Below are 70647 nucleotides of genomic sequence, written 5' to 3'. Positions count from 1 at the left end.
GGGCTCTGGCCTCGTTTCAGCGAGTGGTCATGTCTCATCCTCCCCCGACGGACGAGGTGTGTCAGGGCGCCGAGCCATGACTCTGTAGGGAGTAGACGGGGAAATGACTATACGTCTGTTACTGTAAATGATGTGAGTTCTTCCTTGAATTGTAGTGGTTGTCGTATGCTTGTGTCAGGATCCACGCCCGAGGGCTGATGGCGGCGCGTACAACACTGTAGGACAAAAGTCAGCGCCTACAACACTATTCGGGCTCTGTCATGCCTGCGAGGGCTTAAAGCGCCCGTCCTGCCGTATCCTGACGGTACCTTCTCACAGGTGCGAAGGGCATGGTCCTCGGTACTACGGTTGACCTGAGTGCCCTGTCTTACCTCCTGCTCGTCATCATGAAGGAGCGGGGTGTAGCCGTCGGGCGAGGCGGAGCTAGCCCTCAGACGTTGGGCGAGGCGGAGCCTACCCTCAACCATCGAGCGAGGTGGAGCCCGCCCTCGGACGTCGAGTGGGGCGGAGCTAGTCCTCAGACGTCGGGCGAGGCGGAGCCAGCCCTCAGCCGTCGAGCGAGGTGGAGCCAGCCCTTAGCCATTGGGCGAGGCGGAGTCTAGCCCTCGGGGGTCGGGCGAGGCGAAACCAATCTTCCGTTGTTCGGGCAAGAAGCATAGTAGCGCTCTTGTCTGACCAAAAGCATCAACGTTCGATTGTTATTAGTTTCACCTCATTGGGTACTCCGGTATTAGGTCCCCGACAGTAGCCCCCGGGTGATTCGGATAGAATCGTCCGGGGGTGATTTGACTTGCTAGAGGGTGCGCGCGAGCGCACCCGATGGGTGTAGCCCTCGAGCCCCCGCGTGATTCGGGCAGAATCGCCCAGGGGGTATTTTGTTTCGCCAGAGGGTGCGCGCGAGCGCACCCATCGGGTGTAGCCCCTGAGCCCCCGGGTGATTCGATAGAATCGCCCGGGTGTAATTTCGGACCCTTCGTGGGTATGGCTGTAAGATTTGGTTTTTATCAACTAGATAGTTTAAAGGGAACCCTGGTATCCTGTTCGCGGGGATTCAAATATGGTTAGCCCGGTTGAGATTTATTTGTGGATCGAGACTCCTTTCGCCTGAGTCTTAGCCGTTCGCGGGCCCATCCCTTGTTCGGACGATAATCGAAACTATTGGGCCAGCCCTCAAACTCTCGGACCTAGACGGACCGAAAAATGCCTCTTGTCCTATATCCCCTCTGTGGGAAAAGAGTCCTGGTCTGCTCGAGAAGACAAAATGTCCGGCGCGATTTTGGTGGGAAAGGATAGGGATCGCGGGCGCATATCCCGCGACGTGACGTGGTGGTGTATCATGGCAGGCTCGGAGACCTAGGTGGACGGTTGCTCTTCTCGCATCCGTTGCCCCTATAAAACCAAGAGGTTCGCCCCCAGGGTTCCGTACTTTGTCTCCTCGCCTTTGCATCTATAACCTCCGCTGCCAATCGCCTGAGTCTCCCGTACTCGCATCGTAGCCGCCATTAGGCTCGCATCCACATCGCTGCCGCCGTCAAGCTCGCATCCACCCCCTCTCAATCATTCAATGGATTCGTGGTATAGATCTAACATCACCCCTCAGCGCCTAGAGGGCCTCGTTCGCCGTGGCTTCCTTCGCCCGTTGACCGCCACCGAGGAGTGGCAGCTACCCGGTAATGAGGATGAGCTGTCGTCGCCCGAAGGGTATGTCGTGTCCTTCGCTGAATTCCATGAGCGGGGATTCGCCATACCTGCCCACAAGTTCCTTCGTGGGCTGTTGGATTACTATAAGGTGGAGTTGCAGCACCTTACACCTAATGGGGTCTAGCATATTGCAGCGTTCGTCGCCCTGTGTGAGGGGTTCCTAGGGATTAGTCCCCACTTCGACCTGTGGCGGTATCTCTTCGCCGTCAACCTTTTGAAGAAGCGGGTCGGGAAGCAAGATCTGAGCGTACCGATGGGATGCATCGGCATTCATCTCTGCAACAACCGGGTGAACGAATACCTATCGATGTGTCTGTCGACCTCCAACAAGGGGTGTCATTCGCAATGGTTTTATGTCAAGGACGACGTTGCCGCCCCCTTGCCAGCGTTCTCCGGGCGCATCATTGAAGAGGTCCTAGGATCGTGGAAGTGGGGTGTCCCGGATAAAGACAAGAAGAGGATTAAGGACCATCTCGCCGCCCTCCAAATTCTGAAGGAGAGGGGCGTGAAGGGATCGGGTATCATCAGCGCCTACCATACGCGGAGGGTGGCGCCACTGATGAGCCGCGTGCTGCCCCTGTACCTGTTGGGGCCCAGAGCGTCGCTCGAAGGGACGGCGCTTGTCGACAAAGCGCTCCCCCCCTCCGAAGTGGCGCAACACATCAAGGAGGCGATGGAGCCTTCGAAGGACAACACCGGCATTGTCCTTGATTTTGTGTATCCAATGCCGGGGCATCCCCCAATGCGGTCGAAACCGGGGTTCATCAACTTCGTAAGTTCTCTTTTCTCGTGCCTCCTTTTCACTTGAATTTCCGACCCCTTGATGCTGGCCTTGGGATAGTAGGACCAGCCAAAGAGACTCGTCTTTGGGATAGCCTGGCTCCGCTGCAGAAGGATCGGATCGTAGTGATGGCGAATCGCACCACGACCGAGTGGGATAGGAAGACGAAGGAGCTCAAGAGGAAGAAGATGCTATGAAAGCAGCAAGCACAGGAGCGAGGAGAGGAGACAGGCAGTGATGATGAGGACGACGACGAGGAGTTTGATGAGGTAGTTGACGATGTGGAGTGGGATGTCCTGGAGGGTGAGGATACGCTGACAGGTACCAACTCATCCACGTAGGGACCCTTCTCATTCCACGTGGGGGGAAGTGAGTCCGTGAGGCCGGCGGAGATGGGCCAAACCATCGGCCCATCCTCAGGACCAGTGGGAACGGGCGGATCAGCCGCCGCGCCTAGGGTGTCGATGGAGGAGGGTGGCTCCACTGCCGTGCCCCATGAGCTGATAGGGGCGGGCGGATCTACCGCCGCGCCCGAGGTGCCGACAAAGAGGGGTGGCTCCACCACCGCACCCTCGGAGGCAACGGAGACGAGTCCCTCTGCCTGGGAGCAGGGGGCAGGATTGAAATGGTCCCGCCCGGACGAGTTGGAGCAGGAAACTAGGGGTTCGTCCCCAAAATGTTCCTACCACCCAACAATGCCAGCATAAGTCACCGATTCTTCTATTTTTCCTATTTTCTATTTTTCTGTGTGACTTATGCCTTTTAACTCTTGCAGAGTCTTGAGACGAGGCCGTTCTTTGGCGCTGGCGCCCAAGAAGAGCGTTGCTCTTAAGGTGAAACGAGTGCCGTCGCCTGATGTCGCTCCTGTTTCGTGTAGGAGCGGAGCCGATGTTGTGGCCTTGTCGGCTGGTCAGGCATCGCCCGCGGTGGCGCCCATGCCCTCGGTGGGTCAAGTAGGCGCCGGGGCTAAAGAAGCACCTTTGGGGGTCGCTGAGCAGATGATGGCAGAGGTGACGCCGCTGCCTACGTTGGAGCGGACGGAGCTGTCGCCAGCACTTTTGGCACCCTCTGTGGTACGCGCGGCGTCGCAAGTCGAGGCCCCGGCGTCGCAAGCAGAGGCAGCCGTGACTGTGACAAGCCAGGCACAGCCAGACACAGCCATGGTGGTGTTCGAGGGAGCGAGGCAATCCATGCCACCGATGGCCCAGGCGGCGGCGCCCGAGGTGGGCCGGACAGAGGAGGACATGGCTAGAGGGTCCCCGAGCATCATGGCGGTGGTGGAGAGGATCAGCGGGGGGGTCGCCATCGGCCCTAATGTCGAGAGGCAGCCGCTCGCCCGCACGAGGTGAGCCGCTGCTCTAGTGGATGGCTCCTCAAGACCCAACGTCGACTCTCTTCTCGCTCGACGATGCTACCAAGAGCATAGAGCGGGAGAGTCTCGATGTTGGGTTCTCGTCTATATGATGGATGCCTTGAGCTAGGCCAGGGGCGTCCTATGTGACGTCATCGTTCCCACTGGCCGGGTATCTGCTTGATCTTCCCTCTCGCTTTCTTCTTTTCTCATATCTTTTTGTATTTTCGTATTTTTGATACTGGTCTTCTTTTCAGTCCCTCATTGCTCATAGCCGGGAGAAGTCCTGGTTCCTCCATGAGCAGAAGGTGGAATGGGACTGTCTCACCGAGGAGGCCCGGCTACACGGAGATGTGAGTGCCTAGCTTGTTGCCGCCCAACAGTGGGAAGTCGAGGCGCGTCGAGACGCGGAGGAGATCCATGGGATGTTCAAGGATCTATCAGCGAGGGTGCAGCAGGACGAGGGGGCGGCCACCAGGGTTCGAAAGGAGCGGGACGAGCTACTCCAGAGAGATGCCGAGGCCAGCCAGCGGGCGGTCAAGCTCCTAGAGGAGCTAGAGAGGGAGCGGGACCTCAAGCTAGAAGCTGAGGAAAGGTCTAAGGCCCTGCGTGAATATGGATGCTGAGGTGATCGCCCGGCTATGTAGGGAGCGAGACGAGCTGCGCCAGACCATAGAAAGACTCCGCTCGAAGCATAGCATGGCCCACGAGGAGCGTGACTAGGCTATCTGAGAGCGTGATGAGGCGCGTCAAGGGGTTAGCTCCCTCCGGGTGAATCTTAGAGCCATGGTGGCCCGAAGGCTGGAGGCCGAGAGTGTCTCTGCCAGGCTGGGCACGGAGCTCGCTAGGTGTGAGGGATTCTTTAGGCTAAGAGTGATGAGCACGATCTCCTACGCGCCACCATCAGGGTAGTTTTTTATGACCTGGGGGTGGCGCGGCCGAAGAAAACCGGCTCACTCGTGGCCCGTGCCATAGATATTACTACGCGGGTGCGCCAGCTTGAGGAGAATGCCTTTCACGCTAGGATCACCCAAGCCTTTGTTGTTGCCCACTCTCATTATGATCAGGAAGTTAACTTGGAGGCAATGAGCCTCGGCTTCGTGCCTAGCTACGAAAACTCCGTGCTGGATGAGATTGAGAAGGCGGTGACTCCTATTGCGCGGGACCTAGCGAACCAGCTGAAAGACATAGTTCTTCCTTCGAGGAAGTAGTTAGTTGAATAAGTTTGATAAACATTTATCCGTAATATGTGGACAAGTGTTGGTACTTTTTGTGTCCGAAAATAGATTCATAATTTCATTTCACAATTTTGTTTTGTTCATTTGAGCTTACTTTCTTCCCTTTTGCAATCGAGAAAAAAGGTTTATGCGATCCGACCCTTCCATTCATTAAGACCATAGGGCCCGAGGTGTATAAGGGGGAAATTTTGATTATGCTGGTGAGCAAAGTTACCGTAGCCGTCGAGGCATGGGCTTTTTGCAGTCTTACCAGGCATGCTCGTTTATCTGCTCCCACAAACCTTGACGCTAACTTTAACATGAGGAAGAGGTCTGATGCAACGACTGTTTCGAAAAAAGAAGGTATTTATACCTTTATCAGCGCCCGAGTGAGATCCAACCCCTTGCGGCCGCTGGGGCCGGATGTTACTAGAGACCGAAGCGAGGGTAGCAAACTTACTCTTGTATTCGCACGTATCCCTTACTTAGGATTTTGGCAATCGTTCCGTGACTGTGCGTTTGGTCTCATTGCTGGCCCAGCCTTCCCGAGCCCCCGCGCATGGTGGGGATTCAGTCAAGGGTCGGCCCATTTTGTGACTGTCGCCCAGTCCACGGTTTCCGCAACTGGAGGGGTTAAGGCGACATCACTTGCCTCAACGCCTCGAGTGGCGTGCTTGATGAGCTCGCTAACGGAGATGTTCGAACAAAATCCGATCTTGTTGCTTTGTGACAGGGTCGGCAAAGCCCCTGGGTGGCATTTTGTTGCTCCTTGACCTACCTTCCAATAGATTCCCCCTCAATGGGGATTCTATGGGCTCAGCTAGAGGCTGGATTGAACTAGAAGGTTGAGATAACCCTATCCACCTCAATGCGGGTTGGGCAAAGGCCGCTGAGGCTCATCTGCGTTTTCTCCCCTGTCTCTTGTTTGACGCAAGGCGGCCTTGGACCCTTCGCGGGCCAGCCTTCGAACCTTGGTCTCTCGATCTCGAATTGAGCGGCTCGAGCCCCCGAGCCCCTTGGAGTCTGATAGGGGTCGGTCGTGTTTCACGCATGACCCCGTCCTCGGTTTTCGCAACCAGAGGGGCTGAGTTGATGACACTTGCCTTGACGGCTCAAGTGTCGCGCTCAATGAGCTCGCTAACGGGTATGTTCATATGGAATCCGGGTCCATCATTAGCTGACGGGGTCGGCAAAGCCCTCATGTGGCATTCCACTACTTCTTAACCCGTCACCCGATAGATGCTCGAGCCGTTCGATAGGCTCAGGTGGCCCGTTGGCCTCTCCTCGATGGACATTCTATGGGTTTGGCTTGAGGTTAGAATCGAATGAGAAAGGTCAAGATGTCCCTGTCCGCTTCTGAGCAGGGTCAGGCAAGGCCGCTGGGGCTCCTCTCAGTTTTTCTCTCCTGGCTCTATTTGACGTGAGGTGGTCTCGAGCCCTTTGTGGGCCAGCCTTCGAACCTTGGTTAGTTGACGCTCATATCGAATGAGGCGGGAGCCGCTTCATGGCGCGACACGAAGCGTTGAGATGCGACGATCGCATATGTAACATTTGAATGTATGGGTTTAATGTATGATTTAATTGAAACGAAAGCAGGGGTCGGTAATGTTACCTTGGTGGTATGAGCGATGGGAAGCTCTTACCGTATGTTCGTGTGGGGTTTGAGTCCGATGTTCGTGACAGGGCCGGTGTAACCTGCACGAGCATCACAATTTTTTGTTTCCATCTCTCGGTGGTGATCCGAGCCATTCGATTGACTTTAAGTGACCTGACAGCTTCTCCTTGAAGGAGATTCTGTAGGTAGACCCCTCTGAACTATTCTTGAGAAGGTGGATGCTAAAGCTTGGGGTACGAGGAACTATGGATTTGATTATGCTGGTGAACAAAAACACCGTAGCCACCGGGATGTAGGGTCTAGCGGTTCGTCTAGTTTTACACCCGCACACCGTGTCTCCAGTTTTAAATGTAAGGAGGGGTTAGGCGAAGAGGATGTCAAAACAAGTAGATACTCTCGGTAGCCCCCGAGCAATGTCTGTGCCCCTGTCATTGCTGGGGTCAGAAGCTCGGTAATGAAATGAACACACAAAGTAAGTAAACAGAGGTGCTTATCTCTCGGTGGCCGTTCATTTGTCATTTTACCTAGGCCGTCCGATCGACCCAGGAGGCCCATTGGGCCCCCTTGACGGGGGTTCCACCGTCGGGTCCTTCTAGGTCCTTCCTGGGAAGCGAAGAGTCATCTACATGCGAGTGTGCCCTGATTCTCGCGTGCCGGTGTGCGGTAGTGGTGGGCCATGCCTAGGCAACATCCTGTTTGACCAGGCGACGTCTCGTTGATCAGAGCACGTCCCATCGGTCCAGGCACGTCACCTTAGATTCCTGTCAGCATCGATTTCCCGTCTGTATTGAATAGGGGAAGGGAAAGGGTTTTTCGTCCTAACCTTTTGCCTTTCTTCCACCACTGCCTCTCTTCCTTAAATAGGGGGAGGGAGGGGGTTCTCGTCCCCATTCCTTCACCTATTCTTGAGCTGCTACCTTCTCTCCTTCTTCCTTTTCACCGAATGTGTTCATACGTAGCAGCGGTTCCTAAGTGAGAGAGGGTAATGTCGGGGAGAGAAAAACTCATAGATCTGCTCGTGAATCCGGCGTGCGATGTCGAGCTAGAGGTCATCCAACATAGATGAGATGGTGTTGGCTACCTTCACCGAGAAAGGGCTGCTTCCGCCAAAGGAGGAGGCGCACTGGAGGGTCCAGAGCGTCGTTGACTTTGTCGTCGTTCGCGAGGCCTTCGTCGGAATGGAGCCGTACGGGGACTTCTTCTGGTGAGCCTTCTTTGGGTGAGCCTTGTTGGTGGGGAAGTTGTCTAGGACTGCATTGATAGGGGGTTGCACCCTTGCTGCCACTCAGATCGGCCAGTTCATGAAGCTTGATGAGATGTCAGAGACATCCATCAGCCATGGCGGCCTTTCTTTGGTGGGGAGCGCCCCCTGTCAAGGTGCCATTGTCAGGGTTGCTACTGATCACGATGGCGTAGTCCCTGGATGCCCTGGCGAAGACACCATAGTCGCTGTCATGGTGCTCGATGTTGCAGACGATGGCACCCTCGAGGATCCCACAGAGCGGTAGGACATCACCGATGGAGAGCATGGCGCGGCGACTGTAGTAGTGCTCATAGTAGAATTGGTCAGAAACTATAATCAAATAAGTTGTGGGGGAGTCCCCGAGTGAATAGTATTTTGTATTTATGAATACATTAGTTCTTTTCATGATGAAATCACTTTGTAAGCGATGAATTGGTGCGAAAATGAACAAGTTTTCAACTTTCGTTACGGCAAACAACTTTTTAGCTCTTCTCCCTCTTTTCGTAAAAGAGGTTTGGTGTCTTCCCACCCTTCCCATAGTTAAGGTCACAAAGAACTTAGAGTGCGAGCGAGCCAATTCTGATCACGCTAGTGAGCAAGGAGGCCATAGCTGCTGGGGCGTGGGTTTCCCGCAGTCCTACCAGTTATACTCAGATTTTGTTCCTGAAATCCTAGCCCTTAAGACTTGCCATGAGAAAAGAGGGAAAACTCACAGAATGTTTGCAAAGATAACACAGAGAGTGTTTGCAAGATAAACGTACTTATATCAGCCCCCGAGTGAGGTCCGACCCCTCACACTTTGTAGGGGTCAGATGTCACTAAAGATCAGGGATTTTTTAAGACAAAAATTGATAAGAAAACATATGTGTTTATTTAAGGGTAAAAACGACATAGCTGCTCAATGCCCGAGTAAGGTCCGACCCCTCACACTTTGTAGGGGTCGAATGTCACTAAAGATTAGGGATTTTTAAGACAAAAACTGATAAGAAAAAGTATGTGTTTATTTAAGGGTAAAAACGACGTAGCTGCTCAATGTTCTAGGTGTTTATTTAAGGGGATTTTTTAAGACAAAAACTGATAAGAAAAAGTACTTGTTCAACCGGTTGAAGATCCTGGGCTTGAGGCCCTATAGGAGCATGCCATTTGCGCGCTCGACCTGCCTGTTCGTTCGGGGGTGCGCGACAGCGGCCCAATCGACCTGGATGTGTTGTTCATCGCAGAATCGAAGGAATTTCTTGCCGGTGAACTATGTGCTGTTGTCTATGATGATGGAGTTCGGTACTCCAAAGCGATGGATGATGTCGAGGAAAAACAGCACGGCTTGCTCGGATTTGATCACGGAGATCGGCCGAGCTTCGATCCATTTTGTGAACTTGTCTATGGTGACAAGCAAGTGGGTGTAGCCCCCGGGCACCTATTTGAGAGGCCCAACCAGATCGAGCCCCTAAACCATGAAGGGACATGTGATATGGATCATCTGGAGTGCCTGGGTCGGGAGGTGAGTTAGCCGAGCGTAGTACTGGTACCCTTCGCAGGTGCATATGATCTGCTTAGCGTCGGCTACTATAGTGGGCCAGTAGAAGCCCTGTCGGAATGTATTCCCCACCAAGGTTCTAGGCGCGATGTGGTGACCATAGACCCCACCGTGGATATCGCTCAGCAGAAGCTTCCCCTGTTCGACAGGGATACAGAGCTATAGGATCCCGGTGTAACTTCATTTGTAGAGTTTGCCTTCTACAAGAACGAAGGACTTAGTGCGATGTGCGAGCCATCGAGCTTTCGTCTTGTCCGTTAGTAGCGTGTCATGGAGGAATTCGAGGTAGAGTGTTCTTTGGTCGATCAGAGAGTTAGGCTCTATCGCTGGATCCTCTTCAAGCTCTATGACCACGGGGCCGGATGGAGACGTTGGTTGGTTAGCCCCCGAGGCTGGATCGGACGGACCGTCGTTGGCCCGTTTCGACCCTTCGTAGCGTACCGAGGGCTTGTGTTGGTCACTGGCGAAGACACCCATTGGCACTGACTCTAAACCAGACACCGCTTTTGCAAGCGTGTTGGCCGCTTCATTGAGGCACCTTGGGATGTGATTGAGTTTGAGGTCGTCAAATTTGTCCTCTAGCCATCGGACTTCTTGGCAGTACACAGCCATCTTAGCGTTGTGGCAGCTCGACTCCTTCATGACTTGGTTGATGACTAGCTAGGAGTCGCCCCAGATGTCAAGGCGTTGGATGCCCAACTCGATGGCGATGCGTAGGCCATTGATGAGTGCTTCATACTCGGCCACATTATTTGATGAGGGGAAATGGAGACTCACCATGTACCTCATGCGGACCCCGAGGGGTGATACGAAGACTAGCCCCTCGCTGGTGCCCTTCTTCATCAACGATCCATCGAAGTACATCGTCCAGTACTCTTGGTCTACGACCACCGGTGGTGTTTGGACCTCAGTCCATTCTGCGATGAAGTCAGCCAACACCTAGGACTTGATCATCGTTTAGGAGGCATACGTGATGCCTTGATCCATCAACTCGAGTGCCCACTTCATGGTTCTTCCCGTGGCGTCCTGGCTCTGGACGACCTTGCCAAGGGGGAACGACATCACGACCGTCATGGGGTGTGACTCAAAGTAGTGGCATAGCTTCATCTTTGTGATGAGGATGGTGTATAGGAGCTTTTGGATTTGGGAGTAGCGGGTCTTGGAGTCGGATAGTACCTCGCTAATGAAGTACATAGGGCATTGTACCTTGAGGGCGTGCCCCTCTTCCTCCCACTCTACTACCAGGGCGGCGCTGACCACTTGCATGGTGGCTGCTATGTATAGCAGGAGGGATTCTCCGTTACTTGGAGGAACTAGGATCGGGGGCCTTGTCAGAAGTAGTTTGACCATGTTAAGTGCCTCCTGGGCCTCAGATGTCTAGTCGAAGTGGTTGGCTTTCTTCAAGAGTCAATAAAGGGGGAGACCTCGTTTGTCGAGGCACGAGATGAATCGGCTGAGGGCGGTGAGGCACCCTATGATTCGCTGAACCCCCTTTATATTCTGAATCGGGCCCATCCTTGTGATGGCTGAAACCTTCTCCGGGTTGGCTTCAATGCCACGCTCGGAGACGATGAAGCCAAGCAGCATGCCCCTCGAGACCCCAAAAACACACTTCTCGAGATTGAGTTTGATGTCATTCACCTAGAGTTTCACAAAGGTTTGCTCAAGATTGGCAACGAGGTGGTTAGCTCGTTTGGACTTAACTACGATGTCATCAACGTAGGCCTCAACGGTCCACCCAATGAGGTCCCCGAAGCATCTGAGCATACAGCGCTGGTACGTAGCCCTAGCGTTCTTTAGTCCGAACGACATTGAAATGTAGTAGAACGATCCAAAGGGGGTGATGAAAGACGTCGCGAGCTGGTCAGACTCTTTCATCACGATTTGATGGTAGCTGGACTACGCATCAAGGAAGCAGAGGGTTTCACACCCCAAGGTAGAGTCAACTATTTGGTCTATGCACGGCAAAGGAAACGGATCCTTTGGGCATGCTTTGTTGAGACCCATATAGTCAACACACATCCTCCATTTTCCGCTCTTCTTTCATACAAGAACGGGATTAGCTAACCACTCTAGGTGGTATACTTCCCTGATGAATCCGTCCGCCGATAGTTTTGCTATCTCTTCACCGATGGCCCTATGCTTCTCCTCATCGAAGCGATGCAGGCACTGCTTCACCGGCTTGGAGCCTGGATGGATCTTCAAGGTATGCTCAGCGACCTCCCTCGGAATGCCTAGCATATCCGAGGGTTTCCACACAAAGATGTCTATATTGCTGCGGAGGAAGTCGATGAGCGCGCTTTCCTATTCGGAGGAAAGTGTGGTACCAATGCATACCATTTTACCCTCAGAGCTGCTAGGATCTATGAGGACCTCCTTGAAGCCCTCTACCAATTCAAATGACCCGGTCGACTTCTTGGCGTCGGGCGCTTCTTCGGCTACCTCCTCCCTGAGGGCGGCGAGTTCCCCAGAGGCAACAATTGCTGTGGCGTGGCCGCAGCACTCGACCTCACACTCGTAGGCACACTGGAAGGAGGTGCCAACAGTGATGACCCCGTGGGGGCCCAGCATCTTTAGCTTGAGGTATGTGTAGTTGGGGACGACCATGAACTTCGCGTAGCATGGACGTCCTAGGATGGCGTGGAAGGTTTCGGGGAACCCAACCACCTCGAAGGTGAGGGTCTCAGTCATGTAATTGAACTGATCCCCAAAGGTAATGGGCAGATCGATCTGCCCGAGTGGCATGGCCTGTTTCCTAGGCACAATGCTGTGGAAAGGCGCTCGGGTTGGGCGGAGGCGCGTCCGGTCGACGCCCATCTCATTAAGCGTCTTGGCGTACATGATGTTGAGGCCACTACCTCCATCCATCAGTACTTTGGTGAGTCATTTTGGGTCGATGATTGGGTCGACCACAAGTGGATATCTCCCCAGGTGCGGAGCGGTATCCGGATGGTCAGTCCGATCAAAGGTTATGGCCGACTTCGACCACCGGAGGAAGGGAGGTGTCGCCGGTTGGGCCATGTAGACTTCGCGACTCGCGACCTTCTGACAGTGTTTGGACTCATAGGCTGCTGATCCTCCGAAGATCATAAGGCATCCATCCGGTGTTGGAAAGCCATTGTCCTTCTCCTCGGTGTCATCCGCAGTGGGGGGAGGGTCTTTCCCCTGCTCCCCTTTGCTAGAGCCTCTGGACAAGAACCGTCGCATGAGGCCACAGTCCTTGAGCAGATGCTTAACAGGAAAGGATTGGTTTGGGCATGGCCCCTTGAGTAATTTTTTGAAGTGGTTTGGAGTGCCCTTCGCAGGCTTCCAACCACCCTTGCTGTCAGCAGCAGCCATGAGCGAGTCCTCGCACCGTTGCTTCTTATTCTTCCTTTTGGCGAAACGATTGGAGGTGCCTTCGCCGGCACCCTCGTCCCGCCTTGCCTTGCCCTCGAGGCGATCGAAGATCGCTCCGACCGCCTCTTCTCTTGAGGCATGGCTAGTGGCGATGTCCAGGAGTTCCTTGGTGGTTCACGGGCCCTTGCATCCTAGCTTATGAACCAAAGACCCGCAGGTCATCCCGGACAGAAAGGCTCCTATTACGTCGGCATTGGCGACGTTAGGGAGCTCGTTACACTATCGGGAGAAGCGCCAGATGTACCCACAAAGGGTCTCACCGGCCTTCTGATGGCAGTTCTTGAGGTCCCATGGGTTCCCAGGGCGCTTGTATGTGCCCTAGAAGTTTCCCACAAAGATCTCCTTCAAATCCGCCCAACTCTGGATTGCGTTGGATGGTAAGTGCTCCAACCATGCTCGTGCCGAATCGGCCAAGAACAGTGGAAGGTTGTGGATAATGAAGTCATCGTTATCCGCACCACCGGCCTAATAGGCAAGCCGATAGTCTTCGAGCCAAAGTCTGGGGTTGATCTCCCTAGAGTATTTAGGGATATTGGTAGGTGGTCAATACCTTAGCGGGAAAGCAGCGTTGAGGATGTGTCAGTCAAAGGCCAGAGGGCCTAGCAGGCCAGGGCTTGGGTTCTAGTCCTCATCACTGTCGTAGCATCCGCCGTGGTGGGCTCCTTCCCTTGGGTCACTGTAGGTACGTCTACAGGCGTCGAGGGTGCTATGTGCGTCGCGGTTACGGCCGAGAGGCTGATGTATCTAGGCCGCAACGTGCTGCCTGCCACCTTGTGGTGCTTGGTGGACTGATGGTTCCCTGGTGACATGCACCGAGGGCATGCGCTAGCTAGTGTCGAGCTCACATCGCTGAGACAATGAGCTCTCTGCCTGCTGCGCCGTCGCACGCTCGAGCAGCGTGCGAATTTCACGGTGGGTCCGATGATCCTCGGGCGTTGTGGCCTCCGGAAGGCCATGGAGCAAGGCTATTGCTGTGGCGATGTTCTAGCTTGCCTGAGCGAAGTGAGGAAGGGTTTCATCATCGGCGATGATCCTTCGGTTTACGTCACGGGCCACGACGCGTGTGCGCCCACCGTCTCCACGGCATTCGATCTCCCGATCGACCTCCACGTATTCCCACACAAGCTATTGTTCGGCTTCATTGATCTCCCGCTTTTGGGCTCTCAGCTGCTCCACCCCTACGCGAGGTCGGGCCACTGTCTCCCCTTCGGTTTTGCCACTGAGGTTGTCTGCTGGTGTAGCCTCATCCATGGAGACACTTTCGACGTGTCCCTCAGCGGTACTTGCCATGAAACATTCCTAGGAGGGGTGATGGCTCCCCCTGCTGGAGTCAGAGCCAGAGTCTGACCCCGGTCCCTTTGTGAGGAGGTCATGGAGGGATTCTGTGACGCTTTCGACCATCCCCACGAACTCATTGTTCGTGGGGGACGGGATCGTGCACTGTGCCACAAGGTGGCTAACGGTCGCCGTGGTGTTGCGGAGACCAAATGGAAGCGCCATCGGGGCCCTCCATGTGGAGTGTTTTGGAGAGAGGGTGAGGTGGCACGGGTCCTCCCTGGATGGCTAGGGTCCAAGGGAGACACCGGGCCAACGCTCAAGCCTCCCATAGTTGAAGCCGATTGAGGGGAGAGATTAGATGGCGGCGTGGGCCAACGCCAACTCTCCTCCCACCATGACGATGAAGCCCAGGTCACTAAAACACACGTGTGTGCCAAGGACCCAGCTGATTGCGTGGCAAGCCATCCGAGGCCTGATTTGGAACGCGCAAAGGCCCCTATCTGGCGCGCCAACTGTTGGTGTTTTGAACAAACACCAACTAGTAAATTTATATTTGTTCCGCGTTAGGCTCGGATGGTGTACTAAAGGATACAAGGTTTATACTGGTTCAGGCAGAACATCCCTATGTCTAGTTTGCTGCTGCTCGTGTTATTAGTACCGAAAAAGGTTCGTAGTAGGGGGTACAAACGGTCGAGAGAGGGACTGGTCCTAAGTCTCTGATGGAAAGGTCGAAAGGATGCCAAGAGCTCGGTTGCTGCTTGACGATATGTTGTGTGTGGAATTGATCCGTCCCTCTAGTGGGGTGCCCTGCCCTCCCTTTTATAGACCAAGGGGGAGCAGGGATTACAGATGGGAGAAAGAGGAAAAAAACTAGAGGTTGATAAGGTCCTTCGAAGGAGCTGGGTCTTTCTTTTCCCTTGAGCCTGCCCTGCTGATATGGCAGACTATGCCAAGGATGGCATGTTCGCTGATCCTCATAGGGCCGGGCTCTGGCCTCGTTTCAGCAAGTGGTCATGTCCCATCCTCCCCCGGCAGATGGTGCGGTGTGTCAGGGCGCCGAGCCATGACTCTACGGGGAGTAGATGGGCAAATAACTATACGCCTGTTATTGTAGATGATGTGAATTCTTCCTTGGATTGTAGTGGTTGTCGTATGCTTGTGTCAGGATCCACGCCCGAGGGCTGATGGCGGCGCCTAAAACACTGTAGGACAAAAGTTGGCGCCTACAACACTATTCGGGCTCTGCCATGCCTAGGAGGGCTTAAAGCGCTCATCCCGTCGTATCCCGGCGGTACCTTCTCGTAGGTGCGCAGAGCATGGTCCTCGATACTACGGTTGACCTGAGTAACCTGTCTTACCTCATGCTCGTCATCATGAAGGAGCAGGGTGCAGCCGTTGGGTGAGGCGGAGCCTGCCCTCAGCCGTCGGGCAAGGCGGAGCCCGCCCTCAGACGTCGGGTGGGGCGGAGCCAGTCCTCAGACGTCGGGCAAGGCGGAGCCAGCCCTCAGCCGTCGGGCGAGGTGGAGCCAACCCTCAGCCGTTGGGCGAGGCGAAGTCTAGCCCTCAGGAGTCGGGCGAGGCGGAACCAATCTTTCGTTGTTCAGGCAAGAAGCGTAGTAGCGCTCTTGTCTGACCGGAAGCGTCAACGTTCGATGGTTATTAGTTCCAACTCATTAGGTACCCCAGTATTAGGTCTCTGACAATTAGGCTATGTACCTTTATCCTAAGTAATTTTGTTTTGTACAATTCAAAACAAATATTATATAAAATACAACTAATGTCATGTTAGCCGTTAGTACATGAACCCTTACGAAAGACTTATATATTAGGAGATATTAAATACAAATTATTAGTCAGAACAGTCTTAATGCAAATACACATGTTAGATTGTTGAAGAAAGAGTAATATGGTATTCATTAGGTTTCTCCTATTTCAAAATTATAAGATTACTTTAGGTTATCTAGAGAAGTTGGATGTCAAAAATGACATTTGTACAATAGTGGAGCTATTCCTACATACTAGCTGTAGGAAATTGTGAGCATCTCTATGCGCTAGCTATAACAAAATGTATCTAGGCCAGATCGCTTATAGGCAGTTTAGGGGAAGATTGACCTGCTCTTTGCCTTTGGGTCCAAAACAGCACGAAGGCCATATATAGATATATAATTTACATTCAAAAGTCCAAGGTTCGTATATAAAATTTAAATAAACTACAAAATATAATTATATATTCTTTAAGGGTCACTTTGGAACATAGAAATTGTATAGAAATTTCACAAGAATCGATTTATTTTTCACTGAAAAAACATAGAAAATATTTATAAAAAAATCCTTCGTTCCAAATGGGATAATGGATAAATTTGTGTATTGAACAAAATAATGGAATACAACTACTAGGGAAAATTATTGCTAGTTTTTGCTTTTTAATTGCTACTCCCTTACTCCTGTAAGAGCATCCCAGCGGCATGATGAGCAAATCGTCAGCTGAGCTGGAGGCTTAAAACAATAAACAAAAGGAAAAAAAAACTGAGAGCATAAGTACCCAACCATCAGAGCTTAGAGAGGATGCTTCCTTGGTCTACGTGCGAGACTAGCGAGTGTCTCGGCGCTAGTGTTTTACTCTCTCCCCTCTGTGACCAATAGGAGCTCACCTCAGCTGACGATTTCACCACTGTTGGGGACGCCCTAATATAAGAAATCCAAGCGAGTTTCACACAAAATAAGGAGTCTGGTAAAAGATCACCTTACCTCTGACTAATTAGGATGGAGAGAATAGTTTAATTCTTATTTTTTTAATTAATGCTGGTTGTTTTGGGTCTCTCTAAGTTTAAAAGGGATATCAATATTTCCTAAAAAAAGATAGAGGAGAGAGAGGGTTGAGAATCCAGAATACTTTATATTTTGATATGAATTTGAACTATGGTTCCTTATATTGTCTGATAAATGACAGATGAAAGGGGTTTAATGATAAAAGAACACAATAAGTTTTAATATATGGCGAGGAAGAGGATCTCACCGAGGATGAGGGGCTTGCCATGGAGGGGGCGGGGACAAGGGGCTCACTGAAGAGGAGAACCTCGATGAGAAGGGATGGGCTTGGTGTTGGTGCTGGCGCGACGAGAAAGGACATCGACGGTGATAGGTAGGCTCGGCCTCGGTGGTAATGCAGCAGAAGAGAGCAGGGCAATGGCACAGGAGAGTCATGGCAAAAAAAAGATACGTTGGAGGTGGTTGTGAAAGGTCCTTGTGTGGTTTTGGTAATTGAGTGACAACCCTAGGTGGACTAATTGTGTTTATGTGAGATACACAGGTGATTAGTCCATAAGTACATGTGTGTGAGCAACATATGACGTGAAGGTGAAAATGGTTTGGAGATGTTGCAAAGCTCACACATGTGATGATGAAGGAGTTTATTGCACATGAGACATGACATTGAGCCATGTGATCAAGATGGAGAAGATCAAGACAAGACTTGACTTGATGGACCGGTTGCAAGCGTGAAGGGCAAGTCGTAGGCTTTGCAGCGATGGACCGCGTGGCGGTGAAGCTTGAGCAAGACTTGGCGCCAATGGACGAAGGCAACGGTGAAAAGCAAGTGAAGTCAAGATCGATGAACCAATATGATAATATGATAATATAAAGTGGATCATATCATTGTTGATCATGTTGGTGCATGTGTTGCATCGACATTGGAGGAGATGGAATGAAATGCACAAGGCAAAGGTATAACCTAGGGCATTTTATTTCACCGGTCATAGGTGTGTAGAGAAATTGATGACCAGGTTTAGGATAGATGGTCGTACTATCAAGAGGGACAAACTTATTTGCATATCGGTCATCTAGTGTCACTCGAGTGATCTAACTTTGCATCATCGCTAGGATCGAGTGGCGTGGCAAGTTGAGTGACTAATGTTTTGGAAAATGTTTGTGAAATGCTAACACACATACACATAGTGGTGTACACTTGGTGGTGTTGGCACATTTATGAAGGAGATGAAGTTGGAGTTGGTGTGGATCAACTCAGCGATGGAACAGAGGTGAGAAATGTTCAAAACTCCACCAGCGAAGTGTTTGCCCGTAGAGTGCGAACAGTCCGACGGTGCTAGCCTCGGTAGGACCGACGCATCCGGTCAGTGGTAGCGTGAGCACGTGGTCTCGGTCTCGTGACTGGACGCTGGCACGAAGAGTGACCGGACGCTCAAGGTCTGCGTCCGGTCGGTGCTGACGTATGATGACGTAGGTGGCGCTGGAGTTAGGCACGTGGGCACAGAACTGATCGGACGCTGGTCTGCGTCCGGTCATGGTGGACCGGACGCGTCCGTTCGCAAAACAGAGGCTTAGGGAGCTCTCTGGAAACGACCAGACTCAGGCGCAGCAGCGTCCGGTCATTCACTATGCAGCGTTCGGTCGCAACTTAACCGTTGAGATCGGGCGGCTCTGGTTGAACGCAGAGCAACACGTGGACGACGTAGAGCGACCGGATGCTGGTAGGGTGCATCCGGTCGATCTGACCGGAGCGTCTGGTCGTCCTGAAATTTGCCCAGTGAAGGGGTAACGGCTAGTTTAGCCCATGGGGCTATAAATAGAAGGTGGTCTCGGCCATGGCTGGAGCTAAGCACCTCGGGGGACTTTGTGTCCATGCTTGAGAGTGCTTGAGAGCCCTCCATCTCACATATGCTTGATAGTGATCATCCGATTGTGTGTGAGAGAGTGATTCTAGTGCGATCGCATCGTGAGGTTGCATCGAGTGGCACTAGGTGATCGAGTTGTAAGCCGGTGGTGCTTGTTACTCTTGGAGGTTGCCACCTCCTAGACGGCTTGGTGGTGGTCTCCGTCGAAGCCCGCAAGAAGCTTGTGCGGTGCTCCAGAGAAGAGCTTTATGAGGAGCATTGTGCTCGCCCCGCGAGAGCCACGAAGAGCAACTCTAGTTGAGCGTGTCATTGAGCTACCCTCACTTTTGGGGTAGGTTCTTGTGGTGTCCGACGTGCGGGCTTGGCGGGTGATGCCAATTAGCCGCCGAACCACCAAGTGAGCGGTCGACACAACGGAGACGTAGCGTGTTGGCAAGCACGTGAACCTCGAGAGAAAATCACCGTGTCAACCTTGTTCTTCCCATTGGTTTGCAATCTCCTTACACAAGCTTGTGATTACTTATATATATATTGTGCTTGTGCAGTTGCTCTTGTAATTAGTTAGCTTGTGTAGCTCACTAATTACCCTCTTACTTGTGTAGCATAGAAGTAGCTCCCTTGCGTGGCTAATTTAGTTTGTGTAACCTTGTTAGTCACTTTGCTTAGTTTGTGTAGCTAAGTATTTGCGCTCTCTAATTTAGCATTGGTTGCCCTGTTATTGAGCATTGCTAGTGAGCTTAGTTGACTTTGTGCTTTTTCTTACTAGCATGTGTAGGAGCTCCCTTATTGCTTGAAATACTAGTGGCATAGGTTTGTGTGACTTTGCTCCTAGAATTGGTTAGGTGAGCTCTAGTTAGCCCGGCACCTTTGTTGCTTAATTAGGATCTTTGCAAGGTGCTAGAGAACACAGATAGAGGGGTGTAGTCTTGGCTAGACTGATAGTTTTAATTCCGCACTTATTTCGGTTAGCCGACGCGATTAAGTTTTAGAAATAACTATTCACCCCTCCTCTAGTCGCCATCTCGACCCTTCAGGTTGGCGTGCCAAAAAAATTTCTCGAGAAGAAGCAGAGAGCTTCCTACGCACCCATGGGAAAGGAGAAATATTTAGGGGCCCCTATAAAGTAGGGAGTCAAGTTAGGCCCTATTGAATTAAGTTTTTTCTTTAGTACCAAAAAATAAAGTGGGGCCTCTGTGTTAATTCGACATGCTCACCAATCCACTAATTTTAGATTTAGCTATAAGGATTTACTATTTTAAATATTAGTTAAAAACATTTATATCAATATCCATATATCTAATATTAAAGAGTACAAATTTCTCTCTCAATTTTTCGCCCTTCACTCTCTCTTGAGTTAGTCTATCCCTACACTCCCTCGTGTATAAGAGTCATATTCAGTTTTATTAAGAATGATAGTACATGATGAATTAGAGATAATTAAATAACTATAATTAGTTTACTTTCTCTAAACAAGCTCTGAGTTAGAACATATATCCAGTCATGATATAAAGTCTAATTTCAAGATGTACAAACCGTGTGTTAGAGCATTTCCACTAGATTGAGAATAACTGGTCTCTATTCCCTGTAACAAGGAATAAAGGGGATTGAAGGCAAAAATCAAGCTCCAGCGTATCCCCTTTCCAATCTCCTTTCTTTATTTTTTTCACAATCGAGAAAACCACCCCACCAATCTCTCAAACAAAGGAGATAAAGCACACATCTCTCAAACAAAGGAGATAAAAAGCACACATTTTTTAATCCCCTTTCTCCTTCACTGACCTCTAGGACCCATAGGCTCAGATTGTGGCCATGTTCGCTTGAACTTATCAGCACTACTACTTTCAATCATGGAACATTGTTTTTCTTTCATAACAAATTAGGATTAGCCTAATTTGAGCGAGCCAAACAGAGCCTGCGTCATTGTGTCGTGCCTACGTTGAGCCCCGACCACCATCTTGCCACTGCGTTGTGCCCTCACACCGGCCATGCCACCGACACCACTACACGCGACTGCCCTCTGCTTTGCCACATCCGGCACAGGCTCCTCCGAGCCCGTGGTGTGAGACGAGTGAAAGGAGAACGAGGAAGGGATTTACGCACCACTGCAGATGGGTTCATATAGAAAGGGGGTGATGTTTTCTCAATCTACTAGAGCACAAGTCTCCTGCTAGTTTTCTCAAACTCCTATACTAGCTAGATTTTAAGAGGAAAGGGGATAGGGATCCGGTGGAAATGCTCTTAGAACATTGGCAGTCATAAGTCACTCATTGAGGAGAGAGAGCACAACATATGGACAGTAGAGATTCACCCGAAAATCAATTCGTCCTTCTCCGTAGCCGTGGCTCCCCAATCGATTCATGTTGCGCTTGTGAGGGCAACGTCAGTGGGGCCCAGCACTTGCAGGTCTAGCCAACGGTGAGGAAGGTGACAGAGCGGGTCCACACATCCTTTTCATCTATCCCAAAATAAGTGCACATCTTGCCCTTCAAAAACTTAATAATTCTTTTGACCAAATATATAAAATAAATTACTAATACTTATGATATCAAATAAGTATTATTAGGTTAATCATATCATATATTTTATAATAAATTTATTTATATAGATATATAAATGTTAATACTATTTTTTATAAATTTAGTTAAATTTGAGATTGATGGACTTCTCGAAGTGTGAGACGTGACTTATTTTTGGGACTAAGGGAGTAGTAAGTAAGACACCCGAGCGAGTTCAATACCACGAGCGGCGGGCATGAGCCACGGTCAAGCAGTGCTGCTCGGCACGGCCATGCGGCTCTCCTGCCGGCAGCGAGCACGAGGCGGCGAGTAGGTCGCGTCGCTTTGCAGGACCATGCCGCCTGTTGGCCGATGGCGAGTCCAGAGTTCCAGGTCATGGTGTGTGTCACGGGCAGGCGGCGAGATCCCAGCCAAGCGCTCTCCTCTAAAATTATATTTTAGACGGAGTTTAAATTCAGGGACTAAAGTTTAGGGATATCACATCGAATGTTATATGTGGATGTTATATGGAAGTGTTCGTATAGTAATAATAAAATAAATTACACAAGTCATCAGTAACGCGGGAGATGAATTTATTAAATCTAATTAATCTATCATTAGCACATATTTACTGTAGCACAACATTGTCAAATCATGAACTAATTAGGCTTAAAAATCGTTTCGTAAATTAGTCGCAATTTATGCAATTAATTATTTTTAATTTATATTTAATACTTCATACATATGTCTAAACTTTCAATATGATAGAGACTAAATTTTAGAGGAACTAAGCAGCCGGGCACTAGATTCGTCATCTCTATCAACCTAAGCTCGGACCCTGTATTGTTTTCTTTTACCGATGCTCTTAATATAATAACATATATTCGCTACGTCCTAAAATAAATATACATCTCATTTTACAATAAATCAATTTTTTTAAAATTTAACTAAATATATATAAAAGTATAGTAATATTTACGATGTATACAATGAATATTATTAGATTACACATAAAATATATTTTTATAATAAATTTATTTAGAGATACAAATAGATATTATTTTTTATATTTTTAAGTTAAACTTAAAAGTATTGAGCAGCGACGTGACTGTAGGACCGTGAATAGAAAACTGGCTGTCCGGCGGAACAGAGATAAAGGAACAGGATGGGCTGCGTGCCACTGGCTTGTTCAGATCGACGCACGCACCACTCCCAAGCCCCAAAACATTCGCATCTCCTGGCATGGCGCCGCCGCTCGCCGCCGCCCTCCGCCCTCGGGCAATTTAATTTATTGCCACTCTTACGGTTGTCACTCCTCCAGTTGTCAGCGTTAAAAGTGCTCCTACGTATTTGCCACTGCATGCAATTCGCCTCCTACGGATTTGCCATTTTCGCCGACGTGTCGTGCCAGATGGACTCACCAGCGCGGAAGGCAGCCTGGGAGGCCTGTTTGGGCCTGACAAATGACCTTCCTGCTGCTGGACCTCATCAAGGTCCGCATGCAGCTGCAGGGTGAAGCCGCCGCGGCGCCGCAGCCAGCGCTACGCCCGGCGCTCGCCTTCCACGCCGGTGGCCACGCCGTCGCGCTCCCGCACCACGACATCCCGGCGGCGCCGAGGAAGCCGGGGCCGCTGGCCGTGGGCGCGCAGATCCTGCGGTCCGAGGGCGCGGCGGGGCTCTTCTCTGGTGTCTCCGCCACCATGCTGCGCCAGACGCTCTACTCCACCATGCGGATGGGGCTGTACGACATCCTCAAGACAAAGTGGACCCCGCAGGACAACAACGGCGTCCTCCCGCTGCACCGCAAGATCGCGGCGGGGCTCGTGGCGGCGGGCGTCGGCGCGGCCGTGGGCAACCCGGCCGACGTGGCCATGGTGCGGATGCAGGCGGACGGGCGCCTCCCCCTGGCGGAGCGCCGGAACTACACCGGCGTCGGCGACGCCATCGGCCGGATGGCACGTGACGAGGGCGTCCGCAGCCTGTGGCGCGGGTCGTCGCTCACGGTGAACCGCGCCATGATCGTCACCGCGTCGCAGCTCGCCACGTACGACCAGGCCAAGGAGGCCATCCTGGCGCGCCGGGGCCCTGGCGCCGACGGGCTCGCCACGCACGTTGCCGCCAGCTTCACCGCGGGCATCGTGGCGGCGGCCGCGTCCAACCCGGTGGATGTCGTCAAGACGAGGATGATGAACATGAAGGTGGCGCCCGGCTCGCCCCCGCCGTACGCCGGCGCCGTCGACTACGCCCTCAAGACGGTAAGGTCGGAAGGGCCCATGGCGCTGTACAAGGGGTTCATCCCCACCGTGATGCGCCAGGGGCCATTCACCGTCGTGCTCTTCGTCACGCTCGAGCAGGTGCGCAAGGTCTTCAAGGGCGTCGAGTTCTGAGACGATCGGTGCCGACGACGAAGATGATGACGACAACCGCCGCGACGGCGTGGCCACCGGCGTGGAAGGCGAGCGCCGGGCGTAGCGCTGGCTGCGGCGCTGCGGCGGCTTCACCCTGCAGCTGCATGCGGACCTTGATGAGGTCCAGCGGGTGCGTGGAGCAGCCGGCCACGATGGAGGCGATGCCGCCCTCGACGAATCCCTTGACACCCATTGCTTGCTTGCTTGTCGCTTCGGTTTCCTCCCTCTTTTTGTCAGGAGGAGTCAGGGAGAGACGACGGATCGGAGAGCAAAGAAAGAAGAGGAAGGAAGGCCAAAATCTAAAAACGGAAGCTCAAAGCTTAGCTCGAGCAAAACCGAAACGAAAACCAAGGGGGGAAGAGGAAGAAAAAGGTTGCCTGGCCCATAAAAGAACGTGAGGTGGAGGAGGGGCAGTATGGTCATTTGCCACACCCAAATAGGGTTCTCAGGCTGCCTTCCACGCTGGCGAGTCCATCTGGCACGACACGTCGGCGAAAATGGCAAATTCGTAGGAGGCGAATTGCATGCAGTGACAAATATGTAGGAGTACTTTTAACGCTGGCAACTGAAGGAGTGGCAACCGTAAGAGTGGCAATAAATTAAATTGCCCTCCGCCCTCACCTCTCCCGCCTCGGCCAAACCCTCTCGTCCCGTCTCCTTCGCCTCTTCACCTCCCGCTGTCCCTCCGACCAGAGCGACTTCGAACCAGACCCCGACCACCCCATCCCCTCCGCCCCTGACAATGACGACGGTGAGCTCGCCTCCTTCCTCCACCGCCTCTCCAGCGCGGCCTCCAGCACCTCAACCCGGAAGGAGGCCATCTCCCTCCTCCTTTCCTTATCCACGGGCCCATCGCCGGCCTCCCCCGTTCTCCTAGTCCGCGCGCTCTGGGAGCTGCGCCGCGACCCGGACGCTGCCGCGCTAGCTCTTCGGTACGGAGACGAGTGCAGCGCCGTGGATGGGGCCGATGGGGCGGGTCTACCGCCGCCGGCCGACGCGTGGCACCTGGCCGTGTGGGCCGCGGGTAAGGCGCGGCGGTTCGACCTCGCGTGGGCGGTCGTGCGACGGATGCGGAACCGCGGTGTGCTCACTCGCCGCGCCATGGTTATCCTGATGGAGAGGTGCGATCTCGTGCAGGAATTCTGTCATCCTTTTTATTGCAGAAAAGAAAGTATAAACTCGAATGTTGTGAGCTAAGTACTAGTTTCCTCTTATTTATGTGTTATTATGAGTTATGACCGGTGATTCAGTTCTCTAAACATGCTTTCAGTTGAGACGTGCAGTGATTCTAAAAAATCGTGAACACATTATTTTTTTAGAAGCACCAGCAGAAATTTATGCTCTGGGGTTAATATTAATCTTCGGTGGGCACACTGTTCCAACGAAATATTTTTGTTATTTACTTAATTTACTGATGCGGTTGCATTGTTTTCACTGTTATAAATTGAAGTTGAATTGTTGAGGTACAGGCATTCGTTGTAAAACTTCAAAAATGTGATCGATGTGCTCCTAGAAGATAACAAAACATGCAGCTTTTATGGGTCCTGTTCTCAGGATGTTGACTCTGTGCAGATTATAGTATAATCAGTTAGGAAGGATAGTATAACTTTCTGGGTCAATTATTGGGGTTTACCTTAGCATCCTACTTTATTGAGCATTGTGTTGCTCGTCTTTAGCACTCATAATTCTGTAATTGAACTTCCAATGTACTTTTGAACTTTTGCGAGATCTTTTTTCTGTCATGGTCTTTTCATTGTATGGATATGAAATTTCAGGTATGCAGCTGCCAATGAAGTAAATAAAGCAGTCAAAACACTTGATGTCATGGAGAAGTTTAAAGTCGAATCAGATCAAAGTGTATTCTACTCCCTTCTTCGTGCTCTTTGCAAAGGCAAAAACATAGAGGATGCTGAGGACTTGCTTCTTCTGAGAGAAATTCTTCCCACTTACTGCAGAAGGTTTCAACATAATTCTAGATGGTTGGTGTAATGTAACCACTGATGTGGCTGAAGCAAAGACAGTTTGGAGAGAAATGTCAAATCACTGCATTACTCCTGATGGCATGTCGTATACTCTTATGATCAGTTGTTTCTCAAAAGTTGGAAACCTTTTTGATACTCTAAGGGTTTATGATGAGATGAAAAAGAGGGGCTGGATTCCTGGTATTGGTGTTTACAATTCACTTGTCTATGTTCTGACAAGAGAAAATTGTGTGAAGGATGCACACAATATATTCAGCAAACTTACAGATGAAGGCCTCCAGCCGGATGTTGAAACATATAACAATATGATAGTTCCACTCTGTGAAAGTTGTAAGCTTGATGAAGCGCGAATGGTGATGCAAACCATGGTACTTAAGGGCATCATTCCTACCATTTCGACTTACCATGCATTTTTGAAGCAAGAAGGCATTGAGGAATCACTGAAGCTCTTGCAGAAAATGAAGGAGGATGGTTGTGGCCCTAAGAGTGATACATTTCTGATGCTTATTGATAAATTTTTCTTGCTAAACGAGTCTGGGAATGCTCTAAGAGTGTGGAATGAAATGAGAAAATATGAGATCAGCCCTGTCCGTTCACACTATATGACAGTGGTCGAAGGTTTAGTAAAACACGGATGTATACCAAGAGCTTTAGAGTACTACGACGAAATGAAGGAAAAAGGTTTTGCCTCTGATACACAACTTGATAAAGAATTTAAAACATTTTTGTTGAACAACAGAGACCACTGGAGAGGAGCAGGCAAATACAATATCATCCCCCAGCGTGGTAAACATTTTACAAAGCGGTCAAGAACGCAATAACAAATGTGGTTGCTTCTAGTGCCTTTTTGATATAAGGGACTTTTTCAACAAAGTTGAATATGGACCACAATGTGGGGTACAGTACATTAAGTTAACCTGTTTGTGAACCCTGACCAGCGGCAAAAAAAGAAAACTTGTGTGAATCTAATTGTAAAAAACATAATAAACGTGGCAGTTGCCTGTGTTTTCTGAAATGGTTACCTTTGAACTCAGTTGTTTGATACAATGGTCATGGGTCATTTGAGTCTATGTTCATTGGTAAAAATGTGTTAATCTTGAATGTCCTCCCACGACCAGTTATTTTGTATCTTGCCTACCTGCAGTTGCAGTCGGTAAATTTGTCTAACAATTGGGATCTGCGGAAGAGTTTTGAGGGAAAGCTTGGTTGTTTGGCTTACTACAAGCATTTGTATTGTTTCAAGCTGTCATTAGAATGGTGAACATTCAGATTTATTTATTTTTTTAGAAACTTGCTCTCACTTACATGAACAACATTGCTACCAATTCTCTAAAAACAGCTGTATTAGGGTGAGTGCAAGGTCAAACACTAATAACGGGCCACCTTTCCTTTTACAAGTAATCAAAGCCGAGTAATTAACAATATTAATGGGTATGAGCATGACTGACTGATTACTCAGGATACTCAGGCCAGTTTGCTTATAAGGAGGTATCTGGGTGGATATATGTTGCCTAAATATTTTAGTCTGTAGAGTGCCAACTCTGTTAATTTTTGAACCAGAGCCCTGTGTTGGTGGCAGCTGTATGCTCTTTGTGACAGTCTCTGTTGTTCTTGTGCTATTTTGATCCCGAGATCCCATTTCACTTATATTCATTTGAGTACTGAATTGAAGGAACAAATAGCTGTGCTATGTTCTAATTTGGTGCATTCTATCTTCTGTTCGTATCTAAACTTATACGGGCATTCAAGGGTTTTAGCCTGTTTCAAAATAATTTGTTATGGCTGGCATTTGCAGACCTCTGGGCGAAGTGCTCAAGCATGCGTTTTGAATTTATTTTATTTAACATAGCTGGAAGAACAGGAAAAAAATTATGGCCGGGATCTTGCAGTTGTAAATTAGCCAAACTATATCATGTGCATGAATATCCGATGACATCCTGAGCTACTACTGTAGTATCACCGGAGATGCACCATAAAGCATTATGTCAGCACTAAGTCTTATTAGAACCATGATTGCTACCTAGTCTCTATCTGAAGATTTCTGAACTAAAACGTGGATATCTGGTCATCAGGCTTTATTGAATATGTCTTGAATTTGCAATTTTGCTTGCTATAGAAATACTGTCACAAAGTAAGTCTTCCCGAGCAATTGGTCAAATTCCAAATGTGAGTTTCCATATTCTATTTGAAAGTTTCTGAGACTGAATTGAAGCGTCGTTCTTAGAGCAACTCCAAAAGACTCTATATCATTTCTAATTGTTAGAAATAAAGATTTTGGTGAAAGAACACCCTCCAGCATTTTTAATTGGTTATCCAAATATAGTCATCCTCTATTCTGGATTTCTCGCTATCCAACGATGGATAGCGAGAATGGTTTATAGAGTGCAGACAAGATATATAAAAGCTGTTGGAGAGTGAAAAGATACAGAGAATGATTTTTGTATAAATGGCTCTCTAAATGATAATTCAGATAGCGAGTTTTAGAAAGATGCTCTTATGGCAGCATTTGGCAAATGGTAGTCGAAAAAAACAAAAGGATTTGGCAAATTGACTAAAGAGGCCTGCCACGAGAGAGGCCCATCCATCAATAGCCTGCCGTCGAGTCCAACCCTGACCTAATCCAATCATCAGGCAGGCAATCACGAATCTTTATATTTTAATTAATTATTAAATTTGTTTATATCGCAAAAAAAAAATCCCAGCAAAAAATGCATTGCGGCTGCTCCTTTCTATAATCCTCAGGTGCGCCTGACCGTTGGACCCCGTTCTTCTTCATCTGAAAACCTTTGTATAATCCTCAGGTGCCTGACCGTTGGACCCCCGTTCTTCTTCTTCTAAAAAGACGACAAAGGCAACGGTAAAGTCCAAAACAGAAGAAGGTCCGCACACAGCACACAGCACACAGCACACAGCACACAGCACACAGCACACAGCACACAGCACAGTGATAATGGCGTCCCCACCTCCCGAGGACCCGAACGTTCGACCCCAACGGCTACTTTGACACACCCCTCGTCGCCACTGCCTACATAAACGCACCCCGTCGCCACGATTCGCACAGCACTCTGCCTGCCTGCCTGACTGACTCACGAGCTCCATCACACTCGTCCGTGACATCTCCAGCGCGCGTCTGGTCTTGTGTCGTCTGCCTGCTGTGCTCAGTCAAGCTCGTCTTACTCCAATGGCATCGAGGGTGCTGCTCCTCTGCGTTTCGGTGGTCCTCGCTGCGGCGGCTGCTGCCGAGGCCAGGGACTTCGTTGTCGGCGGCGCCAACGACGCGTGGAAGGCGCCGGCGCAGCCCGACGCCCTCGCCAAGTGGGCCTCCGCCAACCGCTTCCAAGTCGGCGACAAACTCGGTAAGAGATCCCTCGCCGCCCTCGCTACATCTTCGTCGTTGTTTCCAGTTCAGCGATCTGATTGAAGGATCGAAGACATTTTGCTGCACAAGCGAAAGATTCTTCATTTCTACCCTGTGGCTTCAACTCATCTGCTTCCCATGCGTGCAGTGTTCAAGTTCGACGGTGCGGCGGACTCGGTGCTGGAGGTGACCCGGGACGACTACAACCGCTGCAGCACGGCGTCCCCGCTCGCCGTCCACAAGGCCACCGCCGGCGCCGCCACCGTGCCGCTGCCCCGCTCCGGCCCGTACTACTTCGTCGGCGGCGCCCCAGGGAGCTGCCAGAAGGGCGAGCGCCTCCTCCTCGTCGTCATGTCCGAGAAGCACGGCCGCGGCCGCCTGCGGGGCCTCGCTCCGGCGCCGGTCCCGGCTGCTGAGTCGCCGTTTGCCGCCAGTTTCGTCGGGGGCCCTGCCGCGGCGCCGGCGCCGGCCACCGGGGCCGCGTGGAGGACGGCGGCTGCCGGGAACACCGGCGCTCTGCTTGTCGGCGCCGTCGCGCTTCTTGGGGCTCTGTTGGTCGAGTGCTAGTCAAATGTAGCAGCGTTTTTCGGAGATTCTTTGATTCGTCCCGCTTGCTGTTAAGCTCAAAGAGAGAGAGAAGCAATCTGCTGCTGCTTCTGTCTGTAGAAGACGATATGATAGTTCCTGTCAGAGATGATAAATCATAAAAGGATAATTCATCGATCATGATGCGGTTTTACATCAACATTCCATTCTCGTGTCTTGTGTCAATATAAACGCCTTCGAAATCTCGTCTTCCTCTCCCGCCGATCCAGCGATCCTGCAATGTTTGCTAATACGTTCCAGACAAACAACGGCGAATAAATAGACTGTAGATGTTATCGAAATCCTAGCAATATGAAATTAGTAATTTCCTCGCCAACCGACAACCGCCAAGCCGAGGCTCAACACCAAGCTCAACGTTCTTTAGAAGACCGCCTGTTGTTCAGTTCTTTTATCAGATCAGACCAAGCTTGTGCTGTGCATCTAGCCATCTATTTTTTTATTTTTTTTGACAAAACATCTATGCTGTTTTAACGTGCCTGAAACTGTGAAACAGGATCAGCAACCACAGTCCGCAGTGCAATCTTCAACTCTGCTTCTGCTTTAACAATATACGACCCATGCCAAACGGCCTACTATATGTTGTTAGAAAAATGCTAGATGTTGAAGAAAAATGCTAATGTTGTTAGAAATTTGGTGGGGGCAGCTAACAATGTGATATTCAATTAACTTACCTAGATTTAATACCGATTTTATATTTTAGTACCCTGCAATAGGCTCTCAGCTGATGATCCTTCGGTAAATTACTACTTTCTTCCAGGCTCATCGAACTTATGCTCACCTTGATTTCACTGCATAGTTTCAGTGCACTGTTTTCTTTCTGCTTTTGTACCTCCATTATTTTTTATTTCTTTTGTTTTGTCTGCTACTTTGGCTCCCTGTATACTTTCACCTTTATTCCTTGTTAATACAGTGATGATGCGTAGTTTTCCAACCTGTTCGAGAAAAGGAGGTATGTTTGTGCTGTGTAAAGACCATACTAGCATGATGTTTGGTTCAGTGGTTTATTGGCGTGATCGGATAACACAGTGAATCAATCTCGTTAGTTTTTGTTTGTTGATATGTGATGTAATCTCGTGCCGGGCAACGGATCCGAGCCTTTTCAGAAATCTGATTGCTCTCGATCGTGGTGGCACGTAGCCGCTCAACCAAACAGAACAAGTAACGGATCCCTTCCTGTTACTGCGCATAACTTTCTTTGCCTTACCCTTGCTCCTCTTGAAACCAAACAACACCTAGATTGTAACGGGTGCTAAGCATCTACAGCAAGTAGAAAAATGAACAGCTGCTTTTTGTAGTTGATGAAGCTGACCATGGTTTGCGAAGTGATGTTGATGTATAATTAAGTAAACATTTATTTAGCAATTTAAGAACACATGTTGTTTCTCTAATTGGCTCACTAGATACAATACCCGGTGAATCCCAAAAACTAAAAGTAAGTAGCATGCACCAGCTTCTTAGCTTTGATTTATTTATAAAATGACATAATTTGTAAATATGAATCCTTCAGTAATGGATAAACTTCTACTCTCAGTTTTGGAGTTCATGTTCATACGTGGACTATGGCATTTTCTCCACTTCCATGTCCCTCAAAAACTTTGCGAATGCCGCTTCAGAAGACCCGCCTTCGTGGATGGCCTCACTAGCCTTCTCCTTGACGACGGCGAGCCTCTCCCTCAGCATCTTCCCTTGGTCGGTGTCCATCACAAGCCTCACCTTGGCTTCCACCTCCTCTGCCTTGACGAACTCCTCGTATCCCTCCATCTCGACCGCGATCTTCATCTCCTCCACCATGAACACCTTATTCATGCGCTGCTCGGCGTACAGCGGCCAGCAGATCATCGGCAATCCGGACATGATAGCCTCTAGCGTGGAGTTCCACCCGCAGTGCGTCACGAACGCGGCGACCGCCTCGTGCTGCACCACCTCTGACTGTGGCGCCCAGTTCTTCACCACCATGCCCCTGTTCCTCGTCCTCTCCAAGAACCCCGCTGGAAGCAGCCGCTCCAAGTCCGGCTCGGGGAACTGGCTCTGTTCCTCCGGTGGGCTCCTCACTGCCCATAGGAACCGGTGGCCGGAGCTCTCTAGACCGCGGGCTATCTCCAGCAGCTGTGCCGCCGCGAAGGCGCCCTTGCTACCGAAGCAGAGGAACACGACGCTCTGCCTGGGCTGCGCGTCCAGCCACGCCAGGCACTCATGCCTCTCGCCGCCCCTCTCTGCAGTCTTGTGGCCGTCGTTGACCAGTGGCCCGATGCAGTAGACTCTCGGCGTTGGCCGGCCGGGCACGCAGACGCCGTCGTCAAGCGCTCTCAGGGCCCAGGGCTGCAGCCAATCGAAGCTGTTGACCAGCACGCCCCTCCCCTCCGCCATGCGCTTGAACTGGTAGAGCCGGACCTTGGTCGCGTCGCTCTCCTTGTCGTGGATCATCGGCAACATGTCCACGGCACGGATGGGCGGCATGCCCGAGAAGCAGCGCACGAGCCTAGTCTTGCCCATCTCCCTGAACGACGGCACGGTGGGGTAGTAGTAGGGAAGGTTGAGGAACACGGCGAGGTTGCTGGCCGCGGAGGGGAAGAAGAAGTAGGCGGGGACGGCGAGCTCTGCCGCGACGTCGAGCGCGTCGACGCAGAACATGTCGAGCAGCAGCGCGTCGGCGGCAGGCGTCGAGCGGAGCAGGTCCCGGAGTGCTGGGTTGGCGAGCCGGAGCGTGTCGAGGTTGCGCTTCACCGGGTGCGCCCCGAGGTCGGTGCTGGCCGGGACCGGCAGTAAGCGGAACGCGATGGCCGGGTTGGCGGCCGCGAGGCGGGCGACCGCGGCGGCAGACACGGCGTCGGTATCTGGAGCGTCGACGACGGCGATGATCACGCCGAGGCCGTGGCGCAGGAGGGTCTTGGCAAGCTCCACCATGGGGTTGAGGTGGCCCACGCCCAGCCATGGGTACAGCACGAGCGTCTTCTTCCCCATGGCTCGTGATCGCTCCTGGTGTTCGAGCCTTCGGAGCTGCAACTTGACGAGTCAATACTTGTTAGAGGAGGCGGCTAGCTTTTGGATCCATGATAGTAGTTGTTGGCTAGCACTTTGCATCCACGAAAAGAAGGAAAAAGAAATCGAGCCTTGGGAGAGAAGTTCACCCTGGAATTGAGTACCCCATGCTAGTCAATCTTTCGGCTCTTATTCTACCCTCCGATTGTTTGTTTTTTGTTTTGTTTTTTTTATAGACCACTCCGATTGGTTCTTAATCCTTTTTCATGGTGGAATGGTTGCAGTGGCGAAGATACGCTTTGTGTTTTCCTCTTTACTCGTCCTCGTCCTCGTCTCCTCGATGGACGGTGCTTGGTTGGAGCCAGTAAACTTTAGTAGCTAGCCACTTTTAATAACTTCAGAGTTAGGACTAAAGCCTTTTTAGTAGTTTTTAATCATAATGTTTAGTTAAAAAGTTACTAAAGTGACTAAAAGCTACTAAATTTAGTAGCTGCTAGGCGAACCAGGCCCTGAGTCATGGCAGGCGGTCAGTAAACGGCATTTCTTGCCTGCGTCATGGCTGACGTTATTCACAGGTCATCACTTCTGTCGCTGATTGGTCAGAGACCAACGCTATGAGCGTGATTGGTTGCTGAGGGGTAGGCGAGTCGGGCTAATGGGAGGCAGGATGGAGTGTGCACTTCTGTTTGTTTGGTTGCAAGATACAGGGTGAGAGCCGGTTTGTTTGGTTTGCTGAATCTATATGAGTTTGATGCATTAGCTCAAGTTTGGTTTGTTGGCGTGGGTGGAGTTGCTGCTACCTCCTGCACTAATTGGTGAGGTTACCTCGTGAGTGGGAGACAGCAGAGAAGAGAGGGAAGCAGCCCGGAAGAGGCGACAACGATGGTAATGCCCACACGCACGGTAACCTTATCCTCGCGCCTCATCTGGCAGGATGGCGTCGTCTCCCGCGTGGGCCACGCGCCGTACCATGCCATCCCGGCTCACATGCGCTGCGAGCCTAAGGGCCTCCGATGCACGGTCCGATGTATTGATTTCGTTCGGCACAGAAAACCAAACAAACCATCCCTACACAGCGTCGAGCAGGATGATGCAGCGGATCGCGAGAGGAGGCCAACCAATCACGCCCTATATGATGACCCATTAGTGCACCTAGGATCGGATGCCATACGGAGGATAGGAACAAGAGAATGTTCCTAGGTTCCAAAAAAGAGTAATTTTAGATTTTAGAAAAGTTATTATTTTTTAAGTTTTCACAAGAAATGTTAACAAGGGTAGTTTGGAGGTTGAAGACAAGGATAGTTTGGACATTTCTCACATCCTCTCTCTCCGCGAATATGAGAAATAAATAAAATATTAGCTACGGTGTGTTACGGCAAAGAAACCTAAATTTGTAATGGTACTGGACAAATACCACTCGTTGCGGTGTCGGTCAGAATATTCTATAATCAATCTAACTATACCTATTTTGTATCATAAATGTTTATAATCTTTTTGCATAGATTTGGATTTAAAAATGTTTCTCATCGAAAAGTGAGAACTATATTGTTTTTAGGACGAGAGAATAGATGCCATTCATCCGAAGAAATGGCTATATTCTTTTTAGGACGAAGAGATTAGATGTCATTCATCCGGTCGCGCGTGCTAAGAGAGAACATTTTTAGTCATCGTTTACCCGGTTATTGGTGTGTTGGGTCGATGAGGACGTCGAGCCCTTTGAGGGGTTGTATGTGACATCCGGGCCGGTTTGGCCATATTGTGGAGGGTTTAGTCATATCTTGATTGTTAAAGATGAGTTAGACAACAATAAGGCTACTAGAGTTTATCCCACCATCCCCGGACTAACCCTTTCATACGAAACGAGAACAAAAGCTTAAGTGGAATGGTGGTAGCTAGGTGTGGTTCACTCAGCATGTGTAAGTTAACTGAATCTATGAAAAATATAATCTGAGAAGCTTTATTGTAGGTAGTTCTTATGTTCAAGTAGATTATTTTTGCAATTGCACAGAATTAGTGCGTAGTAGCACTAGCACTTCATCTGTCGTAGATTATTTTTGCAATTACACAGAATTAGTGCGTAGTAGCATTTCATCTGATTCGTATTTTTATTCTCAAAGAAACATGGTTAAGATTATTGAGACATATGATTTTGAATGTATCTCAATCAACAGCCAAAGTCTAGCAAGGGTTGTATAAAAAGATTAGGAGGCAGAGAAAGATCAGGTGCTAATGCACAAAGTTAAAAACCCTCCGTCAAGTTAAATGTCCCTAAACCAAAAACTTTATGTCGAAACTGGTGTGACTGTTCCTAAAATATCTCACAACTTTATGCTAGCTTACGCGTCAAATGGCATTTTATACTAGCAAACATACTCAAAGTAGCCGTTAGATATTTAGATGACCTCTAAATGAATACTGGTAGAAAGCAAGCAACAATCTAAATCCATGAATGGATGGAATACCAATAAAACAATAACGTGTCCTTAATTACTCTCCTACTAGCGCAGGGGTGCGCCATCGCGCGCATATGCGAGTACACGAGAGGGACAATAGCTTGTAAAACGAGGGAACAGGTTCATCAATAACGTAATATACAAAGGGGCAATAGCATGTAAAAGGTACTAAAGAGGCTGGTGTGCCTGTCCCCAGGAACCGTTGCTAATAGCAAGTTTTGCAGCCGTTCCGAAGCAGGGCTGTCCGTGTCACAAAATGATGAAGCCGTTACGTTGTTTTGTACCTATAGCATTATAAAGGTGGTTAGTACATATGGAGCATAGAATGAAGGTGCTAAATTTGTGAGGACAGTAGGACATCTGAAGCTTCATAAATAGGGTTTCATATATGTAAGAATTGTTGAAACAACTATCTAGGTGTGCAGTGCCATACATGACGACGACTTTCTATTTACGTGCTGCATCATGTATGTCACCCTTTCTAATGAAACTATGAAGTAGCAGGGAGGTTACTGGAAAATCCATCTGATAGACATAAGACATCTAGCGATCGCAAGGTCAACTCTTTGCGTTGGACTACCTGTCTTGAGTTCATGCTTTAAAAAATGTAGGGACTTAAATTAGGTTAAGAAACGTATTTTACAAATTTTAAGCACTAAATTATTTCTAATACGTGGAGACGACTGTACTAAAGTTGAGCCATGTAAAGGCGCGATAATGTTGAGTTATATTGCTACGTACTTTACAAATTTTGAGCATTGAATTATTTCTAATGCATGGAGAGGACTGTATTAAAGTTGAGCTATGTAAAGTCGCAACAATGTTGAGTCCTCTTGTCAAAACCAATGATGCAAATGTTCAAATGGAACATGGAGGTATATGTAAACTGAGACACTCCATGGGATTGAGCGAAGAAAAACCTGTAGAATTAGACAACTAACCTTTATACGATCGAATAAACCCGGACAATTGACTGGTACACTGTGTGGCAAATAGGTTGGCAGTAGCAGCGGTAGACAACATGGTTTTGGCATAGCTGGAATTGGAACCATATGTAACAACCTGCAGGAACTGAAAGCAAATGGGAAGGCTATCTATTATGAGCAGAGGATTCATAAATTGTTCTAAATCAATCAACCGTAGCACATGCGATGGACATAGGCCATGGGTAGGCCTATGGGTGTCATAATAAACTGGAAGCATCCATCCACAGAAGAAGGGTTCTTGTGTGGCAAAAAAAAACAGAATTTGGCTTGGAAGCAAAATAAAAATGCTATATGTAAATAATGGAAGGCAAGATAGGGTGCTGTACACTTAACATCTAGTTGTCCAGCAGGCTATAGTGGATCACAAAAAGGGGACAATTTCCTACAAACTCAGATAATAATTTGTGTAATGAATCAACATAGTGGATCACAAAAAGGGGACAATTTCCTACAAACTCAGATAATTCTTTGTGTAATGAATCAACATATTAATAAGAAAAATGAGCCACAACATGTAGCAAAAAAAGCCACTACCTACAGCACAATTAATAATAGTGCCTTTTTTACTCACTGTGTTGTGGCCATTCATAACTGGACATCTAAGAAAATGATTTATGAGTAAAGATATCACCTATAACTTGATAGACACCACAACTTTGTGACAAGAAATTACACATTTGTCGTCCAGAATAGGTTTTAGAATTATTGCTGGTTTACATAACACTGGCGTCAAAAAGAACATGGCAGTTTTGCTTCAAGGAGTAAAGGTTACTCACGTTCCAACATGCTGGAGAGGCTGTCTGTCATCAACAATTCATTGAAGCTTGTGAGGTCGAAAAGGCAACTTATTCAATAACTCTTCTCCATTTGGTCTTCTTGATTCAGCAATACCAGCAAGAAAGAAGTTCCTCCCAATGTTCAGTAGCCTCCATGCTTGTCCGACATTCTACAAATTTGAAGGAAAATTCATAAGTTCTCCAAATAGGCATCAATCAAATTGATGGCACTCGCAATGGAATGGCGACTGCTTTCAGTAATCAAATGTAGTTTCCATCATCTGGTAAACTCTAGATCATGACTTACTCTTTGAATTGAATCCAATGACGTAACACCAGCAACCTTGAGGCTATTGATGATATTGTCTGGTGGCTTTCTAACCTGACAAATACCTTTTTACATCACTACTAAACCATAGGCAGATCAAACGTGGCAACAATACATGATTCATTATCCTATAGGATTGTCCATAAATATGAGGCACTTAACAACTGTATGCTAAGGAGGTACTGGAACTATATTTTACATATTGGGTGGTAGATAGGTATGTAGTTACTGACACTACACGGACATAGTGCCGTAAGTAAATTTGAAGTATCAATGTAATATAGAAACACCGAGTCGAGCGACCAAGGTTCTAAACTGGTTGAGGTGTTTTTTCCAGGCGCCGTTGCTATGTACAGAGGGCTGAGTGCAAAATAAAACCTTGCGTGTGGGGCAAAATGGTTAAGCCGACATCTTGTACTGTGGCATCACTCCCTCTATGTCATAAAGATGTCAATTTCACACTACACTCACACCTTTCACAGCCGCGTCGTAACCCACATCGCAGTCCAATTTCAGCCTCGGCAGTAAGCTGTCGACAGTGATGGTCATAGCCTTCACCGTCGCCATCTGGGACCGACTGCAGTGTACACTAACACCACTGATTGGCTTATGATCCGTCCGTGATTTGGTTCTTACTTCAGTCGCATTAGAGCACAACCCGGTTGTAGATGCACACTAACACCGCCGCATTAGCAAATGATCTGATTGTGTCAAGGCTATCTGTCGGGTTCATAAACCCGGGGTCCCTAATGGGCCCGCTTCCCAGCAAAAGCTCGGCCCGACAGACGACATTACGAATGACGCACAACTCTTGGGCTAGTGAAAGGTCCTAATGGCTTGAGGGGGGGTGAATAGCATAATAAAAATTTCTACAACAACACTTAACAAAATAGTTAGACAATTATGAGGTGAAGCAAGTGTTGCGCTAGCCTACTCAAAATGCAAGCCACCTACCACAATTCTAGTTTAGATAGTGTCTATTCACACAAAAGCTATGACACTACCCTATATTAGTGTGCTCTCAAAGGCTAACTAAAGAGCCACACCAACCAAGCAAGCAAGCTCTCACAACTAGCTACACTAAAGAGCTTGTCAACTAGTTTGCGGTAAAGTAAAGAGAGTGATCAAGAAGGTTATACCGCCATGTAGATGAAGAAACAAATCAATCACAAGGATGAATAACAATGAAGACCAATCACCTCGAAATCAATGATGAACACAATGATTTTTTACCGAGGTTCACTTGCTTGCCGGCAAGCTACTCCTCGTTGTGGCGATTCACTCACTTGGAGGTTCATGCGCTAATTGGCTTCACACGCCAAACCCTCAATAGGGTGCCGCACAACCAACACAAGATGAGGATCACACAAGCCACGAGCAATCCACTAGAGTACCTTTTGGCTCTCCGCCGGGAAAAGGTCAAGAACCCCTCATAATCACCACGATCGGAGCCAGAGACAATCACCACCCTCCGCTCAATGATCCTTGCTGCTCCAAGCCGTCTAACTGTGGCGGCAACCACCAAGAGTAACAAGCGAAACCTGCAGCGAAACACGAACACCAAGTGCCTCTAGATGCAAACACTCAAGCAATGCACTTGGATTCTCTCCCAATCTCACAAAGATGATGAATCAATGATGGAGATGAGTGGGAGGGCTTTGGCTAAGCTCACAAGGTTGCTATGTCAATGCAAATGGCCAAGAGAGTGAGCTTGAACCAGCCATGGGGCTTAAATAGAAGCCCCCATAAAATAGAGCCATTATACCCCTTCACTGGGCATAACGCGGGCTGACCGGACGCTCCGGTCAGTTGATCGGACGCTGAGCCTCCAGCGTCCGGTCGCTCGTAGTCAGCCACGTGTCCTGACTTCAATGGTCATCAGTCTTGATCGGACAGTGCGCCTGAGTTGACCGGACGTTGAACACCCAGCGTCCGGTCATTTACAGTAAGGTTCCAAAACTGGCTTTTGTTGACCGGACGTGTCCGGTCGTGCCTGACCGGACCCTGCCAATGTCCGGTCACACTGTGACTTCTTGCTGTGCTGACCGACAACACGACCGGACGCTGCCCTTCAGCGTCCGGTCGCTGAGCGACCCAGCGCCCAGTCATTTGACCAACGCCAGCATCTTTGCGACCAACTCCATTTCACCTCTAACTTCTTCACCCTTGCTCAAATGTGTCAACCACCAAGTGTATCACCTTGTGCACATGTGTTAGCATATTTTCACAAACATTTTCAAGGGTGTTAGTTCTCCACTAGATCCTAAATGCATATGCAATGAGTTAGAGCATCTAGTGGCACTTTGATAACCGCATTCTGATATGAGTTTCACCCCTCTTAATAGTACGGCTATCAAACCTAAATGTGATCACACTCTCTAAGTGTCTTGATCACTAAAACAAAATAGCTCCTATGGTTTATACCTTTGCCTTGAGCTTTTTGTTTTTCTCTTTCTTCTTTCCAAGTCCAAGCACTTGATCATCACCATGGCATCATCTTCATCATGCTATGATCTTTGTTTGCTTCGCAACTTGGAGTGTGCTACCTATCTCATGATCACTTGATAAACTAGGTTAGCACTTAGGGTTTCATCAATTCACCAAAACCAAACTAGAGTTTTTAGCTGGCCCAGATACCTAACGACAGGTCGAAAGAGCGATCCAGTCTCCGATCGGAAGGCCTAGCCAAGGAGGGGATGACGCTCGCTTCCGACTCTGACCCGCTTCTCCGACTGGGAATACATCAAACCTCTGCTTATGGCTCTTCTCCAACTGGCGTGGCCGGAGCCTACTGGGAACGACCGGCCGGGGACGCCCGCTCGGTGAGGACCCAAGAAATCAGGCGGAACAGATAAGGTAAGGCGCTCAAGTCAACCACAATAACGAGGATCATACCCTACACACCTGTAGGACAGTGCTGTCAGGCCATGCCAGAAGGGTACTTTGTAGCCTTCTAGAGATGTCAGAACACAAATAGTGTTGTAGGCGTCGACATTTGTCCTATAGTATGGTAGGCGCCAACATTTGCCATACCAGAAGAACACAATGGGGCCTGCCACATGCATCTGGGCGTCAACAGTATTATGGGCGCCGACAAACTGTCTTGTACCCAATGGCATGGGCAACAAGACTAGGGCACACACTCTCTCTCTCTCAAACTTGTAAGGTCGTCCCCTTCATCTTTAAAAGGGGATTACGCTCTCTCCCAACAGAGGACGGTCATTTCGACTCTCTCTCTCTGCTAGCTTTAGACATTCTGAGCACTAGAACAGCTTTGTGGTTCTAGAACTCTAAGGCTACACAGAGCATATGTTCTAATACTTAGCACACGTAGGAGCTCCCATCGCTCTAGGCCCTTTAGTCTAGAGTCCGACCAGACCTGTAACACCCCCCGTCTTATTCCCACTTGTTTGTAACCCCACAGCTAACTCCGAGCACCTAGGCTCAGGAATAAAGTCACCGACCAACTCAAACTAGACGTAGGGCATGTTGCCTAAACCAATATAAACCCTGTGTCATTGAGTGTTAGGCCATATCCGATCACAACGTATGGCAAAACTATATATATTTACGTGTTGGTCACTTTTCACACCGACAGTTGGCGCTGACCGTGGGGAGGACGTCATACATTCACGCTTTTGGTCATCAGATGGCCCACCTTTCCGCCATCTTCATCATGATAGGCTCAAGCGATACGATTCGCTTTAGCTCGTTGGAGTTCCCCATGCTCCCGCCTGTTGGGATGTGGATTCCTCCCATCTTCGAGCCATCCCAGACCTTCCTCTTTGGAAGCCTGGACTTTGTCGCCAACTAGCTCGGCGTGCTTCGCCTTCGCAAGGAGGCAATTGTCCCGACGCCCGTCGGAGGATGAGCGCCCTCTGTCGGCTTCGGGCCACCCAGCGACCTCAACGACGAGACACATGCGCTTCACTTTGAGCCCACGCTGGGCTCACCCCACTATGAGTAATGTACAAATTGTTCTTTACTCGCTATTTAATATCTTTCGCCGACTCTCTGGAGGGACCCCATTGTCCCCACCGCAACCGCCATGCAACTGGTTCCCTATGGCCTCGCGTCCCCCTCGTACGCGTATGCACGGGGGCTCCGAAAGATGTGGACACTACCCCCTCTCACATCTGAATTTGTGGGGATGGCAGACTATGCTCCCACCTCTTTTCACGACCTCATGGATGACGATGTTGAAAGAGACAGCTCCAGCATAGGCGATGTCATGCCGCCTAGCCACCCTCTGTCCTGGGAGTGCGCTATGGCGGTCGCTCCGGGACAGCCACCGGTGGTAGCAGAGTCTCTACAGGCTCACACTCCTCCAGACCCTCGTGCGGAGGCCCTCACACGTGCGCAGGAGCATGGCGGGGAATTACAACAAAGGTGGCAGAGCCAGCCATCACCTACGCCGGCGCGCTCGGCGCAGCATGCTGCGCCACACGTGCGTAACCCGATGAGCAGCGCCCGGGGTCACGCCCGCCAGATCTAGCGCAACATCATGGACGGGGGGAATGATCCCCCACAGTTCGCTCGGGCTGGCCAGAATATTGCCACTGCGGCAATGCTTCTGTGCGGCCTTCCAGAGCCTGTCGACCCCCAGGAGCAGGCAATCCACCAGAAAATCCGGGCACTGGTGGAAACCGCCACAGTTCAATAGGCGGAGAGCTCTACGTCGCGACATCGACTCACGGCCTCTCTCCCCACCGGGGGAATGGGGCCACACCAGTCGAATCGCTCCATCCGCTCACCACTACAGTCGCCGGACGCGGAATAGGAGGCCATAGCTACACCATGGCCTGACCCAGCACCCGCTCCACACTGACCACCTATGCGCGAATGCCTCAGGCTGAACCGAGACGCTCATAGCGTCATCAACAATCGATGTCAAGCCCGATGTGATGATGACGTCCATCAAGTGGCGGTGAGAGTAGGCGAACGGGCCCCGGCCAGACCATCGAGGGGAGCAGGGAAACGCACCCTAGGCATGGTCACCGAATGGATGACTAGAGTCCTAGCTCAGACGGCCTAGGACCATGGGCCTTTGGCCATCGCATCCAGAGAGTGTTGTTCCCACGGCGCTTCCGACCACCTACCAACATTGTCAAATACACCAGGGAAACGAATCCCGGTATATGGCTCAAAGACTTCCAGCTTGCCTACCGAGCCGGAGGGGTGGATGATGACCACTTCATCATTCAATACCTCCCTATCTACATGGGGGAACATGTTCAAGCATGGCTTGAATTCCTCCCATCTAACAGCATCCACGACTGGGCGGATCTCAAGAGGATCTTCATCGGGAATTTCTAGGGGACGTATGTCCGTTCTAGGAATTCCTGGGACCTCAAGAGCAGCCTGCAGAAGCCCAACGAGTCCCTGCAGGATTACATCTGTAGGTTCTCAAAATAATGCAACTCCCTTCCTGATGTTGTTGACGTGGACGTCATCAGCGCGTTCCTCTCCAGGACAACCTGTGAGTCCTTGATCCATAAACTCGGCTATCTAAAGCCCTGTACCACCCGCGACCTGCTCGACGTCGCCACGAACCACACCTCTGGTGAGGAGGCGGTCGGAGTGGTCTTTAGTGGAGGCTAGACAAGGGCAAGGGCAAGCGTGAGGACCAAGATGAGGGCCCCTCCATGCAAAGGATCAGCACCGACCGGCCAACTCCGCTTTGGTCATCATGGCCGATAGCGTGGGCAAGCAGCCTTAGCAGGGCTAGCCCTAACCACTTCAACAATCTCATGGAGAGTCCATGCACCAACCACGCCTACCCCATCAAGCACCTCACAAGGACTATGAACTCCTCAAACGCTTTCTATGATAGGCCAGGGGACCGAAAGAAGGAAAGGGCAAGGAGGCAGTGGCCAAGAAAGGAGGCGTGGCGGGCAAGGATGGGGATGACTTTCTCGATCCTGAGGAATGCCTCATGATCTTCGAGGGATCTGATGTCTTCTAGTCCAAGTGCGAACACAAAGTGCGCTATAGAGAGGCATGCGTTGCCAAAATGGTTGTCCCCTCCTTCCTTAGCTGGTCAGAATCTCCGATCACTTTTGATAAGAGGGACCATCCTTCCCACATCGCCAGACCAGGTCGCTACTTGCTCATCGTCGACCCCATTGTCCACAAGAAGTGCCTCACCAAGGTGGTGATGGACGGAGGCAATGGCCTCAACATCCTCTACGTCGACACCCTCGACGCCATGTGCATCCCCCGGTCGGAGCTCTGCCCAATGAGCTCTCCCTTCCACGGCGTGATCCTAGGAACACAGGCATACTTGCTCGGGCAGATCAACCTACCCATCACATTTGGTGATCGAGCCAATTTCCGCTCGGAGGTCCTCACCTTCGAGGTGGTGGAGTTTCTAAGGTCCTACCACGCCATCTTGGGGCGGCTATGCTATGCCAAGTTCATGGCGATCCCCAACTACACCTACCTCAAGTTGAAGATGATGGGACCGAACGATGTCATCACTATGGGTAGCACCTTTTCGCATGCCTACATGTGTGACCGCGAGCATTACGAGCTTGCCACTGCCATCATCAACTCAGCTGAGCTCCCTCGGCTTAGAGAATCATCGACCCCAGCAGTCTCGAACTGCAACAAGCCAACCTCCTTGACTACCTTCCACCCACCCGAGGAAACTAAGGTGGTGGGGATCGACCCCACTGACCCAACCAAGACGGTGTGGATCAGGACCTAGCTCTCGGCCAAATAGTAATGTGAGCTCGCCGACTTTCTACGCGCCAATCGTGATGTCTTCGCATGGAAACCTTCTGACATGCCAGGCATACCATGGGAGGTCATCAAGCACATATTATGCCTCGTCCTAGGCTCAAAGCCCGCCAAGCAACGCCTGCGTCGCTTTGACGACAAGAGGCGCAGGGCCATAAATGAGGAGGTCGCCAAACTCTTGGCAGCTAGATTCATCAAGGAGGTATACCACTCCGACTAGCTTACCAATCCTGTTCTTGTTAAAAAGAAGACCAGGAAATGGAGAATGTGTGTTGATTATACTGGCCTCAACAAGGCGTGCCCGAAGGACCATTTTCCTTTGCCATGAATAGACTAGATAGTCGACTCCACCTCAGGATGTGAAATCCTCTCTTTTCTAGATGCCTACTTAGGCTTTCACCATATCATGATGAAAGAGTCCAACAAGCTCACAACCTCATTCATCACCCCGTATGGTTCGTACTATTACGTAACCATGCCTTTCGGTCTAAAGAACATTGGCGCCACCTATCAATGGTGCATGCAGCAATGCTTCCTCGACCAAATCGACTAGCCTGACCAAGTCCAGCGACCAAAACCAACAATTGCCATCTATGTTGATGACATAGTGGTCAAAACGGCTCAAGCTTACAACCTGATCGTGAACTTGGTCGCAACGTTTGTGAACCTTCGAAGGTTCAACATCAAATTGAATCCCAAAAAATGTGTTTTTGGGGTTTCGAAGGGGAAGCTGCTTGGATACATTGTGTCCGAACATGGTATCGAGGCCAACATCGAAAAAATCATGGCCATCTCCAACATGGGCCCTATACTCAACGTTAAGGGCGTACAAAGGCTCACCGACTGTTTGGCTGCCCTGAGCCGGTTCATCTCATGGCTAGGTGAGCGAGGGATGCCTCTCTACAAGCTTCTCAAAAAGATGACGTGTTTGTCTAGACTAAGGAAGCATAGCAGGCTCTGGAGAGCATTAAAGCATCACTAACGTCGGCCCCAATCCTCGTCGCTCCTGAATGGGGAGAACCCCTCCTCCTCTATGTCGTGGCAAGCAACCACGTGGTGAGCGCCATCCTGGTCATCAAAAGGGAGGAGCCAGGACACCACCTAACGGTCCAATGACCCATATACTTCATCAGTGAGGTACTCACCAACGCCAAGGTATGGTACCCCTAGGTGCAGAAACTTCTATATGTCGTGCTGATGGTGACCCAGAAGCTCCTACACTATTTCACCGAGTACGAAGTCATGGTCGTCCCTTCATTCCCGCTGGGAGACATCGTCCGCAACCGTGACACCGTGGGACAGATCTCCAAGTGGGCACTCGAACTAATGGGCCATGACATCAGGTATAACGCCTGCACCACTATTAAGTCTTAGGCTCTCGTAGACTTTGTCGCCGAATGGATGGATGTCCAGCTCCCGACCCTAGACTTCACCCACGAGTACTGGACGATGTACTTTGATGGGTCAGTGATGGCGCCCGGCTTAGGGGCTAGAGTGGTTCTGATCTCCTCTGATGGGAGCAGGCTCCGCTATGCGATCCGTCTCCACTTTTTGGCCTCAAACAACGTTGCAGAATATGAGGCCCTCGTCAACGAACTGCGCATCGCCATCGAGCTCGGCACTATGCGGTTGTACGTCTGCGGTGACTCAGAGTTGGTCATCGACCAAGTCATAAAGGAGTCCTCTTGCAAAAGCCCCCTCATGGTAGCATACTGCCAGGAGGTACGCAAGCTCAAGGACAAATTCTAGGGAATCGAACTACATCATGTCCCCCGAAAGGACAACGTTGCCGCCGATTTTCTCATAAAATTGGCTGCCAGGCGATTTCGTCTGCAGATAGGGTCTTCATCAACGACCTTCATGAGCCATTTGCCTGCATCCTAGAAGGTCTGATCTAGACACACCTTGATTCCAATCTAGCACTCAGGGGCTTTGACCTCGGTGCCTCCATAACAACGTCGCCCGTTGACGTCGCCGTGGTAGCACTCGATCAAGCTAACTGGAGAGCACTGCTACTCACCTACCTCCTCGAGGAGATTCTCCCACCCAAAAGGACTGAAGCGTGATGGATCACTCGACGTGCCAAGACATTCATCACATTCGGTAACAAACTTTACAAGCAAAGTCCGTCGAGAATACTCATGAAGTGCGTCCCTATCGACCAAGGGAAACAGCTCCTCCTCGATGTCTATGCCGGAATCTGCGGACATCACGTGGCCCTGAGGTCGCTCGTTGAAAAAGCCTTTTGCCAAGGTTTTTACTAGCCCACCACACTATGAGATCTAGAGGAGGTCATCCGCAGGTGTGAGGGATGCTAGTTCTACGCTCAGCAAACTCATTTGTGGGCACAGGAGCTTCAAACCATCCCCGTCACCTGGTTGTTCGCGATCTGGGGCCTCAGCATGGTAGGACCCCTCAAAAAGGACCTAGACAGCTTCACCCACCTACTCATAGTAGTGGACAAATTCACCAAGTGAATCGAGGTGAAGCCCATCACCAACATTCATTTGGAAGAGGCGGTCAAGTTCTTCCTTGGCATCATCTACCGTTTTGGTGTTCCTAACTGTATCATCACTATCCATGGAACTAACTTCACCAGGAAGAAGTTCCTAGACTTCTGTGATGGATACGACATCAGGATCGACTGGGCCTTGATCAGACATCCACGTACTAACAGTCAGGTAGAGTGGGCCAATGGCATGGTCCTCTAAGGACTCAAGCCACGCATCTTCGACCGACTCAATAAATATGCTGGGCAATGGGTTGTAGAGGTCCCAATGATCCTTTGGAGCCTGAGAATGACCCCGAACCAATCCACAGGGTTCACACCCTTCTTCCTGGCCTATAGAGCTGAAGTAGTGTTGCCCTCTGACCTTGACCACGGCGCCCCAAGAGTGAAGGCCTTTGACCACGACCGAGCCATGGAGGCTTAGCTAGACATGGTCGACCTACTCAAGGAGGCTCGTGAGACGACCGTCATCCACTCCACTCGCTACCAACAAACTCTCCGCATGTACCATGAAAGAAAAATCAGAGGGAGGATCCTTGAGGTCAGAGACCTCGTGCTCCGAAGAACCCAATCAACCAAGAAGAAACACAAACTCTCTCCACCTTGGGAAGGACCCTATACGGTGACTGAGGTGATCTGACCAGGCGCCTATAGACTAAAGGACGACAACGGCAATGTTCTCACCAACACTTGGAACATCGAACAATTATGTCGTTTCTTCCCCTAAAAATCGGTCTTACCGCTTTCTTTCATTCAACGTTTGCTCCTACAAGAAACCTAGCCCGAGCACTCTTGCCCTAGGTTGCTCGAGGGCTCCACGAGGGTGCGATATCACCTCTCTTTTTTATTATCATATAGTAAATACTTTTTACCCGAACAAAAGGGTAGTCCATTCCTTTAATTACCCTATGTAACTTTGTTTTAAACTCCCGACCGATCACACCCTGCCACGACCTACGGTTATGAGCAGCTGAGCCTCATGGGCCACGCCTGGGTTCTTAAGGTTGTAGCCTATGGGTCAAACAGGTAGGTGCAAAAAAGAAAGAATAAAAAACAAAGCTATGCTAGGATAAAAACAAGGAACGAATGGGACAAGCTTCCCCTTACGAAGTGATTCCATCACAAAACAAAATTGAAGTATTCATGAATACATAAAATTGTTCACACGGGGCTCCCCCACGAACTTATCCTTTACATTTACTAACTGTTTCTACTCTAAAAACTATTTGTGGCTGCCTGGCGGCATCAACTGATGGCTCGGTCGATGAGGATAAGGGCTGCTCGCTCACCGACGGGACGATGTTCGGCTCAATCGGAGGTGGGACGATGCTCGCTTCTGACCCGATCTCCACTCTGTTCGCAGGCTAGATGATGGCTTCCTGGTGCACGCCTTTAGCCACACTCGCACAACAAGCCTCCATCACCCACTGCGCGGAGACTTGCTCGGCAACCATCTGTGCGTATGGCACCAAGCTCTCCCCATGCGCATGGATGGCATCCGCGCTCTAGCCGTTGGCGTACCCTATATAGATGGCAGTGAAGTACATGTCTAGGTGGTGCATCACCACTAAGGTCAACACCCCCGATCTCCCGTAGAACATCTCGTCGGAGATGAGCGCCCGAACTTCGTTCGGGACCTCTGCCAGCTAGACGGCGGGCGCGCTGGTGCTCGGTGCCGACCCAAACACCTCAGAAACGACCACCTGGGTGATATTGTAGATCTAGTCGAGCTCCCCCTTGAGGGCATGTCGCTCTTTAAGGGACTTGGCTAGTGCTTCTGTGCTCTGACTGATCGCTGCCTTGGCTGTTTCTAGCTCCCGCTCTAGAGAACCAAGTTTTTCGCCCAGTTCTAGAAAAATGGACGACAAGTTCAGAAGCAAAGGGAAGGAAAAACTAAGGCATCAACCAAAGATGGAACAGGTACATACCGAGGCGGGTGTTCTCGAGGATGGAGAGTCCTTCCTCCTGCCGGGTGACCTTCTTGAGCAGTCGGGCGTTCGACTCCTCCACCCCAAGCACCTGCCCCCGGAGCGTGAGCACTTCTCGATCAGCCTCTAACTGGGCCTTTTGCTCCATCTCAAGAGTCTCCAAGGACTTCTGGAGCGCCACCTCAGTCTCCGCCAGGCAGACCTTCACTACGTCGAGTCCCCGCTCGACAGTAGTCGCCCATTCTACCGTGAGCAGTTCTGCCACCCACGCTCCCATTGCCTTGCCGCCTGGTCTTGGACTCATGGCGGGTGGATTTTAGCTAGTGCTCGAGCTCATCGACCCACCACGACATTGTGGCTTCCTACTCCATCCGACCACGTCCCTTTTGAAGGAAACAAGACTTGCAGATCAACGTCGCCTCTAACTCCTGTAAAGCGAGAAGGAAGCACGCTGACACAACCAGCGGAAGACCAAGGAGTTTACGACAAACACTAAAAACACATAAGGCTTACCTCGGCAACGCGTGGCAAGTCGAATGAGACCGCCTGATGGATGAGCTCAACCCGCTTCAAGGCCTCCTTGAGCTTTGCCTTGGTTTGGGTGAGATCAGACTCCATCGACAGTCCTCTCTCCTCTAGGAAGTGCCAGAGTGCCTCCTCCTCCCCATCGCGCAGGACGAACCGAGCCTTCCTCAGGTCATAGGGGCAGGGCCACACCAGCTCGCGAGTCACCCCCAACCCGCTGGAAGATCCAGCCACCGCAACATCGTGCGATGACCGGACCACCACCAGCTCCTACGACGGTGAGATGGCCGACGGCTCCACCCTAGCGTCTACCTCATCAAAGTAGGGGATCTCCACTATGTTGACTCTGTGGCTCATCGGCGGATGTTCTGACTTTGGCCTGGCCACGTCTCCTCCTGACCCCTCTAGCTCTGACCCAGAGAGCGAGCCGTGTGTTCCTCCGCCAGGTGAGGCAGGGAGCCCGGTCTCCCTCCGCTCTTCTGTCATGGCTATTGAGCAAGGGATCGCAAGGGTCACCTCTGACCCAACCTCCACCATCGCCACGGGGATCACCACCATCGCAAGGTTCTGGCGTTGCCGATAGCTCGTCTCTCCCGAGAACCCCAGCTCTACCATGGTCAGGTCCTCACCCAGCCAAAGCTAGGCGGTGGCCATGGCCAAAGTAGCCCCTAGGCGAATGCAGTATGTGGCCACCTCCATGATCCACGGCTACATGGTGCGGAGGTAGTCCGCCAAGGTCATCCCCACAGGCATCGAAGGCGAAAGCACGTGGATGGCCTTGCCTGCTGCAGCATGGAGGTCCTGGTAGTGCCTATTGCTCTTGGCTACCATCTAGGAGGAGACACAGCATTGTCCCAGCTACCTGGTGAAGGAGGATCACCTCCGCTGCCTCGCCCTGCATGGCGATCAGCTGCTCCTGGACAGCTGAAAAGGAGATAAGAAAATGCTACAACTGAAGACACAACGTCGCACGTAGTGAAAGAGCAAGATCATATCATGTTGAATGCCTTACCAGCATGGCGCACCTGGGTCTCAGCGATGGCAAGCCCCGCCATGGTCGTTTCCCGCTTTGCGACTACAACGGAGAGGCGCAACCGGTTCACCTGTCGGCTCTCCTCGCGAAGGGCGGAGGTGGCCATGTCTAGCTACTCCACCAACATAAGGACATCATCCCCCCTGCCCCCCATCATCGTTGTTGGAGATAGCCAGAAGTGGGGGATCGGCTCTCCGGTGGTGGTGCCGCCGAGCTACCCACCACGTCCCGTCGCAGCATCGCACGAAAGAGGGGATGAGTAGGGACAACCTTCAGTGACTCTTCCATTGGGCGCTTTGTTGATCGATCTGCCATTGGATGAGATGTGAAAGATGGGGGTGTCAAGGCGGAGCGCCGGACGAAGAAGATAGAATGAGAAGATAGGTAAGTGTAACGAGTTTGAGAGAAAAGGAATCGTGTACTTGCTTCTCCACCTTAGCCTCTACTTTTTTATAGAAGGATGGGCGAGATAGGCGCCTGTTGGAGTTTCCTTTGATTGCACTGAGTGAGAGCAGGAGTTAAGGTGAGGCCACGTCTTGCACGATCTTAGTGGAGCACGCTTCTCCCGGCGAAAGTAATGGTGATGGAACGGTGTTGGAACTTGGACGGAGAAAAATGACTCAACCACGTAGCTCGGGCCCTCTAGCGCTAACCACGATCTTAGGGGAGATGAAGTGACGAACCACTAGCCTATTTTATTCTTATCGACTGCTTTGAATTATCTTTTGTAATGGCAGAGGTGGGTAATTTACATGCAAAATTAGGGGGGTTCACACGGTTTACGCGGTTCACACGGTTTACACCGTTGGGGCCTCTAACTAGTAATCGTAAGATAGTAAGATAAAAGATTCTTTCATTCTGATTTTTTTTCACATTTTCATACACGGTTTACGTGATTCACACGGAGGATGACGATTGACTTCCCCGAGACGTTCGACATCCCTGCACCGTGGATCCTTCAAGAATAGAGCGATCATAAAATCCAAAGAGGGTTTTTTTGGAACTTACCTTGCTCCGCTCTGATCCCCCTCCCTAGTGCTCCGCTCTATCGTGACGTCGCTCCCCAACCTGAGGATCCATCTTTTGCATTTGCCGTGTGTGTCCTCGTTCCATGGAGAAGCTCCCGATGGATGTGGCTGTTGAGATTGCTAACCACGTCACTGCAGCTACAGCAGATCCCATGAAAGATCTTGGTAGCTTGTGGGCAACCTATTCGCAGATGCGTATGGTGTGCAGCGACGCCATAGTGGGACAGAGCATACCACTACGGTGGGTGCTGCTGCGTGGGATACATCTTGGGACCTAGAACTGGTTCTACGACCATGAGTACCACGCCAATCTCATCACCAGGCTTGCTAGCGTCGGCAACCCAGAGGCCTGCTTCTACACTAGGATGCGCGCTATCTTCGTGGAAGACCGCAATGCGCTCATGCCATGGCTCGACATGCTTGAGCGCTCCACCATGACAGGCCATGATGTTGCTGCATTTGTTCTCTCCCTTGTGCTCCACAGGTCCAATAGCGGTGTCGGCAATGACAACATTGCCTGGCGGTGGTTGAGGAAGGTTGAAGGTGATGAAGCGAGCCCCACGGAGAATGTGATGTGGAAGAACGAGATATGTACACGACGCCTCCAACATGCCATGTTCATGTTGTAGGACTTGGCTGGGCGGTTGGTGCCGGGTCAGTCTAGTCCTCTGCCTCCTCTGGCCATGTCAGTGCATTGCCAGGACGAACATCAGTGCGGAGGCGGAAGCCGTGACGTCCACGTAGGAAGGGAAGGTTGGGAGGAGTGTAGGATCCACAATGAGTGTGATAGGTTCTTCAAATCAATGTAGTAGATTCTGTGTAGATCAATGTTGATATGTATATATCTGGATGACAGGGATTTGTATGATAAACTCTTCATTCTCCTTAATACAATGATACACAAGTATGATTCCTTTCTAAACTCGTTATAGTTACCTTCCTTCTCGTATGATGCGGTTCAGATTCCCTTACACATGTTTCTAATTTCTTAATACAAGTTATTTAAGTCATCTTCACTAATAAACATGAGCGGGGAGGGCAACAGTCAAGGTCCGTGACATCCACGGCCACCCACGCGAGTCGCGGGTGATAGAGTAGGGAAGAGGCAACGTGGACCATTTGATTCCCTGCACTTTGCGATCTAACACTAACGTTGAATCACCGTATGAAATGGCGACGGGAGCTGCAATAATGGCAATTTGCAAACACAGCAAACCAATTTGTAAATTAACCAAGGCAAATACTTCCACCCCAGCACCATCTCAGTGAGGTGCTTTTATCTCACCACTATGTAGCCAAGGAAAATACTACGACACTTAAAAAATAGAGTAGCAAGCATCGCCATTCAGTTATTAATTGTTTTTAAGGCAAAAACTATATATAAATGACATAGTAACAATCATCATAACAACTTCATTCATAACTTCAATTACATTTCATAGTTGTACAATAACAAAGACCTATCGAAGACTACTGGGTGTACAATAACAAAGATCTGTCGAGTACTGGTACATCCCATAGTCGAGTCTAGAGATAGGCAGTGCAAGCTAAGGACGAGCCAACACCTCACAACTTCCACTAGCATCAGCACCTCTCACGGTCGAGAGAGAGGGCAAGAAGAGGAGCATCTCAGTGAGGTGCTTTACCTTCCCTACTGCACCTCTCACGTCCGAGAGAGAGAGAGAGCAAGAGGAGCATCTCCACCTATCATGGTCGCGAGCATGTGCATTCCTGCATAGGATGATAAATTGTCAACATGTAAGTTTAGCAGTAGGAACAAATGAAAGAAACTATTTTTTGTCCACCTTTCTTGTGTAGTAACTTCCTTGTCGATTAGGATATGGTGGTGCTCACATCTCATGGTCGCAAGGAGGGCATGGAAGAGAAACGTCGCCGCCGTCGCTGCTGCTCCAGAGGAAGGAGGATCGCCAGGGCGCTGGGATGGTGAATCGGCATAAGAAATGCGCAGGGCAAACCAGGGATACCAAAGTGCATTCAGTACCCCTTGGCATGCCCAAATAAGCAAATCCCCTTAATTGCAAAACTTCCACTAGCACCTAGATCGAGCAGCCCCCGCTGCGCCTAGATGCCGGTAGTACCCAATCTTGAAGGCCTTCTCCCAATGCCGCTGCTGCAGCTAGAGGAGTTGAAGAAAGAGCGCCATGATGATGAAGAAAATATAGATGGTTGGCTCAAGAACTTTGTCTGTATCTATCTGTATCTAAAGAGGAAGGAGTGTGTGAATTACCAAGAAGCGCATCCAGCCCTGGCTTAAATAGGCCAACCTTGAAGATGGAGAAGCAGAGACGAGCAGTTAATATAAGCATCAGGGAAGACGAGGCATACTCCGTAGAAAAGTAATGGTGATGCAACTGTGTTGTGGGTAGTTGGGAAATGGGGAAATAACTCACGCTGAATTTACTACCGCCGGTACACCAAACAATCGTGTAGGGCTGGTGACCATAACGCATATCCTAGTCGGCTCGGTGTTCCAAACGACGGTGGAATTCAACCCCACTACCACCGCCGCATTGATGGTTTTCAACTGCTGGTTTCATTTCTTACGAGACCTCCCTATCGGTCCAACCGATGGTGGAAGTATCACACCGACGCTTTTATCGCTACAGCAGTGAAAGTGGCAACAGTGAAAAGTAAATCTGTAGTAGTGTCATGTGTGTGATAAGTTCTTGAACACATGGCAAATAGATCTGTATAAATGGAGAAATTGTGGGGTAGCTATTTTGTTGAGTGTAAAAATGAGGGAGCAAGAGAGACTGTTTTAGTTTATGCTGGTTCTGTTCAGTGTGTAATAACAGGTTCTGTAGAGGAGCACACATGCAGGTGATTTCATTGAATCAGACTTGAAGGTACATAAGTCATCATGAACATATATACGAAGAAGCAGGCAGCCATACCTTAGAAAGAAACTGGCAATCAAAATATTTGTGAACCAAGAAAGAATATCCTTCAGTGCATATACTCTTTCTCCAGTTGTTCAGTTGCCGTTGCGTATCACCAGTGAATATTGAATCCCTCAGGACAGACCTCACTACAGATCAGGAAAGGCGTATTATAATTAAAATTATTGAAATGGGCTATGTAGATAAGTCTGAAACCATTGGAAAGAAATTGCAGTCCCTAGATCATAAAGTTGATTTTTCATTGGACCAAAAAGATACACATCAATAATTTCTCAGCAATAGGTTTGACCCTTTAAACTGACAATATTTACGGAAGCCAAGATGATAGATGTTGTAAGCTGTAAAATGAGGTGGCTACCTGTATGAATGGGAATTCATTTATAGAAATCAGAGCGCTAAAAGCAACCTTTGAAAATATAGTAGCAAGTATGTATCAGTATGAAAATTGTCAAGTTCCCATTCATCATCAGCATTTTCCCATTCATCATCAGCATTTTTTAGACAAGTAGGATGGATCAAAGGGCAACAATAAATGATGATAAAGATAAACAGGGTTAAATCAATAACTGAGGTCTGTAGCTGGACCTATCCCATTAAGATCTGAGGTACCGAAATTAGAAAATGTGTTATTTGTCATAACCTGTGGCCTACAATTTGAGACAGGGGCTGTAAGAGATGATGTGCCTCCATTATAAATAGTTAATGGGCATATTGTACATGAATGAATTTAGGCATAAATATATAAAGTGCTTACTTAAAACTACGAACCATGGACAATGAGAGTAATTTATCGCAAGCTAACTAATATGTAACACTTACAATGGCATGCTAACTAAGGAAGCAAAAAGTAATTACTCCTGTGTTAAGGGAGCAAACTAATATAAGGAAAACTGAAAAACACACGAATAGATTAAAGTCAACACAAATGTATAAAAATCATATAAATTAGACACATGTTCAGATTTTACTGGCACAACATGAATCATATGCATAAGCAAAACCAATCCATACATAAAGAAAAGGAAATCAAAGGATGGAGGCATGATGTGGCAAAGGAAATAAAGGGGAGTTTTTGTAGGGGACCGTACAAAGGCAAAGCAAAGGAGGAAGAAAAAGAACAGACTTACAGAAGTTGGTAAGTAGCGCTTATTTTCCTAAGAAAAAATAGGGACAGGGAAGGAAAGAGCAGGCTGTGTCAATAGACCTTTGCCATCATATCGAATGACATATATCCAGTTATCATATGCTGTCTTTACCCATGCATCAGCAAACAGCTGTAAACAACGATGAAGTACTAATCAGTGGTGTTTTTATAGAAAAAAAATAACCTAAGCATAGAGCTAATTCAGTACAAATTATTGCTATTAAGCTAGTAAGGTAGGATGATCTGGAAGGATCGTGGAAAGTCAACCATTTAGGAAGTAACAATAGGTAAATTCAGTACAAATTATTGCTATCTTCAAAAGTTGAGGAATAAATAACTGCACTTCACCTTTTTTGTCATGTCAGCGCAAAAAAAAATCATTGGATACTGAATGTATCTTTTGTAAGATAATCTGACCATGAGCATGACACATATGAGATGAAGGTGGTGCACCGGTAATAGACATCGCTCCTTGTCGGTGTTTCGAGTTGCCACCAAGTAAATTTTTAATATTGCGCGTCTGGCTCGGATGGTGTTTTAAGAGGACACGAGGTTTATACTGGTTCGAGCAGAATTTCCCTACGTCCAGTTCATTGCTGCCGCTCGTGTTACTAGCACTGAAAGTTCGTAGTAGGGGTTACAAACGGGCGAGAGAGGGACAGGTCCCAAGTCTCTGGTGAAAGGAGTAAATGGGTGCCGAGGGAGCTCGGTTGCTGCTCAGCCGTGTGTTCGAGGTTTGATGGGTTTGTTCGGATCTGGCTTGAATCGATCCGATGTGTTGTGATGAGTCGATCCCCTAAATGGGATGCCCTGCTTTCCCTTTTATAGGCCAAGGGAAAGCACGGGTTACAGCGGAGGGAAAGAGAAGAATGAGGGAGAGGAGTCCTTCCAGGGCCGCTGGGTCCTTCTTCTCCTTCATACGGGTCCCGCCGATCCTATAGACGTCAACAGGGACAGCTACACGTCGCGGTCCTGTCCGTTACTGGTGCCAAGCACATGCGTCGTCTACTGGTTATGGCGCTCCACTCCGTCGTGGTGAACTGACGAGTCTGCCCGTGTTCACACGGGGGTTAGGCAGCACAACACTGGTATGCCCGACACTGTTCTTGATGTGAATCCTCCGATATAGCCCGTCAAGGCCACGGGTTACATCGGGGCGTGCCGGTCTCTTCCCTGGTGTCAGAGCTTTGACTCAGGCCCATACGCTTGGATCTGGAGTGGTTAGCGGCGGTATGGGTCTCCGTCGGGCAAGGTGGAGCCAGCGGCCTCGGGGTTGGGCGAGGCGGAGTCCTCCCCCAGAGGCCGGGTGAGGCGGAGTGCAAACCCAAGGGTCAGGCAGGTAGAGCGCAGACCCAAGGGTTAGGTGAGGCGGAGCCCGTGGCCTCGGGGTCAGGCGAGGCGGAGTCCTCCCCTAGAGGCCGAGCGAGGCGAAGCGCACACCCAAGGGTCAGCGCAAGGCAGAGCCCGTGGCCTCAGGGGTGGGCGAGGTAGAGTCCTCCGCCAGAGGCTGGGCGAGACGAAGCGCAAACCCAAGGGTCAAGCGAGGCGGAGCGCGGACTCAAGGGTCGGGCGAGGCGGAGCCCATGGCCTTGGGGTTTGGCGAGGCGGAGTCCTCCCCCAGAGGCCGGGCGAGGCAAAGCCCGCACCCAAAGGTCGGGCGAGGCGAAGCACAACCCAAGGGTCGGGCGAGGTGGAGCCCGTGGCCTTGGGGTCAGGCGAGACGGAGTCCTCCCCCAGAGGTCGGGCGAGGCGAATTGCTAACCCAAGGGTCGGGCGAGACGGAGCACAGACCCAAGGGTCGGGCGAGGCGGAGCGTAGACCCAAAGGTTGGAGAGGCGGTGCCCTCTCCCAGAGGCCTGGCGAAGCAGAGCTTGCGCGCCGGAGGGTCGGTTGGAGTTGTAGTCGCGCTCTTGACTGCTCGGATGAGTCAATGTTGATGGTCATTAGCTCCTACTCTTCGGGTACCCTGGTATTGGTCCCCGACACTCCTACACATACTGGAAGAGAACATATAGCAAGAAAGTATGAAAACATCCTGAGCATATTATCATCCATCGGATGGCAAAATCCTAATCTATGATGGGAAAAGGGGAACGTAGATAGAAAAAAAAACTAAAAGGAAGCAAATTCATCAATGTGAAGTAGCATGGTAACGTTTATAATCTATAAAGAACCTACAGTACAAATATTTAACTTCATAAGTGAGCACAGAAGGAAAGTGAAATCGGACATACCCTGACCTGTTGCTCTTGATTGGAGAAGTAAGTCTAGAAAACTGAATCTGCAATGCTACCAAATTTGATAGAAGCACCAGAAGGTAGCACAATAATTGCAGACTTTGCTCGTCCTGCAGAATTACAAATTAAATCAAATTAGAAATAGTAGCACAGACTCATCCAAGCATCGCCAAATTTTTTACTCCCTGCAAGAGCAAAAAAATGCTTACATTGGTAAACACATCCTTAGCAAAAACTTATTTTGCTAGCGGTTAAAAATTTGCATTAGCTTCAGTTAGGAATTCACAAACGCTAAACAAGAGATTGTAAGACCATTTCATACAAGAGGCATATTTTCATTCTGAACATGGTCACATAGCAGCCATGTGCAACCAGATACATCAAATTTTCATTTCAATGCTAATTATTCGCAAATTCTTCAGTGTAAGCTTTTCTCGCCATGTATAGCTCTTTTAACAGAGTAATGATTGTTTCAAAATCGATTTGACATGATGGCTGTTGGATGAACTTACCATTCCCAAACATCTTATTGACGCTCATTGATATGGCCTAGGTCGTGCTTGCGGCTTTAGCTCCATCTCCAAATCTGGGTTTACCTGCAATTGAAGTCACAAACATAGAAAGGGTAGAATAAATAAGCAAGAATATACAAATCCTGGAGTATGAGCAAACAAAATCTAAGGGTAAATGGAGCCACAGAAAATGAGAGGTTGAGGAAAGCTAGGGTTTGGGTGCTCGACTTCACACAGCAGGCAGAGAAGAAAAGGGGTGGGCGTACCTGGTGGGTGCCGGTGGCGCTACAGTCGAGGGGAGCCCGTGGGGACAACAGACGCCACCACCGCGGGGAGCGCGCCCACCGGACGCAGCCACGAGCAGCCGACATGGCCGGCGAGGAAGAACAGCTAGGGTTTCACTAAGCATACGCGGAGCGGCGGGAGAGGGAGCACCGAGGGGATGTTAGCCACTGGTAGAACACAATCACGGGATGGACTAACACGATCTTAGGTAACCAATACAGTAAGGAATGGAGTTCATGGGAGTAGCAAATAGGGGGAATCGGAGAGGAAGAGGAGCAGTGGGCCAGTACAAGGAAGGGGAGGTTGGGGAAGAGGAACAGTAGCTAGGAGAAGAGAGGATGAGTTGTATTCTGAACGGAAGGTACTCTTGGTTCCTTTTGTAGCTGATGCTCTGGACAGCCTACGTGTAGGCCCACATGGCAGCGTCCCTGACATTCCCCCTCCTTGAATTGCGACTTGCCCTCAAGTTGCAGCACTGTTCGTCGATGAGCTTGGATCGGCCGGAAAGACAACGCTGCCACCATGCTGCCGCTGGGCATGTAGCAGTAGATGAGGATTCTCTTGACGGAGGTGGAGCAACCTATAGTGTTCGGTGAGGCTGATCAACTCCTCTCCCATGCCGAACAGGGCCACACAAGTGTCTGACCGTCGGCTCGACTCACTGTTGAGCGGTCCGCTGAACAACTTGTGAGCACTTGTTGGAACAGACGAAGACGTGCTTGCAAGAGCTATTCTCGCAACCCACACGGACAACGCAGCGCTTCGGCCAGCAGCACGAGCATGGAGCACCACCACAGAAGGCTGGAACACGTCCATGGCATGGTCGACGTAGCTAGTGTTGATGATGGAGATGGATTGGGCGCTGGTGGTGACTGCAACCTTTGCTATCGTTGAAGCTGCTGTGGTAGACGCCTTGGTGACGTTGCAGGCGATGAGTGTCGCGGATGTGCTGGTCGGTAGGTTGGGGTGCATGAACATAGACACGACCGTGCGGGCACAGTGCAACCATGGAGCTTGAGGGCGCAGTGCTCCATATGTGCGGCAGTGTCGACAGAGACGAGCTCGTGCACATCCGGTGTCGGCGGCGCACTCGTGCGCGAACTGCACCTGCTCAGGGGCGCACTCAAAATGGTTGCCACCAAGTGTTGAACACCTTGAGGGCCAGGTTGGAGGCAGCTCGCCGGAGAGGATGAGCACCTTGATGTCGTTGAGCGCGGTGAGCTGCACGGGGCTGGTGTCGTTGAGCCCGTTGCCCGTGAGGATGAGCTGCTGTAGCTTGATGAGGTAGTCCACAGAGTCCGGGAGCACGATGATGGAGTTGTAGCTGACGCCCAGCTTCTGGATCGAGACAAGGAGGCTGATGCAGTAGGGCAACTTCCTTAGGTACTGGAAGTTCTAGCGCACGTTGAGTGTCTCCATGTCACTGATGTTCTCTAGCCCGTCGGTCAGCGCGCGGAGGCCATTGAGGCGCGCACCCAGCGACCGCAGTGCTCCCAGACATTTTGTCGAGTAGTTGGTGGACGCGTCATAGTTGAGGGACTTGGCCATGATTGAGAAGTCCAACGGAGTCGTAGCTCTACCGGTGGCACCGAGGGTGGGCTCCATGTTGTCGGTGCTTGTCGAAGGGGCTTAGGGCAGCGACAAAGGTGAGTTGGTTGTGGAGTTGCAACCAATGGTGTCGATGGCACCGATGGCACGGCTGGCGCACAGGGCACGGCGAAGGCGAGGGTCATTGGGGTAGCAGCCGAACGAGATGGCGCAGGTGGCCTCAAGCGAAGCTGAGGTGGACGAGGAGACACACGTTGCGGTCGGTGAAGTTGAGGCGGGCGCGGAGGAGCACGCCGTGGTCCATGAAGCTGAGGCAGGCGCGGGTGAGCATGCCGTGGTTGGTGAAGCCGAGGCGGACGAGGCCAAGGTAGGTGTAGAGGAGCATGCCGTGGTTGGCGCAGCCGAGGCAGACGCGGTGGGGGGCGCCATGGTCGGCGAAGCTGAGGCGGGCGCGGAGGAGTGCGCCGTGGTTGGCACAGCCGAGGCGAACGCGGTGGGGCATGCCATGGTCGACGAACCCGAGGCGGGCGTGGAGGGGCACGCCGCAGTCGGAGTAGCGGAGAACCAGTACGAACGTGAACAGCAGGCTCCACTTCCTGGCGCACCAGGAAAACACCACGAGCATGATGCCCGAGGCGAGGACACTAGAGTAGGCGATGGAGAGCAGGCAGATGCTGAGGTTGAGGCACCACAGCGTGACGTCGCAGTCGGTATCCATCGTCACGACGCCAGGCGGCGGGTGGTGCGCAGAGGATACAGCGGCGGCGCACCTCGCGGTCGTGGACGTGGTCGCTGGTGCCCACGGAAACCCACGAGATCGAGATGCGCACGCTCTTCATGGCCATCGTAGATGCAGAGGGAGGCATGGGCACGGGCATGTCCCAGGCGGAGGAGCAGGTGGAGAAGACCGCAGAGCCGGGGATGCCCTCGATGACCACAGGGCTGCACTCGATGAACTTCTGGCCAGCGTCGAGCGGCACGTGGGGGTCATTGGAGGTGAGGCCGCTCTCGACGCGGATCTCGTCGGAGGCAATGGAGTCGTCGTGGTACGGGGTGGACAGCTGAACCGTCGGCGGTGATGGCGTGGTAGCGATGGCGGTGGAGGCTGGCCCATTGAAGGACTGTCGAAGCCCGTCAAACTGAGACTCCAACTCCTTACGCATCGCTCGAATCTCGCAACCGGTAGCCGAGAGGACCCATGGAGTAGTGGTGGTGGATTTCATGGTGCTGCAGGATTTGGTTCCTAGTACCAATTTGTTAGCAACCCACCGGTAGAACACAATCACAGGGTGGACTAACATGATCTCAGGTAACCGATACAGTAAGGAATGGAGTTCAGGGGAGTAGCAAGCAGGGGGGATCAAAGAGGAAGAGGAGCAGGGGCCGATACAGAGGAAGAGGAGGTTGGGGAAGAGGAACAATAGCTAGGAGAAGAGAGGATGAGTTGTATTCTGAATATTCGATGCCCTGCGGAAGGTACTCCTGGTTCCTTTTGTAGCTGATGCTCCGAATAGCCTACATGTAGGCCCACATGGCAGCGTCCCTGACAGCGGAAGTCGCACTGGCCCCACCGCTGGGGCCCGGTCGTGCCGCTCCACGGCCGGGGACGCCCACCGTGGGGGGCGCCGCATCCCAAGGTCGCCGTCACCGCTGCTCGTGTCGGGGGAGAGAGGGAGCCGTGGCTCGCGTCGGGAGAGAGCGACGGGGTGAGAGAGAGAGAGGAAGCTGGGAGAAGAATTCGGAAGGAGAAGCGGAAGCTGAGTATATATTTGTTTCTCTGGATTCGGACGAGAAGCTAAAGAAGCTGATGAGAAGTAGAGGAGAAGGCAAAAAAGTGAGAAGTAGGATGAGGAGCCACGTCGGACGAAATCCGCTTCAACAAATCTGGGCCGTCCAATGGAAGATCTAACGGTCGAGAGAATTTGGAGCGACGTGGACCCTGCTTCTCTGCTGGAAGTGGGCGGGTTTCGTAGGGGAGAATACTAGTGAAACAATAGTTTAGAGCTACCTCTACATGCCTAGTATGATGCACTAGTACATTATATGAGCTTTTTTTTGGAGGAACACATCATATGAGCTATAGTAGAGCCTACCGCAAGGGAGTACTCCCTGCATCCATGAATAACTGTTGTTCTCGCTTCCCGAAAAATAATTTTGACTAATTTTATATTAAAAATATTAATATTTATGATAAATAATTGATATCATTAGATATCTATATTAAATTTATTTTTGTAATAAATTTATTTAAAGATACAAATGATGCACGTATTTTCTATAAATCTAGTAAAATTAAAAAACGACACTTGTCAAGGGAGGGACGGGCTATTTGGATGGCACCCGGCCAAATTTGCCTAGGTTGGACCCTGCCCGGAGGTTGCCTGGACTCTGTTTGGATCCAACCCTGGCTATCCTTTGCCTGGTGGGAACTGCCTGGACCTGTTGCCGGGCACCAGGCTTAAGAAATCGAGCGCCTGGGCCTCCCCTCTCCTCTCTCCCATAGCCACAACTTTCTTCCCCTGTTCTCACCTCCCGTACTTGCATTCTTCCTAGAGAGGCCAAAAATTAACAATAAAATCCACAAAGATGGAGGATGTTCCAGGGTTATCCTCTTGGTGCAGCAAAGATCTGGTGGCCTCCTCTCTTATTTCGTATTTTGCTTCTTCGTTGACTTCCAGATTTGTTCTCAGATCCCGTGCAAGAAAGGTGCGAGCAAAATCCGTTTCTATATTCTCAACTTCCTGCTGCTATTTCGATCTTCTATATATTCTAGATTAGTCTTGGTTGCAGTTTACACAACGTGGTCTATACAGATCTATTTTTTTCTCAGCAATTATTAGTTTCCTTGGTGATAGTTGATAAACAGATGTAACTTCCTAATCACTATTTTCTTGCTACACACAGATCGACCTTTTCCCTTGCAGCATGTGAAATTAGGCTTACTTTTAGCATGTGCGTACTGTGATCCTATCAATGGAAGTGATGTAGACTAGGCCCGATCTTTCGAAAGGTATGATAGCGTCGATTGGTAGAGACTCGATGTTCATGATCTAGGCTTCGAACCAAGACTGATTCGGACCCCTGCAACCGTTACACCACTGCTCCATTGGTTATCAACCACGCGAACGCGATTGACCTCGCCGAGAAGGCTTTCCTGCAAGCGAATCGAGAACACAAGCAAGAACAGGATGAACGCAATCTGAAATTACAAATAAATATGAGGCTTATGATAACAAGAACGAGTTCAAGTCTTTATTCGAAAGGACTAATCGCCACAGACGAACAAGATCAAGAACTGGGGCCCTGATTCACAGCAAACAGCCTTGGTGGCACAGTTGCAGCAAAACGATGTCTGTTTCACGAGAAAATCAAGAACTAAACAAAACCCAAACCCTAAGGAGAGCAACGGCTGCTATTTATAGAGTCTTGGGCGTCACCCTCTGGACGCGCCCCCTAATGGGCCCAAACACGATACACGGTCCAACGGACCAAAAGACGGTGTCGTAGCACCCTGACAGATTCTGGATGCTGACTTGTTTCGACGATTTCCGTTGATTTCGAAAGTATTTTGATGTGAGACCACTTGGATTGGCTTCCTTATCAAATTAGCTTTCGAACCATATGTGGATCATCGAAAACAGAGTCCGGATACATCCTGAGTGACCAGTTTAAGGCAGACTGGTCCTGGAACCCGAGATGGGTCCAACTTCAGTTGGACTGGGCCTCCACCATGAGAAAGATGAATTGGACACCCATGCTGGACCTCCTCCTCTCCTTGACTTGTATGTGATGAAGAAGTGATGTCCTCATTAGGAAGTAGCTTCCATTATTATATTTTTACAACACGTTTGCCATCTAATAAATTTATTAAAGTAGTAAGTTATCTAACAGTTCTTGTCAAAGTTTTCAAGTCGTCCAGTTGAACCTAGTCGCCATGGGACCGACAAGGAGACTAATCGCGATTAGTCATCGACCAAGCCGATTAGTCGAGCCTAGTCAACCCCTGGTCGTCCTATATATCAGGACATATATACCTACTATATATATACCTATATATATTATTGTCGGGGACCAATCCTATGGCACCCGAAGAGGAGGAGCTAATAACCATCAACATTGATTCATCCGAGCGGTCAAGAGCGCGACTACACCTCTTGCTGGGCTCCGCCTCGTCCGACCCCCGAGGGTGGGCCCTACCTCGGTTGACACTGAAGCCGCAGGATCCACCTCGCCCGATCTCCGAGGGTTGGGCTCCGCCTCGTCCGACCCCCGAGGGTTGGCTTCGCCTCACCCGACGTCTGAGGGCTGGCTTTGCCTCGCCCGATGTCTGAGGGCTGGCTCCGCCTCGGCCGACCCCCGAGGGTAGGCTCCACCTCGGCCAACCCCCGAGGGTTGGCCTTGCCTCGGCTGACGTCTGACGGTTGGCTCCGCTTCGCCCGATCCCTCGGACATGGTTCCTAACGGAAGGTCACGTCGCCGCCAACCACTACGGGCCAGAAAGTACAACCCAGGGTCAAACTTCTGACATCGTGTAGGGAGCGGTCACGTCTCAACACGACCCGTCCCCACGACATGTCATTCCAAGGGACTCACATCGCCCACAGTGATGGACACGTGATCACTATGCTGCCTACTACCTGTATGGCCGCTGATCAGCACACTGGTTCACCGCACCGCCCGCTGGGACAGAGTGGGACATGATGACCCACAATGCCAGGGAATGGCCTTGTCAGCGGACAGGCGCCCAACGTAGAGCTATCCCTGTCACCACCTGCTGTGTCAGCGGGGCCCGCATAAGGGAAAAGAAAGGCCCGGCAACCCTAAAGGACTTTCTCTACCTCTCGTTCTCTTCTTTTCTCCCATTGTAACTCGTGCTTTCCCTTGTCTATAAAAGGGAAAGTAGGGCGTCCCATTAAAGGGCATCAGACAATGGACACTCGATCCGAACACATCTGAACCCATCCGAACCGATCGGAACTCATCACGACACACCACTAGAGACTTGAGGCATGTCCCTCTCTCGATTGTTTGTAACTCCTACTATGAACTTTCAGTGCTAGTAACACGAGCAGCAGCCACGAACTAGACATAGGGACATTCTGCCTGAACCAGTATAAACCTTGTGTCTTCTTAGCACACCATCCGGGCCAGACGCGTAATAATACAAATTTACTCGTTGATGTTTACTCGAAACAACGACAACTATATAGTATACATAATAAAGAAAGCATCAAGACTATATTAGTGTTTAGCTGGTGACTTACTTGTGGGAGTTGTTTTCTTCTCTTTTCTGCCATGTCCAGAGGTCCATATTCCTGTCCCAAACTCCATTTCTTTGCTGACTTGCTGCTGGAAGCCTAAAATACCAAAGAGGACCATAATTAGCAACACTAATGTAGTCTTGATCTTGACACAGCTCAATAGCAGCACTACTGCATTAGCAAGCACTGCTGCAGTAGCAAATAGCTAGCATTTAGCAGTTACCACATAGCAGACCATAGCAACCACACAGCCAGCATATTACATAACCAAATAAGTATAGTACACATAAGCTAAAGTGTTCAACACAGAGTCACAAATATTGACATTTAACAGTCCAACAAAAGTAGGCAACTAGCCATCTAATTAAGCAAATCAACATTAAAATTGCAGCCTCCATCTTCATCTCCAGTTGGTCCATCTCTAGTTTTGGTTGGTGTAGATTCTTCATCCTCCTCCATTGCTATTGCTGAATCTACATGCTGATCTTGGTCTTCATCATCAACTTCATCAATATCTTGAGTCACTGTGTCAGTACAGAAAGTGACCAACACGTAAATATTTGTAGTTTTGTCGTACGTTATGATCAGAGGTGGCCTAGCACTCAATGACACAGGGTTTATACTGGTTCAGGCAACGTGTCCTACGTCTAGTTTGGGTCAGTCGGTGACTTTATTCCTAAGCCCAGGTGCTCAAAGTTTGTAGTGGGGATACAAACGAGAAGGAGAAAGATGGGGGGTACAAGAGGTCCGGTCGAACTCTGGTCAAAGGGACCGAAAGCGACGGGAGCTTCGCTATGTGCTAAGTGTTCGGGCATGTGCTCGAGGTTTGAACCTAATGGTTCTGCTATTGTGTACTAGTGAACTTGATCGATCTTATGAATCTATCTATTGGAAGAGAGCGTATCCCCTTTTATAGATTAAGGGGATGGCCTTACAAGTGAGAGGGAGAGAGTATGTTTGCTGCTAAGTCTTGCTTCCCACGTCGGCGGGTACCGAGCGGGCGTCCCCGGTCGGCTGGTCCTAGTCGGCTCTGATTGCGTTAGCCGGAGAGGAGCTGTAAGCAGGGGTTTGGTGCATCCCCGGTCGGAGAAGCGGGTCGGAGTCAGAAGTGGTGTTGGACTAGGCCTTTCGGTCGGAGAGGTCGTCTAGAGGCGGGCTAGAGACCGAAGCGAGCACTCTGGTCGGAGAGGTGGGCCGAAGTTGGAAGCGGGCGCCATTCCACCTCGGCCAGGCCTTTCAGTCAGAGATTTGGACCACCCTTTTGAGCGCGCCAGCGTAGGCGGCGGCTGGTTCTGCCGCCGTTGTCATAGTTCCTCGGCGTGCTCTCATGCAAACGTGAGGGCCCCCGCACGCAGGTCCGAATGGGTGTGGGTCTGCACAGACTCCGCAACCATCGGTGGCTATCCCGGAGCGTCAGCCATAGCGCACTCCCGGGACGGACGGTGGCGAGGTGCCACGTCGCCGATGCTGGAGCCGTCGCTCTCACCCTCATCATCCGGGAGTTTGCGGAAAGTGGTAGGAGCCTAGCTCGCTATTCCCACGAATTCAAATGTGAGAGGGGATGGCGCCAGCGTCCTTCGGAGCCCCCGAGCGCACGCGTTCATGGGGGGACGTGAGGCCATCGGGAAACCGATCGTACGATGTTCGTGGTGCGATCAATACGGTCCCTCCGGATAATCGGCGGAAGATAGTAAATAGAGAGTAAATAACAGTATGCACATTACTCACAGCGAGGTTTGAGCAGAGAGTTTGCTCAAAATGAAGCGCAGATGCCTCATCGTTGAAGTCGTCGTGCGTCCCGAAGCCGATGGAGGGCGCCCCTCCGATGGCGTCGGAACGAGCATCTCCTCACGGAGGTGTAGTGTGCTGAGCTGGTCGGCGACGAAGTCCAGGCTTCCGAAGAGGAAGGCCTAGGACAGCTCAAAGACAGGTGGAACCCATATCCCAATAGGTGGGAGTACGGAAAACTCCAGTGAGCCAAAGCGAGTAGTATCGCTTGAGCCTGCCATGATGAAGGTGGTAGAAAAGTGGGCCATCCGATGACCAAAAGTGTTGAACATACAACGTTTTCCCCACGGACGGCGCCAACTATCGGTGCAGAAAGTGACCAACACGTAAATATTTGTAGTTTTGCCGTACGTTATGATTGGAGGTGGCCTAGCACTCAATGACACAGGGTTTATACTGGTTCAGGCAACGTGCCCTACGTCTAGTTTGGGTCGGTCGGTGACTTTATTCCTAAGCCTAGGTGCTCAAAGTTTGCAGTGGGGTTACAAACGAGAAGGAGAAAGATGAGGGGTACAAGAGGTCCGGTTGGACTCCGGTCAAAGGGATCGAGAGCGACGGGAGCTTCGCTATGTGCTAAGTGTTCGGGCATGTGCTCAAGGTTTGAACCTGGTGGTTCTGTTGTTGTGTACTAGTGAACTTGATCGATCTCATGAATCTACCTGTTGGAAGAGAGCGTATCCCCTTTTATAGATGAAGGGGATGGCCTTAGAAGTGAGAGAGAGAGAGAGAGTATGTTTGCTGCTAAGTCTTGCTTCCCACGTCGGCGGGTACAAGATGATGGTAGGCGCCTACAACACTGTTGAATGTCAGATGCATGTGGGAGGTTGCGTCATCTTCTTCAGGTATGGCAGATGTCGGTACCTGCTATACTGTTGATGCCAGAGGCATGTGAGGGGTTTTACCGTGTTTGCCTACTACGGTGTCGACGAAATATGGTCGGCAGTCCACCGAGGGGGGTGCCCGTGGTGGTAGATTATCGGTAGGATGCGTGTAATCAGGAACCAGATGGTGACACAAGGCGCAGAGACAGCGATTTAGACAGGTTCGGGCCGTCTGATCGACGTAATACCCTACGTCCTGTGTCTTTGGTGTATTGTATTGAGATGTATACTGTCTGATCTCTATGGATCTGTCCTCTAAGGGACCCCTGCCTCTCCTTATATAGTCTGGAGGAGGAGGGTTACAAGTAAAGTATCCTATTTGGTACTATTACAATATCTAGTACAGCTTGTAGCCTTGCGATGTACAACTTGATCTTGCGGGCCGGGCTACCTCCGGTGGTGCGGCCCATGTATACCCATGAGGGTATAGGGGGTCTATCCCCCACAGCTAGTCCCCGAGCGCCTTGTATCCTTCGAGTAGCGCCGTCTTGAGCTTGCCAGAAGGATGTAAGGGGCTCAAGATAAAATTTGAAAAATATTTCCCCCGAAGTGTGCCCACTTGTATTTCTGAAAAGAAATGTAAGCGCGTCTTGAAGCGTAGCGTCTTTGATCATCAGATCGAGCACATTCACCACAAGGTGAAGTGTGCCCACTTAGTCCCCGAGCCTGGTAGTAGGTGACGTAGTCACGTGGTGCCAGGGTCTAAAAAGAATTCCCAGTTAAGTTGAGAACCCAATCGTCGTACAGGCGATACGAGATGCACCGACAGGTGCATCGTACCGATGTAGTCCCCGAGCTTGCTGGAAGGCGAGGTACGAGCCTTGTAGCAAGGTCTAAGTGAGAAAAAATATCCCAACTGTATGCGAGTTGCCAGTCACATGTAGTCAAGACGCAAAGTCCCCGAGCCGTGGTCGGAGAGTGGTCGAGGCAGTCCCCGAGCACAGGTCGAGGAGCGAGCGACGAAGTCCCCGAGCCGTGGTCGGAGAGTGGTCGATGCAGTCCCCGAGCACGGGTCGAGGAGCGAGCGACGAAGTCCCCGAGCCGTGGTTGGAGAGTGGTCGAGGCAGGCAGTCACCGAGCATAGGTCGACGAGCGAGCGACGAAGTCCTCGAGCCGTGGTCGGAGAGTGATCGAGGCAGTCCCCGAGCACAGGTCGAGGAGCGAGCGACGAAGTCCCCGAGCCGTGGTCGGAGAGTGATCGAGGCAGTCCCCGAGCACAGGTCGAGGAGCAAGCGACGAAGTCCCCGAGCCGTTGTCGGAGAGTGATCGAGGCAGTCCCCGAGCGTAGGTCAAGAAGCGAGCGACGAAGTCCCCGAGCATAGCTCGAAATTCCTGCAATATAAATATGTAGAATGGTAGTACATGATGTACAAAATAATAAATTATGGAGAAAAATCAGCGGTGAAGAAATAGCGTATGACGCTCAGTAGTCATTTGCAAATGAGCATGATGTGATAAAGCAGTTGGTGCTTTGTAAACATCAGTGTTAATGTGAAGTTTGTGTTTATACTTAATATAAACCGTCCGACCAGTTAGTATGTAGTTGAGTCTCCAGCCCTTGCTAGCCCGTTAACCATAACGCGGGGCGCGGAGCCCGTGCACGTGTAGGAAGAACAAAGCGTCGCTAAGGAGCCACTGCCGACCACCCATAACGCAGAGGGCAGACGCTCGTGCACGTGTAGGGAGGAGCCGGAGACAGGGCCGTCTCTGGAGGCGTCCGAGCGTCAACAGGACTGGTCGATGATTTGCATTAAGTATAGATGTATGTTATATTCAAGATGGAATACATGGACAAACGTTATTTAAAGAATAATCATGACGAGGACGTTGTGGAGAAACGTCGTAATGAAAATTATATTAAATATAAATATTAGAAGTGTACTTATCTTTGGATAGAAATCTGGTCGGTGGCGATGAAGTTGTCCGGTCCTCGAGCTTTTCGGCCTGTTGCACGACGATGGTCATGGTTGTCACAGCGCCGTTCTTCGCGGCAATCATCATTGCGACGTGGTCTGGTGATCGATGTGGTCGGAGCTCGACAGAGCCGCTCGGGACGTGGTCGGAGACTCGGACAGCTCGCGATCAGCGATGGTGTAGATTTGTATGTGGTCTTCATATTTGGAGTCGGTGATGCTTTTCATCTTCTGCATGGAGTCGACGCATAGTCTTGATCGGATCTTTTGAATCTGGTGGTAGTTCGTAGGGGCAGCTCTGTGCATGTATACGCACGTGTACGAGCACATGCAAGTCTCAGCTCAACAATTGATTAGCTTGTATGGAGCTTGCATTGCATGGCACTGTAGATGTGGCCTTTGCTTGCTGATGATCATCTCGCATGGACGTGCACATGTGGACTTGACGCAAGGGCATGTACATTGCCTCCAATAGCGACATGTCGCGACTTGATGGTAGCGCCGCTTGCGTGCAGTCTTGTTGAGATCCATTGGACGAAGATTCTGAGATTGGCCCCTGCGACGAGAAATAGTAGCCTGTGGATGTAGTCCCCGAGCTTGCTGTAAGGCGAGGTATGAGCCTTGTAGCAAGGTCTAAAGGAGAAAAAATATCCCAACTGTATGCGAGTCGTCAGTTGCATGTAGTTGAGACGCGAAATCCCCAAGCTGTGGTCGGAGAGTGGTCGAGGCAGTCCCCGAGCACAGGTCGAGGAGCGTGCGACGAAGTCCCCAAGCTGTGGTCGGAGAGTGATCGAGGCAGTCCCCGAGCACGAAGTGGTCTGGCCAGAAGTCCCAGAGCACGGAGTGGTCTGGCGAGTCCCCGAGGGTCCCAGAGCACGGAGTGGTCTGGCGAGTCCCCGAGCACGAGGGTGGTCAGGCCAGAGTCCTCGAGCACCGTAGTGGTCTTGGCGAGCCCCGAAGCATGAGCTCGTTTGACCGAACTATGTTCCTGAAAAAATAAACACGGAGAGCGGTAGTACATGATGATGTACGAAATATATTGACCTCTCTGTAGGAGGTGAAGTAAACACTTGGCGATGAATTATACTTGGTGTAATATTCGAAAAATAACATTAGCTGTTTTTAGCCCTTTTGTTATGTAGCGGCGTAGCGCGATGTATTAACCTGTCCTGGAGAATGCGCCAGCTCTGGGCTGACCAACATCTCGTAGCGCGAGGTACGGAACGCTGCCGCGCGTAGAGTGCCAGTGTTACCAGGGAGCGACTGCCGACT

At 50.3% G+C, this 70647-nt stretch overlaps 5 protein-coding genes across 5 annotated transcripts; 4 read left to right on the top strand and 1 right to left on the bottom strand.

Moving 5' to 3' along the window:
* Positions 1 to 22729: 22729 nt before the first annotated feature.
* LOC136471746 (mitochondrial uncoupling protein 5-like) lies at positions 22730 to 23669 on the top strand. The gene has a single exon (XM_066469501.1). It carries the CDS (start codon positions 22745 to 22747, stop codon positions 23630 to 23632), a length of 888 nt encoding a protein of 295 aa, XP_066325598.1. The 5' UTR covers positions 22730 to 22744; the 3' UTR covers positions 23633 to 23669.
* Positions 23670 to 24256: 587 nt separating this feature from the next.
* On the top strand, positions 24257 to 26639 carry LOC136468931 (pentatricopeptide repeat-containing protein At1g80880, mitochondrial-like; the record flags this gene model as incomplete). The annotated part of the gene is given in 3 exon segments (XM_066467326.1): positions 24257 to 24774; positions 25429 to 25584; positions 25586 to 26639. Coding segments are annotated over 3 exon segments (1545 nt in total), but the record flags the coding sequence as incomplete, so codon positions are not given.
* A 2055-nt stretch (positions 26640 to 28694) lies between these two features.
* Positions 28695 to 29719, top strand: LOC136471745 (early nodulin-like protein 14). The gene is made up of 2 exons (XM_066469500.1): positions 28695 to 28991; positions 29142 to 29719. Exons 1-2 carry the CDS (start codon positions 28817 to 28819, stop codon positions 29558 to 29560), a joined length of 594 nt encoding a protein of 197 aa, XP_066325597.1. The 5' UTR covers positions 28695 to 28816; the 3' UTR covers positions 29561 to 29719.
* Positions 29720 to 30940: 1221 nt separating this feature from the next.
* On the bottom strand, positions 30941 to 32861 carry LOC136471744 (anthocyanidin 5,3-O-glucosyltransferase-like). The gene is made up of 2 exons (XM_066469499.1): positions 32728 to 32861; positions 30941 to 32596 (listed from the first exon to the last, which is right to left on the bottom strand). The coding sequence occupies exon 2, from the start codon at positions 32558 to 32560 to the stop codon at positions 31157 to 31159; it is 1404 nt and encodes a 467-aa protein (XP_066325596.1). The 5' UTR covers positions 32561 to 32596; positions 32728 to 32861; the 3' UTR covers positions 30941 to 31156.
* Positions 32862 to 43329: 10468 nt separating this feature from the next.
* On the top strand, positions 43330 to 43830 carry LOC136468930 (uncharacterized). Its single transcript, XM_066467325.1, has one exon. It carries the CDS (start codon positions 43330 to 43332, stop codon positions 43828 to 43830), a length of 501 nt encoding a protein of 166 aa, XP_066323422.1.
* Positions 43831 to 70647: the final 26817 nt, after the last annotated feature.

This window comes from Miscanthus floridulus, chromosome 8 (genome assembly GCF_019320115.1).
Source record: "Miscanthus floridulus cultivar M001 chromosome 8, ASM1932011v1, whole genome shotgun sequence".
NCBI lineage: Eukaryota > Viridiplantae > Streptophyta > Magnoliopsida > Poales > Poaceae > Miscanthus > Miscanthus floridulus.
This window is presented reverse-complemented; position numbering and strand designations above follow the sequence as displayed.

What these genes read in the sequence shown, in the direction of transcription:
- LOC136471746 (XM_066469501.1), top strand. Translation starts at nt 22,745, where the DNA reads ATGCAGCTGCAGGGTGAAGCCGCCGCGGCGCCGCAGCCAGCGCTACGC.
- LOC136471745 (XM_066469500.1), top strand. Translation starts at nt 28,817, where the DNA reads ATGGCATCGAGGGTGCTGCTCCTCTGCGTTTCGGTGGTCCTCGCTGCG. An exon ending in CCAAGTCGGCGACAAACTCG is followed by an intron (nt 28,992 to 29,141) that starts GTAAGAGATCCC and finishes CCATGCGTGCAG; the next exon opens with TGTTCAAGTTCGACGGTGCG.
- LOC136471744 (XM_066469499.1), bottom strand. Translation starts at nt 32,560, where the DNA reads ATGGGGAAGAAGACGCTCGTGCTGTACCCATGGCTGGGCGTGGGCCAC.
- LOC136468930 (XM_066467325.1), top strand. Translation starts at nt 43,330, where the DNA reads ATGTGCATCCCCCGGTCGGAGCTCTGCCCAATGAGCTCTCCCTTCCAC.